The 70,542-nt window shown below is 39.8% G+C and overlaps 6 protein-coding genes and 1 pseudogene across 8 annotated transcripts; 3 read left to right on the top strand and 4 right to left on the bottom strand.

The window, feature by feature from the left end:
- Positions 1-11,528: 11,528 nt before the first annotated feature.
- On the top strand, positions 11,529-13,407 carry LOC122022290 (annotated as a pseudogene).
- Positions 13,408-13,527: 120 nt separating this feature from the next.
- On the bottom strand, positions 13,528-15,507 carry LOC122022289 (proteoglycan 4-like). The gene has a single exon (XM_042580247.1). The coding sequence runs from the start codon at positions 15,397-15,399 to the stop codon at positions 13,720-13,722; it is 1,680 nt and encodes a 559-aa protein (XP_042436181.1). The 5' UTR covers positions 15,400-15,507; the 3' UTR covers positions 13,528-13,719.
- Positions 15,508-16,391: 884 nt separating this feature from the next.
- LOC122025171 (transcription factor bHLH77-like) lies at positions 16,392-17,813 on the bottom strand. The gene is made up of 6 exons (XM_042583944.1): positions 17,798-17,813; positions 17,251-17,538; positions 17,050-17,184; positions 16,876-16,968; positions 16,727-16,799; positions 16,392-16,590 (listed from the first exon to the last, which is right to left on the bottom strand). The coding sequence occupies exons 3-6, from the start codon at positions 17,155-17,157 to the stop codon at positions 16,514-16,516; spliced, it is 351 nt and encodes a 116-aa protein (XP_042439878.1). The 5' UTR covers positions 17,158-17,184; positions 17,251-17,538; positions 17,798-17,813; the 3' UTR covers positions 16,392-16,513.
- Positions 17,814-43,356: 25,543 nt separating this feature from the next.
- LOC122025235 (protein RER1A-like) lies at positions 43,357-46,430 on the bottom strand. Its single transcript, XM_042584003.1, has 4 exons — positions 46,217-46,430; positions 45,735-46,143; positions 44,939-45,119; positions 43,357-43,693 (listed from the first exon to the last, which is right to left on the bottom strand). Exons 2-4 carry the CDS (start codon positions 46,073-46,075, stop codon positions 43,646-43,648), a joined length of 570 nt encoding a protein of 189 aa, XP_042439937.1. The 5' UTR covers positions 46,076-46,143; positions 46,217-46,430; the 3' UTR covers positions 43,357-43,645.
- Positions 46,431-46,578: 148 nt separating this feature from the next.
- Positions 46,579-53,326, top strand: LOC122025562. Of its 2 annotated transcripts, XM_042584388.1 has the most exons (5): positions 46,579-46,703; positions 46,959-47,659; positions 48,976-49,413; positions 52,787-52,828; positions 52,907-53,033. In XM_042584388.1, exons 2-4 carry the CDS (start codon positions 47,032-47,034, stop codon positions 52,807-52,809), a joined length of 1,089 nt encoding a protein of 362 aa, XP_042440322.1. In that variant the 5' UTR covers positions 46,579-46,703; positions 46,959-47,031; the 3' UTR covers positions 52,810-52,828; positions 52,907-53,033. The 2 variants fall into 2 exon arrangements, with proteins under 2 accessions (XP_042440322.1, XP_042440321.1); XM_042584387.1 differs by lacking the exon at positions 52,787-52,828 and having other exon boundaries at positions 52,907-53,326.
- A 310-nt stretch (positions 53,327-53,636) lies between these two features.
- On the bottom strand, positions 53,637-59,590 carry LOC122025561 (vacuolar protein sorting-associated protein 45 homolog). 2 transcript variants are annotated; one of them, XM_042584385.1, is made up of 13 exons: positions 59,294-59,590; positions 58,313-58,508; positions 58,142-58,221; positions 57,583-57,810; positions 57,325-57,450; positions 57,172-57,252; positions 56,920-57,061; positions 56,656-56,834; positions 55,459-55,614; positions 55,029-55,136; positions 54,837-54,958; positions 54,559-54,690; positions 53,637-54,070 (listed from the first exon to the last, which is right to left on the bottom strand). In XM_042584385.1, exons 1-13 carry the CDS (start codon positions 59,381-59,383, stop codon positions 54,013-54,015), a joined length of 1,698 nt encoding a protein of 565 aa, XP_042440319.1. In that variant the 5' UTR covers positions 59,384-59,590; the 3' UTR covers positions 53,637-54,012. The 2 variants fall into 2 exon arrangements, with proteins under 2 accessions (XP_042440319.1, XP_042440320.1); XM_042584386.1 differs by lacking the exon at positions 59,294-59,590 and having other exon boundaries at positions 58,142-58,237; positions 58,313-58,503.
- Positions 59,591-60,047: 457 nt separating this feature from the next.
- LOC122023429 lies at positions 60,048-64,591 on the top strand. Its single transcript, XM_042581539.1, has 5 exons — positions 60,048-60,384; positions 61,660-61,678; positions 61,765-62,123; positions 63,111-63,145; positions 63,252-64,591. The coding sequence occupies exons 3-5, from the start codon at positions 61,796-61,798 to the stop codon at positions 64,140-64,142; spliced, it is 1,254 nt and encodes a 417-aa protein (XP_042437473.1). The 5' UTR covers positions 60,048-60,384; positions 61,660-61,678; positions 61,765-61,795; the 3' UTR covers positions 64,143-64,591.
- Positions 64,592-70,542: the final 5,951 nt, after the last annotated feature.

Genomic DNA, 70,542 nt, shown 5'->3' with positions numbered 1-70,542 from the left:
CTATAATTGATACTAAATGAGTTTTCAGAAACAAACTAAACGATCAAGGTGAAATAGTTAGAAACAAAGCAAGATTAGTAGCTAAAGGGTTTAATCAAGTAGAAGGGTTAGACTATGATGAGACCTACGCTCATGTAGCTAGACTTGAATTTATTAGGATGTTGCTGACCTATGTAGCACACAAAGGATTCAAGTTCTACCAAATGGATGTAAAATCCGCCTTCCTAAATGGGTTAATTAAAGAAGAAGTGTGTGTTAGCCAACCCCCTGGATTTGAAGACTTAGAGCACTCAAACCATGTCCTTAAATTAAAAAAGGCCCTATATGGACTAAAACAAGCACCTAGGGCCTGGTATGAACGGCTGTCTAATTATCTTTTAGAAAAAGGATTCCACCAAGGACAAGTAGATCCAATCATTTTTGTGAAAACCTTAGAAAAAGACATCTTCATAGCCCAAATTTATGTAGATGATATAATATTCGGATCAACAAACTCAAAATTTTTAAAAGAATTTACAAACTTAATGGAAAGTGAGTTTGAAATGAGTTTAGTAGGGAAACTTAACTTTTTCTTAGGTCTACAAATTAAACAAACAAAGGATGGAATTTACATATACCAAACCAAATATGTCAAGGAATTAATTAAAAAATTTGGCATGGAAAATTCAAAAATAACACCAATGGCAACTAATATCAACATTGATGCTGACCCAGAAGGAAACCAGTAGATCCAAAACACTATAGAAGCGTAATAGGCAGCTTACTCTACCTAACTGCAAGTCGACCCGACATACTATTTACAGTAGGTGTATGCGCAAGATACCAATCCTGTGCAAAAGAGTCACATCTAATATGTGCTAAAAGAATACTTAGGTACATTAAGGGTACCCTAAATGTAGGACTCTGGTACCCTAGAACCTGCACCTTTGACCTTTTTGGCTATTCTGATTCAGACTATGTCAGGTGCAAACTAGATAAAAAAAAAAGCACAAGTGGTAGCTGCCAAATTCTAGGTCAGTGCCTAGTAAGTTGGTCAAGTAGAAAGCAACACTGCGTTGCTCTATCCACTACTGAAGCTGAATACATAGCCCTAGGAGAATGTGCTTCTCAACTTTTGTGGATGATGCATACGCTAAAAGACTATCACCTAGAATATCAAAATACAAAAATTTTTATTGATAACATAAGTTCAATCAATCTAACCAAAAATCTGATTCACCACTCTAGAACTAAACACATAGAGGTGAAACACCATTTTGTAAGGGATCATGTGGCTAGAGGTGAAATTAGACTTAACTATGTTGAGTCCAAATCAAACCTAGCTGACATTTTCACAAAACCCTTACCTGAACTCGAGTTCAGTACACTTAGAAGACAAATAGGAATGTGTTGGGTAGAATAGATCTTTACTTTCAAATTTCTTACATCTATTCTAAAAAATGCTTTTTTCAGAAATTATTTTAAAAACTAGGAAAAATAATGTTTTCAAAATCCCAGTTTTCTTAGTTTTTTAAATCTAGACTTAGCCTAGGATCCTCCTCCTAGAAATCATGTTCCCCTAGTTTCAGCCAGAGCATCTCACAAGCACACTAGGCATAACTTGTTTGTGTTTGCAAAACTTAGAATGGTGTGAGATGCATAGGGTTCAGTCTGGACTCCAGAATGCTTATTTCTGTGCATCATAGTGAGTCTGGGCGTTAAAAACCAACTCTACATTAATCAAGTTAAATCATCCAACCCTAGTCAAATCTAACTGGATCTACTGACTTAACTTGACTAACCAAGTGAAGGTTGTTGTCCTCTAGGCAATCAGCTAGTAGCTAGATGGTTAGACATGTGACCAAGAACTTAAGTGCTTGATTTTAAATTTTTACTCATGCTTAGACATTATGGCTCTGATACCTTACTAAAAGAAATTAATTTGCAATCTCTTTAACTCAGCTCATGCTTGGACATTAAGGTTTTAAGCTTATTAATCCTCCTTTGCCTTTAAGTATCTTGGAGTTTTTTATTCAGTTAAATGGCCTTAGCCCTTCTTAATTTTCTCTCTTTCCAAATTATTGTTCAAAAAGCTTTTTCAATATTAAGAAAATATTTACCAACAAAACCTTTCGAATTTATTTTGAAAATTTAGTTAAGTATTTTTCTAACAAACTTTCAAAATTTAACTAAGTATTTTTCTAACAGATTTTCAAAATTTAGCTAAGACTTTCAAAGTATTTTAAACTTACCTGAAGTATGCTTCAATATGTTTTTCAAATTTTACAACATATTTTTCAAAGAGTTCAACTGAGTTTCAAAAAATTGGCTAACGTTATCTTTCAAAGTCAACGTTTTTAAACTCAGTTGAAAGAAAAATATCTCTTTAGACCCTTACTTCACTTAGCTAAGAATTTTACAATCCCTCTTTAAAGCCTAATGTTTATTTAATTCTCTATTTTTTCTAACTATAAAATCTGTTTGAAAAGTTAGAATTATTCAAACTTGCTTATTTTTGATAAATGGCAAAGGGAGAGAGTAGGGAAATTTAAAGTAGGAAAATTCAAAAGTAAAATTTATAAATAGAGCCTTTATTAAGGGGGAGCCTTACAAAGTTTAAGTTAGTTTTAGCTTAACTATACTTGCATTTAAATTATTTTTAACTGGCTTAAACTTTGAAAAATATTTATGCATCTATTTTACTTAACTTTGAATTTCAGTTGTCATAATAAAAAAGGGAGAGATTGTTGGTGCGGGAAGCATCCGACGATCGAACCGTTGTTTTGATAATGACAAAGGAATTCAAAGTTAAGGTTATATTGTTATCTAACAAGGTTCATGGAGCTTGCAGGAAAGTCCTAAGTGGTACTTAGACAAAAGTCCTAACTGCGGTTAGGCAGGTGGAAAACCCTAGGGGATGGTAACTCTAGGTCATAGGGGGCGGTAACCCTATGCAGAAAGTCTTGGCGGGTCGAGGGTTTCAGGCAAAAGTCCTAGGGGGTGATAACCCTAGGTGGAAAGTCCTAGTGTCGCGAACCAGGTGGAAGACTAGACGAGCCGGGAAGCGGGAGTCCAGCAGAAAGTCCGGAAGCATCGAGCACCGAGCAAAAGTTCAGACGATCTGGAGGATCGTACTGGCAACAAGTAAAATTCCTGAGTGGAGTAGGTGAGGACGCGTTCCCCGCAGAGGGAACAGTAGGCGTCGGGTCGACCTAGGACTTCTTATCGGAAATCCGAAGTTAGACCCGGACAGTCCGAAGACTGTCAGAATATTCTATTATCATGATTAATATCTGTGCTAACTTGGTTTTGCAGGATGTGTTTGTATTTGTAGACTAACATGTTTTGCAGGGCCAAAAACTAGAGTTTAGCCTCGGATGAACAGTGTCCGAGGTGCCTCCATAGAGCTTGGAGGCGCCTCGGGTGCAAGCCGAAGCCAGCTGTCCAGAGGAGCTGGAGGCGCCTTGGACCAAGGCTTGAAGGCACCTTGAAGAGGCTTGGAGGCGCCTTAAACCAGATAAGGTGCGACCAAGCCTGTGTGACCCACTCGTGCGACTCAGCGGCCTGGAGGCGCCTGGGACAAGCTTGGAGGCGCCTCCAGCACAATATAAAAGAGGGGTTCGAGGCAACACTCAATATATCTTCATTCAAGCGATCCTTCTGCGAAAAGCTGTTAACGGCACGATCCCAAAGTGCTGCGACAACTCCCGACGACCCGGAGCTTCGTTTCTTCATCTCTTGTTATCGGTACAAGATCATTATTTTAATTTGAGTTGTAATTGTTATACTTGTAAACTTTATCGATTCTATAGTTGTTGTCCACCGAAAGCGGTCAACGACCGTGGGCCTTGGAGTAGGAGTCGTCACAGTCTCTGAACCAAGTAAACGATCTGTGTTCGCATTGTGTGCCTTTTATTTCCGCTGCTTTATTACTCTTATTACTCGTCGAGTTTTACGAAGTCGATTCCGAAATGCGAAATAGCCATGAGCGCTATTCACCCCCCTCCCTCCCTCCTCCTCTAGCGCTTTCGATCCAACAAGACCTTGTCGAGTGAGAGAGGACATGTGTCATCTTCTTTGAGCCTAAAGGAAGGCTCCATCCGTTAGTGACTGTTGACAATTGGAATATTCCCTGACACTGGGCTGTTATTTTCTGACAGGCGGTTACGATTCTCTAACCTTGTTGTCTTGTAGTGCCTCATGTCTCGATCGGGAAGGAATAGGGTAGCACTGGTCAGTCTGCTTAGAGCTGAGGAACAGACTGGATGGAGGGGCGCGACCAGGGTCCCTTTCTACTTGCTTTTGCCATTCAGACCGGACCTAGAATACCAAGTTCGCTTGTGTGGGTGAGCTGAAGGAAACCCGACCGGTAAAGACAGGTCAGGCTCCGCCCTAATCACGTGTCATGCTGCAGATCTGGTTTCCTGGTATGTAGATCCCGCTCGGGTTTTATACGCCAGATGCCCCCCGGCGCTCATACCCCATATGTTGACTGCACGTCCCCTTAACTCCTGACTACCATGTCTCCTTGACTTCTGATTTCCATGTCCCCTTGACTTTTAACCACCACGTCCCCTTGACTTCTGATGACCGGACCCTACCATCGTGCACCATATCACAAGCATTCCCCCCAAGTCTAGTCGAAGGAGACTCAAGTCTGACTGACTAGACCCAGACTCCGGTTCCACTTGACCCAGCCCCTGTGACTTTAACTGATGCTCCTTTCCCCTGGTCTTCGGAAATTTACCCTGTGCTCAAATGCTATGTTATTTCCCAAATGTCTGTGCCTCTACGCCAATCCCCAGATCTTTGGATGTGCCACATGCTTTGAATGTGGCCTTGTTCCCCATATGTCGTTACAGACTTCGAGACCGACTCTTCACATCTTTCCCTTTTAAAAAGGGCTGACCCCTCTCATTCCTTTATGCTTTCCTAGCTAAGTTCTTCATACCATGGCATCCAACTAGGAGCTTGACGAGGCGTCATCTTTGCGTCAACAACTTACTCATGTAACTCAGTTACTTGCCCAAAAGGAGGAAACCTTATTTGAGATGACGCAAAGTAGGGACCTTCAATCTTCTCTTTGTCGAGAAATGGAAGAACTCTGGTCAGCCGCTAAGTCCAAGACTCGAGCTGAGATGGCTCTAAAACACAAGGCTTATTCTGACCTAGAGAGCCAGACTCACTTTATTGCCTATTTGAAGGTAAAACATGATGACTCTGTAACCCTCCTTCAGGAAGAAAACTAAATGAAAGATACAACCATTGCCCAGCAACACCGCACTATTCAGCATATTAAGAAGGAGTCGACCCAGATGCGAGCCTGCTTAGAGTTGGCCAGCCAGGTAGACCGATTGTGCCCTAGGTGCTGACCTGCTACTGTTACTTGAGAGAGTGTTGAAGCCACTTATATTTTTGATGCAATGCTAAGAACTCTGAAGAATGCTTCTCGAACTTTATCAAATAAATGCATATTCAACTGGATCCTGGTCCCCTGCTTATGTCTTTCTCTTGTGTCTCTTTCTATGTCTTGGTATTCCTTTCTTCTTTCTAGTAAATAAGTTATTGGGTATGAGAATATATTTGCTCGTAGCTTGCGTTGATGCACCACCGTAAAGATGTCGTTCATGAATGGCTTACGCCAGGGCGAAGGTTTAGAATCCTGATTGAGAGGTCATTGGTCGTGAGAGCAAGCTCACTTATAACTTGCGCTGGGGCGAGAGTCTGGAGGCGTGAGAGCATGCTCACTTATAACTTGCACTGAGGCGAGAGTCTGGAATCCCGGCCGAGAGGTCGTTGGTCGTGAGAGCAAGCTCACTTATAACTCGCGTTAGGGCGAGAGTTTGGAGGCGTGAGAGAAAGCTCACTTATAACTCGCACTGCGGCGAGAGTTTAGAGGCGTGAGAGCATGCTCACTTATAACTCGCACTGAGGTGAGAGTCTAGAATCCCGACCAAGAGGTCGTTGGTCGTGAGAGCAAGCTCACTTATAACTCACGCTAGGGCGAGAGTCTGGAGGTGTGAGAGTATGCTCACTTATAACTCGCACTGAGGTGAGAGTCTGGAATCTCGACCGAGAGGTCGTTGGTTGTGAGAGCAAGCTCACTTATAACTCGCGCTGGGGCGAGAGTCTGGAGGCGTGAGAGCATGCTCACTTATAACTTGCACTGGGGCGAGAGTCTGGAATCCTGACTAAGAGGTCATTGGTCGTGAGAGCAAGCTCACTTATAACTTGTGCTGGGGCAAGAGTCTGGAGGCGTGAAAGCAAGCTCACTTATAACTCGCGGTGGGGCGAGAGTTTGGAGGCGTGAGAGCATACTCACTTATAACTCACGCTGGGGCAAGAGTCTGGAGGTGTGAGAGCATGCTCACTTATAACTCGCACTGAGGCGAGAGTCTGGAATCCCGACCGAGAGGTCGTTGGTCATGAGAGAAAGCTCACTTATAACTCGCGTTGAGGCGAGAGTCTGGAATCTCGACCGAGAGGTGATCTGGAGGCCTGACCAGTACTTGATCTGCAGACCTGACCATGAAATAATCTGTAGACTTGACCAAGAAGCAATCTGGAGGCCTGACCAGTACTTGATATGGAGACTTGACCAGGAAGTAATCTGGAGACCTGACCAGTACTTGATCTAGAGACCTGACCAGGAAGTAATCTGAAGACTTGACCAAGAAGCAATTTGGAGGCCTGACTAGTACTTGATCTGGAGACCTGATCAGGAAGCAATCTGGAGGCCTGACTAGTACTTTATCTGGAGATCTGACCAAGAAGTAATATGAAGACTTGACCAAGAAGCAATCTGAAGGCCTGAACAGTATTTGATCTGGAGACCTGCCCAGGAATCTAATTTGGATGGTAGCATTTGCGACTCCACAAGATATGGGCTAGTGGACTTAGCTTTACTATTCCTGCAATCACAAAGTGCATTTCATAAGGTTTTTAATTAAATTTAAATCTTACTCTGATTTCAAGGAAGTGCAAAGGCACCGAATTTTGATTGGCTTTCCTGCCGCCATCTTCTTCATTTCTCGAGGCTACCGCCTGGACTTTTCGATTCCCAAGGCACGGTCTTCATGAAGCAAGGTGCGCCTCCTCACATATCCTTTCTCATGATTTTCCTGTCATTTCCATCATAAATGCCCTTTCATCGGGGGGTTGACGCGTGTCCCGCAACCTTAACTCCTCATAATGTGTGACGCATGCTTTTCCCGCATGCTCCCCCAAATCACTTTTGCTCCTTGATCTGACGGTTGACGTATGTTGCGCCATTTCATTTGTTTGGCTCGGTCTTCGATGTATCCTAAGGGTTTTGATTTATAAACCCTAAAGGCAGTCCGTCGTTACTTCTCACTGTTCCTTCTTCCTTCAACTCTTCGTTGTTCCTTCGCTTTCGATTGTTCGCCTTCTTCCTCGTGCCTCTTCGCTATAAGTACTTTTCTTCTATTGTCTGCCTTTCCCCTCCTTGTTTCTTTGATGGCTGGTGAGAGGGAAATGCCCAGGTACTCCTACTTCCTTTTCTGATTTAGATAGGAGTGACCTTGAATCGATCCGTGCTAGCTTGAGGCTACCCGATGCCTATAAGCTCCTTCCTTCGGGTCCCCATGATCATCCTTCTTCTCCTCCCGCTGGAATTGTAACCTTATTTAAGGACCATCTTCTGGGAGGCCTCCGCTTTCCCATTCATCCGTTCTTCTCCTCCTTAAGTCAGTACTTTGGTATTTCCTTATTCCAATTTGCCTCTAATGCCTTCCGTGCTATATGCGGAATGGTAATCTTGTGCCTCTCATACAAAATTCCCCTAACCCCGCAGCTCTTCCACCACTTTTACACCCTCAAACGCTCAGAATCGGGTGTCTTTATGGTACAATCTAGGGTAGGCTACAAATTTTTCGTGGGCATGCCCTCTTCCAATAAGGGCTGAAAGTCTTGCTTTTTCTACATACAGTTGTCTGAGCCTGTCACTTGGCCTGCGCAATGGAGCTATAATCTTGCTTCGCCCTCCGAACTACGGGAGCACCAGCACCAACCAGACTGCCTCCCCTCCTCTGAGAAATTGGAAGGAGTTCACCTTAAGCTTTCAGTGATATTGCGAGAAGACCTACTATATGCTTTCGAGCTTAGCCCTATCCAAGCGTCGATAGGCATTCCTTTCGGTAAGATCTCCTATCTTATTTTCCCGGTCTTCGCTAACTGAGGTATCTCCTTGTTGTTTTGCGGAAGTCACCATGTTTCGCGCATTCTCTGTTGATTCTTCCAAGCTGCCTAATGCCGCTCCGAAGGAACTGCGAGAAGAACTCCGGAGAAGTTCTGAGGCACTTTCAACCACTCAAGGTGGAGTCACGGCCGGGACTTCTTCCCAACCATCCAAGGGAACGGAGACCCTGGAAACCGAGGCAACCGAAGATGAGAGGGCCTCTTCTCTCCCGGGAAAGCATCTGCGTTTGCAACGCAAAAGGAAGCGAGTCACCCCATCAGTCCAGGCCTCTTCATCGAGGCCTCGGCTCGCCCAACCTTCCACCAAGGTCAAGGCCAAGACGCCTGCTCGGGTGTCTCCCTCTACCATCATAGAGGATAAATCCTCTCCGCGGACTAGTGCTCAGGCGGGGGAACAGACAAGTGTCCCGATGGGAGACCAACCCAGGGATTCATACCATTGTCTTGACTAGCAATTAGTTATTGTGGCAAAAGACGAATACGCTCATCCTCAGGACTAGCAATTAGTTATGCAAGGAGATTAGGAGTACAATATTACCTCATGATGACCCAATTTTATAAGGTTAGTCCCAAAGTTTATGACAATACTTCCAATTACGTTGATAACAGCTCCAACAATCCACTCGCCCATAGATTAGAAAGAAAACTTAGATTATTATAAATTTCATTCTGCTTTGGGGTTGTTGATCGTTGAAGCTGATTGTTTCAACAATTGTCATCTCACAATGCATCAACTCATCTTTGAATGAATCTCGTAAGGCTTCATTTAGAGTCTGCAAGAGGGAAAACAGTTGTAGTTTCTTAAGAACCTCAAAATTCTTAAGGTAAGGAATTAATTTTCACAAATTCGGAACAACTTTCATTAAATGCTGAAGTTGTGCGTGCGAACATGTATATCTATCTCTAAAGGCAAAGGCAGAACATGTTAAAATTTTCCAACTATTTTAAAATTTTCCAAAATTTTCCAATGGCATGCTATGATTTCTGTAACTGATCTTATAAAATAATGAATCCATTTCATAGAATATACGGGGTTCCAGAATTCACAATGCAACAAAAACTAAATTAAGTACTAGAAAAGAAACAAGTTGAGATGTTTGCTTCACTACTCAAATGCCCTCTTGCTACTTAAAAAATCTTAAAGTAAGATTCAAAAAAAAAGAAGAGGAAAATCATAAGATCATTATTTCATGTATGCAAGCATCCTGTGTCCACCTCAAGATACAATCACTAGATCTCACAATAAACGGCGAATCAATCGTCAATTCATACCTTGCCTTTTGACATCTTTGGTCGATCAAAAGCCATATACTGTACGGCATACGCCCTCGTCTCCTGGTAGGGTCAACCTTCAGTTCTTGGCCCCTTAGGTGGTTGGTGGTTGTTCGACAGTCGTCGTTCGATCGGCCCCATGGGTTCGGCTGGTGCCTCATTCCTTCTTGCGGCTTGGGCCACATTTATATATTCATTAGCCTTCTTGAGCATGTGGTCATAATTGCGGGGCGACTTCCTGATGAGCGATCGGAAGAAGTCTCCCTCGACAAGTCATTGGGTGAAGACATTCATCATGATCTCAGATGAGACTGAGGGGATATCCATAGCTACTTGGTTAAAGCGCTGGATGTACGCTCGGAGGGTTTCTCTCGTCCCTTGCTTCAAGGAAAACAGATTGACGCTCGTCTTCTGGTAGCGCCTGCTGCTTGCAAAATGGTGGATGAAGGTCGTTTGGAAATCCTTGAAGCTTTGTATTGATCCGTCCGTTAGTCTCCTAAACCATCGCTGGGCCGAGCCGGAGAGCATGGTAAGGAAGACTCGACACTTCACCCCATTCCTGTATTGGTGAAGTGTGGCCACGTTGTCAAACTTACCCAAATGATCGTTTGCATCAGTTGACTCATTGTATTCTCCAATAGTCAGTGGAGCATAGTGTCAGGGCAGTGGGTCTTGCAGTATTGTTTCATTGAACTGACGGTTAATTCGTTCAGGTGACACATCTTCTCGGGGCACCTTCCTTTTCTGTGCATCCCGAACGAGCGCTTTGTCCGAAGAAGATCTCCGCTCTTGATTCGCCTGTGTGATTTCCGAGGGCATCTGGAACAAAGCCCGGTGGAAAGGTATCGGGGCGGGCGACGCCTCCCCATGGGTGTCGGTTGGTCCTCTAATTTGTCCCCAGATGGAGAGCTGTTTCGGTCGGTCCTCGTGCACCACTCGGCCCCCTGATGCTAACATCGCCTGCTGCGCCAGTCGATCGGCTAACGCCTTTTGCTGTTGCTGCTCGACTATCTTCTGGGCCCTAGCTTGTACGAGCATGTCAAGCTCCTCTTGGGTGAGCGTCACGGTATGAAGTCGTCCAGCATCTTCCATTTTCTCGGCTCAGATGCAGATTACGATTCCCACAAACGACATCAAATTTGATCATGTCCGAGAGTCGAGACGATGGGTGCTAGGGACGTGGCGCTCCCGTTGACCGTTGGTGGACTCCGAGTCAACGAAACCCTACAACCACAGCAACGTCAATGCCGAGCCAGGGAGGGGTTCCCCAACGATGACCCTCCGACGCTCAAGTCAGTCACTGGTGACGTAGAAGAAACGAGGAAGCAAAGTGGCAGAATAATTGTAGCTATAGTAAAGATTATGCATACCTTCGTTGAAGCTTGTGGCCCTTTATATTGGGCTCCGGGGAAGCACGTGCATGCTCCTTGAGGCGTGCACGCTTCTCAAAGTTTCACCTGAAAAGACATATCAGGAAAACGTCTCTGACACCATACCTCAATAACTCGAGCATATCTTTGACATGACAATGAAAGCTTCCGCCGTACGATCTTCTGTCTAGCCATACCGCCAACTATGCCGTTTGTCGGTGGCACAAGTTCCCACGAGGATATCGGCTGATCCTCCGTTTGTCTGTTAGTAGGTCGAGCGGGATGGCTACTCAGTCATCCCTTAGCCGTTCAGATTGTCTAGCCCTTAGGCCGAGCGGAGTGACCGCTCGTCTAATATTCCACTGTCTGAGCTATATCTACGTGTGACCGCCGGTTCTGAGGTTCAATGCAAGTCCGAGCGAGCAAGTCGCTTAGCGTTTATCTTGTTATGAGCGTCGGAGCTCGCTATGCGATCGAGCTCGCTATGCGATCGAGTTCGCTATGCGACCGAGCTGTAGTGATCATCGGGTTGATATCGGCTTGGCTGTTCTTCACACTGGTCAGGCGAGTGGGTCGCCCGCTCGGCCAACGATACGGGGGCGTTGACCATCTAGACTTTGACATCCATCATGACAACGATCCTCTAAGGGGCGGACCCTTATCACTGGATCAGGTTTCTTCCCCAAGTGCATTATATCTAGAAAACCTCACATTGTGAGATAAAACTCCAAATCGTAACGTCGCGAGGTGTGGGTGCAAATGCCATCTAAGAGCCTCGTCCGCAAGTTGAAGGAGAAGAGAAATGGCAGTGGAAGCATGCCTAGGAGAAGAGTGCGTACGGAAGGGGCGATGGCCGTGCAGCCGTGCAGGACCGTGTGGGCTCCCTGTATCCGTCGCCAAATCGGAGGTACGACAGGGAAGGTGGGCGGATCTACCGCCAGAGCTATTACTGGACATCATCAGGAGGGTGGAGGAGAGTGAGGTGTCATGGCCGACGAGAAGAAGTGTGATAGGGTGTGCAGCGGCGTGTCGTTCATGGCGGGACATCACGAGGGAAATCATTAGATCCCCTGAGGAATGCGGGCGGATCACCTTCTCTATCTCCCTAAAGCAGGTTGCTTTACCTCTGATTTCGTTCAATCCTGTACACTTCACCCTAGAAACCATTATGCTTCGGTTTGAGATGATATTGCAATGGATCTTACCATGTAGCTTGCTCTGTTTCTTTGAAAAATTAAAATTTTCTTTCTCTTGACTGTTACTTTGTCAGCTTGAAAATAGCCTGCACCTCGAGATTATCCGATTCAATGTTTTATCAAAAGGGAACGAGCAAAGTCGACATTCCGTTTGTATCTGGGTCTAATCCCATGTAAGAATATTTTCCCAATTCAATAGTTGTTTGTAGGTTTATATGCACCTTTTGCTTTGGATTAGAACTTCTTTTGATGATGTTAGTGACTATTTGACAATTTCAGCGCTTCAGGGGCAGCATGACAAGTTGTGGCTTGCGGCGCGCAAAATCAGAAGAGCAACTAACACTTATTTTGTGATCTCATTGACTGCTAATGACTTCTCTCTAGCTAGCAATAGCTGCATTGGAAAAGTGAGGCAAGTGAACTCTTCTATCACACTTCAAAATCAACATTTTCCATCTTGTTCCTCTAATAGTTTTCTGGATCTCAACCAGGTCAAACTTTCTAGGAACCAAGGTCATGCTTTATGATACCGAGCCTGCTTATGTTGCTGCATTATCTCCAGGTAATCATTCAACCCAAAGGATCAATTCCAAGCAAGTTTCACACATAACATCAATCAGCAATTGTGCCATAGCTACTATTTCTTATGAGCCCAATGTTCTCCCAACTTGTGGCCCAAGAAGAATGCAGTGCACCATGCACTCAATTCCCATATCTTCCTTTAAGGAAGGTGGAAATGTCCCAGCACCAAGGAGTTCCATCAACTATATTCATGAACAAACCTCCAGAGTACATGCTGCGAGGGACAAGAAGAAGCCTGTGCTAGAGTTTTCCTCCACTAGTCTCACTGACTTGCATTCACCTGTCCAGTCTGTTGAGGAGTCACTCACTCTTAAGCATAAGTCCCCTAGATGGCATGAACAACTCCAATGCTGGTGTCTGAACTATGGCTTCTGTCAAAAAATTTCAGCTTGTGGCAGCTGTAAAACCTTCCTGCAGCATCTCTCCAGTTGAGCAAGAAAAGGTTATTCTTCAGTTTGGAACGATAGGAAAGGACATCTTTACCATGGATTATAAGTATCCACTCTCTGCATTTCAAGCATTTGCTACTTGGTTGACAAGCTTTGACTCTAAGCGAGCATGTGAATGAATTATTGTCAAAAAGAGGTACACCAATGTATTTGTTTTCTTGCAACAATTTATTTCCTTATGTCTCATTTTGCTAGATTTTTGTGGAGGGAGTGTTAATATTCATCAAATCTTAATCATCTGACGCATGCATGTCACATGCTTTAACGCACTGTCAGAATTATCCACCTTAAAATTGAGTTAGACAAAATGGTTCACCATCATCATCTGATCAATAACTGAAAGTGGCGTTACTAAAGTTCTAGTGTTATTTGCGCGCACACACACACACATTGTTAATATGGGCAGGCCATTGGCCTTCACTTAAAAAAAATATTGGAATAAGTGCATCTGTACATCTCACATAATAAAACAATCAATTTAAACAATTGCTTTATGATTAAGTATGCAAATTGCTACACTCTCCATTCTACAAATTAAAGTGCAAGCATGGACAGACATATGTAAATGCCATAAAATTTTTTCTCATCAATGCTATATTGAGAACCAGATCAATTACAACATAGAAATTTCTCTGATATGCTAGCTAAAGGGTCTCAGGCATTCCCCTTTCTGATATTATGCTGGTTGGTGAGAGATTGAGCAGGATTCGTTTGAAATGCACTCTGCAGGGACTGGATTGGTCTTACCTCATCATTTGAATTTGCAAATTTAGCTGGTTTAGTAGAGAAGATCATGTGAACTCCTGGATCTTCTTGGATGCAAGAGCTCTCATGAATCAATGAGTTGTTGATGCTCTGAACATTGCTATTCACACTTGTGCTAATGGAGGGGACTTCAGTACTTGCCATTTTAGGTGCATCCATGAGAGCTTTGTCATTGACCTTGCTTCCTGCACTTGGATGCTCTTCAATCTTGGACCCTCTCCTAGAACATGCCGTATCAAGTGTCCTGCGTCCTATGTGCATGGATGCACCACTATTTTCTCCAGCTAGAGTAATAATGCTTATTCCACATTCACTATCCCCTTGTAGTGAGTGCTTGATATTCAACATCTTGTTCTCTGTTTGGAGATCGTGTCCTCCACGAGTTGCAGAAGCTCGTGGAATCTCTGGATCCAGCGTTGTTTTCTGCTTTTCTTCTAAACCCTTCTTACTTACTTGCATATCAGGTTGCTTCTCTTCAATTTTTTCATTTGTTATTTTTGTTTTTTGACTGCGATGGCTTATCTCTCTTGTAACTTCAAGATCTTTTGTTGTGCTGTCTACATCTACATGTTTAGGTCTTTCCTCTAGTGTTTGTCGATATGGTGTTGGCTGTTTCTCATTTACAGTTTCAGCATTAGCTTGTGTATGTACGGAGGCCTCCGAGTCTTCTTTTTTTTCAACATCCATTTCTTGTTTTTCCCGAAGCTGAGGAGTGTATGTGTTTGCTACTGACTCTGGATGCGTTATCCTTTTCTCTTGTACTGCCTTTGATTCTTGTTCAGTTAATGGTGTTCCTTCCGGAATTGCTCTACTCGTAGGAATCATGGTCTCTATTGTGTGTCCTAACTCAGGTGCAGATACAGTTTCTGGCTGTGTTAATTGTGAATCTGGTTCTACTTGTTTTGGAGGTTGAGTAGTTTGCGATTCCTGAGTAAGGACTTGTTGTCGATGAGTTGGGGACTTAGGTTCTTTAGTTTTCTTATCATGCATTTCAGTTTGCAAGGTTGTTGAGGTTTGAGATACTTCCTGAGTTTCTGTCGGTTGTTGCGGTTGATGAACACCTTGAGATGGAGTTGGTGATATGTGGGTCGTTGCAGCTGGATCTTCTCTTCTTGATCCTCCTGGAGATGAGCTTGAGGCCGGAGAGAATCTACTTGGAGGAGTAGGCTGTTGAGGCACTTTGTCAGTTGCCTGCCTTGAAGGTGATGCTTTTGGTGAAGGTGTAGGCAGAGGTGTAGGCGGAGGTGCTATATACTCTTCTTCTGGTGATAATTGAACTGTAGATATTTCCGGCATTGGATCTTCATCTCGCGGAGTGGGGCTTGAGACTGGAGAAAGCTTCGTCGAGGGTGGTTGTCGTCGTTCCTGAGGTGAAGGTACAGACAAAGGAGATGGTGATGGTGTGGTTGATGTAGGTAGGGAGGGCCTTTTCGACGTCGGTTTAGATGGAGCTGGGGCTGTTGTTTTTGGCGGTTTCGATGAAGAGGCCTTCCCGGATACACGAGGAGTGGTGCTTGGGTTCCATGGCCAAAACCGAAAAGGTTGCTTCTTTTTGGGTTGGTTGGCCATGAATGCTCCTAGAGTGTTCTCCAACTGAAGGTTAAGGGTAGAAGGATGAAGAACATGAGGAAAGGTGAAACGATGAATGGCATCCTCATCATGTGTATCGTATATATACTTATAGATGATCCAAAGAACTCTTTTCTAATAGGTTTTGCATCTAATTCTTTGATTTCCAATGTCCTTGTGTAGATTCTGAAATTTGGTATATCTTGGATTCATTGCTTTTGCATCAAATCGAAGCATTCCTTTAGGGGGGTGGGGTGTATGTCTTGCCATTAGCCCTGCCATACACCCTTAGCCTCTTTTGAATAGGTTATTCTTTTTTCAATATGAAGCAAGATGCCACAGAGGAAATAAAAAAATAAAATAAAAAAAAACATGACCCAAGCTCTAATCTCACGTAAGATAAATATTCTGAAGGTCAAACGTTTTGAGTACGTATAAATTGTATTTTGAATTTATAGGTGAATTAGGAGGAAGACCATTTATCTCTAAGATATCTAAATGGACAAAAATTAAAAGTGCATTTTAAAGTATATAAATCCAATATTGGAACAACATCTATTCGCCAACTACTTGTTTCATGACTTTAATTTGAGCTGTGTATCATACTCTAAAAACAGATATACTGACATTAAACATTGAATATATTGACGGATAAGTATAGTTTTTATATATAGTAACAGTTAGTACTAGTATAATAGATGCTACAATAGTATTGAAATAAGAGGTATTTTAGAAATAAGATATTTGACCTTTTATTTTTATTTTTTTTAAAAAAAAAGAGATTTTTTTTATGATTTATATAATTTGGAAAGTTTTTTTTAATTTTTACTCTATTTAAATTATAAAAAGAATAGCCCGAGAAAAAGGGTTTAATGGTGATTAAATGCGAGAACAGGTATCAAATGGCAAAAACAGAACCAAGAAAAGTATAATATAGCGAAATCATTTCTATTCACCTGAAAGGGACCAAAAAAAAAAAAAAGAAAGAAAGATAAATGATTAACTTTTCCACTTGTCGAGGGATGTTGAATTATACGATACACATGATTGATTCATGATTACATACTAGCCAATACGCTCAGTAATTAAGCAATCCTGGTTTTCTGCTCAGGAATCACATCTCCATCTTCAGATTGTCAGGCAAGACATTTCCTGCAACACATAATTCTTGTTTTCCATCTCTTATCTCATCTGTGAAATCGTTATAAGTTGGTTATGTTTTTGTTCATCTCTAAAATAATTAAGAGTTTTTTTTCTTCCTTTTTATAGATCTTTTTAGTGGCAAAAACATGTATCACAGTCAATGAATGTTAAGGATCTTCTTTACCTTGCATTAATGTCTGAAATGGGAAGAAGGCTGCTGGCCCTCTCCCCAGCTGGAAGTCCACCCCATACAAACCCTGCAACAGTCAAGAATCAATGCTCACCAAATCTTTCAGCTCAAAAAAAAAAAAAAAAACTGATGACAAAATTTACATTAGATACTGGATCAGAGGAAGCCATGAACATGCCCATGCTACTTGATCTGGATTCTGCAGGATCCACGGCAGCAAGCTTCATCGACAGGAACTGCTCGAGGAGCTGATGGTTAGAGCTCTGGTGCCAACAAACAAGAAATCTTATAGTAACTTTAAAGAATTAAGTATGCACCTCGACTTGTCGTTGGAGGGACTGAACATAGTCGATGATCTTGTCAAGCACGCCGGCCTTTCCGGTGGCCTTACTGCATCCGGGCACCAGTTCCTGGAGGCACTTCATCCTCTGGCTGATCCGTGCCCTCCTCACCTGCAAACTCTTTCAAGTCAATACGAGAGCTTAGTGGAGGTGCCCAGTTAACTGGACTTTGCATACTCTTTCGGCCAAACTATGGCTATCAGTGGCTTGTCCCCGGCGAGCTCTGACATGAATGTAATCAGTCTTTGGTGCCTTCTCGTTCTCCTTCGACACCGCTGTCGGTCTTGTTATTCTTGTTGCCTTTGATTTGGGAGAGCTCTGAAGCTTTCTCTTCCTTGTGATACATGTTTCCTCACCATTTTCAGTGACAGAAACAGGGTTTTGAGTGCTGAAGAGATCAGGGCAGCCATTGCTGAAGCCATCGGAAAGAAACCTATCCAGAGAATTCTGCAGTGGATTTAGGCTCTGCATGATAAAGGATTGCAATGCCATGAAATGCGTCGAGTGTGTATATATAGCAAAATTGAGAAGGGGAACGAGATGAACTTTCATTAATATCTTATAAGATGCTATGTTTCTTGTAGAATTGTGAAGTTCATGGCCTAAATAAAATATTTTATGGGATTGATAATATTAAGTAGTTCTGGAGATGAGTACAATTTGCAATCTTAAACAAAAATAATGGTAAAACTAAAGATAGTTAAAGCGATTGGTTAAGTTCTACCTGTAAACTAATCTGAGTTCATATCATCAACTCATGATGCTGATTGAAATGCTCCAGTTGTATCTTCCAGCTTCTTTTACTGTTGTTGCATTGACATCGTTTCCAGGTACAGAAGACTGCATTTGCACTGTTTGGAATTCAAGCATGGCTCTCAGGGTTCAGAACTTGACATTCACGGAGAGACATGTAGTGGCCCCATGAGTTTATGTATAGTCATTACTGTGCTTGGATTCTTCTTCTTCATCAGCTAATTATCTGAACAGCAGCTTTTTAAACAAAGAACTGAAGGTTCAAGGAAATTTCAGCCAAATTATAAAAATAATGTGTGCCACCTAATCCATAATGCTCTACAGTTATATAGTTCAACATATATCAAGCCATGAACACGAACAAGAGCTGGCAAAGATGAGGTTTTGAAATGAAAGAGCAATGGTTTTCAATGCCATACAAGTATAAAAAATGTGTCGTCTTCAGTGTGCAGTAATACACCAAAGGTTGCAACAGATCCAAGGAAAAGGACTCCAATTCATAAATGCTCTTCTCCTGCAAGGATTTATGCTGAAATAAATCTGACAAAAGTCAGCACATCGAGCAATAAATTAAAGTGTGCTGCTGAATGCATGCCACCTTCAAAGACTGGAGCTCCCAGCCCCTTTTTCTGAGCTAAGTCTGATTTCATTGCATGCCACACAAGAAGTCAAGCTGCCAGTTGGTGTTCTTCAGCAGCTGTAATTGTGATTGTGACGCCGTACAGGATAATGATTTTCCTGCGAACTGATGAGAAGAGGGATCAGAGAAAATGATAAAAAAAAATCTGAAGAAAATAAGGAGAAAAATTGTCATTTACTAAGAAGAAAATTTTATTAATAATTTAGGGCTGATTCCTTGTATAACTAGGCATACGGCTATATATATATATATATATATATATATTTAGATAAACAATAGAAGTTAGCACAAAGAAAAGAAAAGAAAAGATATATGAATTTCAAATAAAAATATCTTTTTAGAAAAATAAACTTCTTGACTAGCAGCAGAGATCTCCTGGTCCGCAAATTGCGGACTAGGGGATGATCCACTTATCTGGACCTTTGATTTGAATGGACTCCATCTTTAAATAAGTGGGATTTATTCAAATCAAAGGTCCACATGTAGTGGACCATCCCCTGGTCCGCAATTTGCGGACCAGGAGATCTGCTCCCCTTGACTAGGGGTGCATTCGGTTAATTTGATATTAATTTTGTATAAATTTTTTTTATTATTATTTTAAACAAATTTAGTTAATTTGGTGTTAACTGAAATAGCTAATTCGGTTAATTCAGTTTTAGTAAAATTTTGATTTAATTCGGTTAGTCAACATTAAATCAGTTTTTGGTTAATTTATTAACCGAATTAATCGAATACTCACCTCTACTCTTGATAGAAATTAAAATGAATAAAATTTATAAATTAACTAAAAAAAAAAAGATAGCCCAGTGCACGAAGCTCCCACCATGTGGGGTTTCGGGGAAGGATCCATTGTATGCAACCTTATCCTATTTTTTGCAAAAGGCTGTTTCCAGGATTTGCATCCGTGACCTTTTGATCACATGACAATAATTTTACCGTTGCACCAAGGCTCCCCTTCAAAACTTATAAATTAACTATGACCCATAAATGATTAGGAATAATAAAAATATTCTAAATACTATAAAAATAGAAATTACTAAAAATAGTAATAAAATTTTTGAACATTCGGATGAGGGCCTAAACGGTAGAATTTGAGTAAAAAATTAACGATTACGGATACTCCGGTAACAAATATGGATTTTAAAATTCTACACGCGCGAGATTCGATAGAGCTTGATTCCGAATTTTGAGTTAAAAGTTAACCGTTTGAAATGCAAAGGGTCATGTTGAGTTGATCCTGCACCACCAGATTGATACGGTAAACTTGCAGCAAAGTAGACAATAATCAGTAGACAATAAGAGCATCGACATTGGACATATTATTTAAATCAGGAAACAAAGGAAAGCAAATAGAGGTCTCTCCTGCACTCGTTCATGTGCCTCTGTCTCCGATTGTTGTGGCCATTGAGGCTACCCTGCAACCCACCACACAACCAGCTTCCATCCACCATCAACTCTCATTTTCAATCTATTATTATTTGTTTTCTCATTCAGAGAAAATAAAAGATACAATCCATTTAATTCTTTATATTTCCAAGCTCCTGTTGGAACTTTTCAATGAAATATGGATCATCAAAAGCTGCAAGTCTCCAAATGAACCATCTAAAACAAATCATTACGTGGATTCCATATATATGTTATAAGGGAATTATCTTTTCAAAAAGTACCTTTAATCTCAGGAGATCATTGTATGTGAGGTTTTTAATTTTTAAGTGGCTCTGTAATTTCTGTTTCAGAAAGGTCACAACTCACCAAAAGTTGTTCAAAAGCTTCACATGTTCATCAAGGTAGAGATCAATATACCATTCAATGCAGTCACCACATAGTCGAGGGTTTCAGAATCATTTTAGTGTTTCTGAAAAAGAAACACAAGTAAACATCCATCACAATCAGTAATCAAACTTGAACTTTGCAGTTGCAAATGTTTCAAGCTGCGGATTGATTTGTGGGTTTGCTGATACAATAAGACATCAATTATACAAAAATCCAAAGATTGTAGGGATATGCAGACAAAAAAAGGAATCCTTCAAGATCCAGACAGAAACCTGATATAATGCTGCTCCAAGAACAGTGTACTTTTCCGCTGTTCAACCTATTGGAAGCTTACAATCTGATTCAATTGTTCAATTGTTGGCAGCTCATTTTCTGAGCTCATGGAGTTCTTAAAATATAGTAGTATTATACAACAAATGGTGGGAAAGTAGATCTGGAAGAGACTGCAATCGAATCAATGCAGACCTTTACAAGAAATTCGATCCTCTACCACAAGGTGTTTGGCTTTGCCGACGCAGACCAGGAGATGAGCGTTGGTGTGATCACGGCGTGCAGAGCCCAGCAGGCGAAGATCAAGATCTACAATCTGGGCGGCATTGCCGTGAGCAAGATTGGATGTTGAGGCGGGATGTATTCAATTTAGATTTTTATAAATTTTATAAAATTTTAAAGTCTTTATAGATTTTCATGGATTCTTTTAAAATTCTTTGATACAAACTTTAAACCCTTGATAAATTTTAAAAAATAAAAGAAAAATCATCTATTCATCATTGAGATTTCTATGGACATTTAATCCAACATCTCTCAATTTTTTCAAATCCGAGCTTCATTTGCTAATCAAGCGCTTTTTTTTATTTTCCTCGGCGCTTCTTCGATTTCTCTCTCTTACATGTAGGCGAATATCTATTGGGATTATACTGTTTGACTTTATTATTTTAGTTCGTCTACAAAAAAATTATAGTGCTTTGTATTTTTTTTAAATCTACTTGTTGATTATTGTGTGATCGCCGATTTGTACGTGCGTATTTTGTTTGTGGGCATATTTTGTTTGTAGGTGTGATGGTAATTGAACTTTTAATTGGATGAATTTTGGTGTGCGATATAAGATACCCGATTTTTCTTCGCGTCATGTAATGTTATCTTGACGACATTTATGAGGTACTGTAGAAGACACTATGACTAGTCGACAAGTTCTTGGAGAAGGGGAAGGAGAAGTTGTCAAAGGACAAAAGAAAAAAAAAAATGATCAATGACAAATTCTACTTTTATTTTTTTTTTTTCAATTTTTTTATAATTTTCAAATAAAAAAAATTATATGTAAATTCTTCCTGATACCTATATTCCGTCAATGTTAGATAATAACTTATAAGATATTATTAAATTATAAAATTCATAAATTTTCAAAAGGTTTAAAATATTCGTAAAAGTATTGTAAAAAATTTATAAAACTCCATAAAATTCTTTTCACAACTCTATGCAATTCTATAAAAGTCAATAAAAATCTATCAATTCTAAAAAATCTGGAAAAAATTTTAAAATAGGCATAAATAGTAAAGTTATTAAAAAATAGGTAAAAATAAAACTTTTTACAAATCTAGGTGAGATGAATTCATATCAGGGAGTAACTTTTTTTTTAATTTTTTTTACAAATTGTTTCATTTTTCATTTGCTTAAGTTTTATTTTTTTTAAAAAAATAATTATAATTATTGCTTTTGTATTGAGCCGCATGTGCTATGGTCCCATTAATTATTATTACAAAGCTAAAGTTTTCTCGCCTCCATGCAAAACGAAATCAAATGGAACTTTAATCAATTTGCAGCGGAAATTTCGCTGACATACAGCGAGCAGAAATCACGCTGACATACAGACATGTCACGGGAATCCTGCTGATATATAATGGGCAGGAATCCCGCTGACATATCAGATTGATTAATTGAGCAACAGTCATTAATTAACATGCGCAGCGCATCAATTCTCTATATAAATGTGTAATTAATTAATTATGAGAAGCGAGGTTCTGAAGGGAAAGCTTTCAAAGCAATTGAGGCTGCGAACGAGCTAGGAAGAGCAAAATTGTGATAAAACGGGTATTTTTTTTTTATCTCAACAGCATTTCTACAAGTAGATTAAAGATTTATTTATCTTCCGGTATCGGTTGCTTAAATTTCAAATAAATGAATTAAACAATTCAAATAGATATGATGAAGTTTCTTTCAAGTTAGTTTTATTTTTTTAAAAAATAAGTAATTATAATTATTGATTTTGTGACAGCTTGAAAACTTGTTAATTACATGAAATAATATGATCAGTGTATTTTTTCTTATTGTAATTAGAAAAATCACTTGTATTATTCATCTAATTACAAATTAAATATTCAATTTACTTTTGTCGTTTGAAAGTAGAACTAACAATAATTAAAAAAAATAATTAGTAAGTAAATTTTTTAATTTTATTATTATGCAGCTAGTAAGTGAAATGAATTTATTAGTATTTAATATTAATTAAGAAAATTTTAGTATGTAATTTTAAACTTAAGATTTTCCATGAGAGATTTTTTAATTTAATAATATTAAATATTATATTTGAGGTATGTGAAAATATATAGTGTTTGTATCCTATAGTTTTTATATTAGATTTGTGTTATAACTCGTTAGTAATTTAGTTGTATAGATTTTTGCTTTTTTTTAAGTATTATTAAGCATAATGTAATTAGTACATTTAGTTTATTATTAAATAAAATTTTGATGTGTTTAAAATAACCTTATCTTGACAATAAATTTGAATTTTAAACTAATGAAAAATATTAATTTAAGAGATGTGAAAATAAAAAATAATTTATTTCATTAGTTTAATTAAAAAAACTTGTTATGATATTTTGTTTGTTGAGAATTTCTTTATGTTTACAAATTATAGTTTATTTAAAATTTGGTGCACCATTACTTATTTATCGTAGAATGACTTCAAGAATAAAAGTCCTTGTTAACTATGGAGGTAGGATCGTTGAGGGTGAGCACAGTGTAGATTATGAAGGAGGGTCGCATCGGGTAGTGTTTTTGCAAGAGAGCTTTGAGTATAGTGACCTTGTTGAGTCCATAAGCCAGAAATTGGAGCTCCGATCAGATGATGTTATATCTGACATAATATATAGATTGCCTTGTATGTCAAATGAAGTCATCCATTATTATTATATGGAGGTCAAAGATGGTGATGCTATACGTGCCCTTGTTGATAGTATTGCTGTTGTTGAAAGTACAAGTTATCCTTAGCTATATGTGAAAACTAGAAAATATTGAGTTAAGGGTAGGAGAAGTGTATGTACTCAGGAGGCAGAGCTGGGTGGTAGACGAAGTTTTTGTGATCGTAGTTTGGGTCTTTTGCATGAACCTGTTATGCAAAGTGGTAGACATAGTGTATATGCTCCTACTTCAGAGCTAAATAGTGATCCTTTTATACTGCCTAGTCGTCACAGTGTATGTGCTCCAAGTTCTCAACCATTTGGTGATTCAACTCTACAATGTGATCGACGAAGTGTGTATGTTCCGAATCAGGCATTGTCTGAAGCTCCATTCGAACCAAGTCTCAGCGCAAGTATTTATGATGAGGCTGGTCCATCACATGAAGTTATGGAGTCTTTTCATGTATTGAGCCATTCAGATGTCCCACTACCTGAGAGCATTGACATACCGATAGCAACAAATGATTGTCAGTCCAATCCTTCAGAAGAGGAAGATAGTGATGGGCTACTCGGTCAAGACGATTGTGAGGAAGAGACAATGATCGAAGTGCCTGAAGCATTTTAGTTTACTGTAGGAGCTAACTACCCTGTTTCAACAGATTGGATCGGATCAGTGGGTAACACAGTTAGAATAGTAGTTGGTACAAAATTTGATACAACATTGGAGTTAGTGAATATCCCATATCGTATTATCAGTTAAACAATAATGCAGTTAAACAGTATTCCTTGAATTGCAGTCGAGAATATGAAGTTGCTGAGTTAAGTTCGCGTGTTTGGTCAGTCATATATAGGAACACTAAATATGACTGTAGTTGGCAGTTACGTGCAGCAAGGCTAAAGAAACTTGGTGGAGGATAAAGGTCCATACACATGTGTTGCGAGTGCTATATCGCTTGATCACAGACAATTGGACTCAAACTTCATATGCAACTGCATATTGGAAGGGGTGAAGAAAGATCCATCCAAGTCAGTTGGAAGTATTATCGTTGAAATTTACAATTGGTTGCATTTCAAACCCTCCTATAGGAAAGCATGGGAGGCTAAACAGAAGGCTATTGCCAGAATTTGGGGTGATTGGGATGAATCATACCAACGTCTGTCATATTTCTTTGTGTTAGGATGCATACTAAAATTCTAGCTTTTGGTATAAACATTTATCTAGAAATAAGAATCACATTGGTCAAATGTCTACATTTATGATAAATATAGTTGTTCAATTAATTTATATTGTAGGTAACATGGTGTGTGGTGTCACACACAGAGGATCATGTTATCAGTACCTTATAAATTATAAATAGTAGCTCACGACCAAGATGGAAAGGAACAAACCATTGGAAGGTCGTAGTGTAATTAGGTATTAGTTTATCTTAACTATATAATTACACTAGTACACTTAGAGTGTATTGAGTAGAACCATTAGAGGTCGTTTCTTTTTATACTGACTTTATAAAGGAACAAAGACCTCAGATATTATGGAAGTGTATGCTCTTAATCCTAATATAATAACAAGCACATGTATTTGATATTTATTTCTTTAATTTATCAATGGGTGAGATTTAGTTCGATAAATCAATAACCCGATAAGTTAGGAAATGATATCACTTATAGTGTGTGTTGTTGATTATAGAAATAAACTGTGTCTTAGTAATCTAGGTTGAGAATGTCCCCAAGAGGAGCTCATAAGGATTGTCATGTTAAACCCTGCAGGTGGACTTAGTCCGACATGATAATAAGGTTGAGTGGTACTACTCTTGGACTAAGATATTAATTAAGTGAGTTGTCAGTAATTCATTTAATTAGTGGGCATTCATGATCTTAAACATAGGAAGACTAATACACTCATAATAAGAAGGAGCCCAAAAATATAATTTGGGATTGGTGCGGTAGTTCAATAATAGTTCTCTAGTGGAATGAATTATTATTGATAAAATTAAGTTGTGTGTTCGGGACGAACACGGGATGCTTAATTTTATCGGGAGACCAAAACCAATTCCTCCTCTCGGTCCCTATCGTAGCCTCTTAATTATATAGTACTATACCCACCTATACCCACCTTCTTACCCATCCTATAGGCGCTGGCCAACTAGCTTGGAGACCAAGCTAGGGACGGCCATGGCTTGGTTCATGGGTGAATTCATGTGGCCGACCCTAGCTTGAACTCAAACTTAGGTGGCCGACCCTATTAAAATAAAAAGGAATTTTAATTTTAAAATTTTTCTTATGTGGATAACATGATTTAAAAGAGAGTTTAAAAATTTAAATTTTTCCTTTTATAAGATTCTACAAAAGATTAAGAAGAGCTAAATCTCTTTCCTTATTTGTAGATTAAAAGGTTGATTTTAATTTTGGTAAAAAACTTTCCTTTTAATCATGTTCATGATTTAAAGGAGAGTTTAAAAAATTAAATATTCTCTTTTATAAGTGTAAAATACCGGATATAGGCGAATATTAATAGGGAAATTTTCCAGAATTTTTGGAAATTTTTCGGAGCTCGTATGGACGAGTTTACGGGGATAAAATGGGGCTCCGGGAAAGCCTATTTAGGATATCCCATTTAAATGAGGAAAAGTTGAATTTCTTAATTCCTTTTCTTTATTTATTCTTTTTTATCCCATTCTTTTTTATGTTGTCGTCGTTCACTCCTTCTTCCCCGCGCGAACCCGAGCCCTAACCGCACGACAGTTTCCTCCACCTTCTCCTTCATTTTCTTCCTCCCGAGCCGCACACCCAAAGCCTTCTTCTTCTCATCTCCCTCGCGCGACGCCAACCCCAATCTGCCGGCCCGCCGACCAAGCCCCATCCCGATCCTCTCCTCTTTGCGCCAGTCGTGCCCTAGATCCACGGCCGGCCACAACTCACAGAGCCGACGCCGAGCAGTGCCGGCGATCCATCCTCTACCCTAGACTCACTCAGCACCGCCGGCCTTCTCCACGCCGAGCTCTGCACAGAGCCACCCCTGACCTAGCACCGCCGCCGACCCCTCTCCTCTCCTCTTACCGTCGGCCACAGCCCCGAGCAGTGACGATCAAGTTGACAACTTCTCTGCCCAAGTTCCGCCGATCTTCCCTTGTGCCCTAGCACTACCGCCGGCACAGTGTGTGCATCCCAGTCGTGCCCTAGGTTTGATCTTACAGCCGGCCTTGCCTCCTTTTTCTCGGAGACAAACCGATTAAGGTAAGGTTAGGTTGTTAATTAGGTTGGTGTTTATATCTATGATTCCCATGGCTTGATCTCTGTTCTTGTTCTGATCAATGATATTATTGCTTGATACCATCTTGATCTGTTCTGTGGGAAGAATTCCAGCAAGGTGCTGTTCTGTGGATTGATTGGTTCCAGCATCAATAGTAGGTTGGTCTGTTCTATGTGACATTCTTGTTCCGGCAGGATTTACTTCCAGCAGTTGAGAATCAAGGTAAGGAGTAGAGTAATTGTTACATGTTGATGAATTAGATTCATGTATTGGATTAGGAATACATTGGATTAATCCATGATTAAGTATGATCTTGAGACCTATTGATAATTTATTTATCATTAGGTTGTGTAGATTAATCAGGTTATATGGATTTAGGTTTTGGATTTTTTCTATAAAAAGGGTTGTTTGGGGTTAAGGTAATTAACCCTAATTAACCGTTAGAAAGGTTGAGGGATATGGTTTAGGGTTTATCCCTAAATTTCTATTTAGGATTATTTAGCTATTTGTTTGTATTCTAGCTAAATAAAAGTAAAAGTATTTGTTTACACAGGGCTCTGATTCAAGACGGTATCTCGACGTCGGATTGGACATTTCTTATTTGGAGGTGGGTACTTATGACTTATTATCTTTGATATGCATAGTAGTGAAATTAACAAGTTGCATTAATTGTGTTCCTCATTTGTTTCGGTTAATCACTACCCGATTACCGGTTACCTGCTTGATTGATTGTTTGTTTTGCATTTCGTGTTGTTATGTACCTGATTACACATGCTCATAGGGGTAGTGATATAACCATGTTTCACCATGTTCAGGACCTAGGTTTGATACCTTATTTGATCAGTGTACTTTGATATGATTTGTTCACTATGGTGCACATCATTATATGTCCATAGATTGGTTTAGTATATTACCATGCTTAGTGACATGCACCATTCGTATGATTGCATGCTGTGTGATAGATTACTCCATTATTGTCGTGCACATTGCCAGTTTCATTACTGTTCGGTGCTCCGTTGTGACGCTCATGGGTAGCGTGGTAGCACGTCAGTTTGCTCTTCCGGTGCTCCGTTGGTCCGCTTAGGGGTAGTGTGACGCAGCGTGTAGCACGTTAGAGATCCCTCCCCGTCATAGTGTACCGGGAGATGAGATCACTGAGCTCCCCCATTTATGATTTGGAGTAGGAGTATGTGTGTACTCCGACAACATCCCGTCCACTCGGTCACTCATCAGGGGTAGTGATGCAGAGTGCACGGTCGTCACAGCCCTACCCACTCGGTCCCACTTTTGTTGTGAGTTGGCTGACTGGCGTCAGGGGTGACCATGACATTGGCATCATATGCATGATGCATTTATTGCTTGTGTTTGTGTTTGCTGCATTTATATGCTGCATATTGTTTGGATACCTATGTTTGACATGCATACAAGATTTCTATACCACTTGGACTGTTTGTCCTTATACCAGGTCCTGGTTAGTACAGTTTCTCTCCTGTTTACTTCGGTTTGCATTTACCTTTATTTTATCAGGAGACTGTGCGCATGATTAGTGCTAGGTGTTATTTCCTTACTTTGCATATCAATTGTACCTGCTGAGTGTTGGACTCACCCCGCCTCCATTGTTGTTATATTTCAGGATGATGCTGTCAGAAGAGAGTTCTAGTTGCTGGTCCCCTGAAGATCCCGAAGACTATGGATCTTTTGGTTTTGTTTTGCTTCTTATTTGACCATGGTTACACTTGGTTTTGTTTGATACCTGGATATTGTATGGATTGTACTTGTCGATGAATTTTTATTCGATGTGTTTTACTACATGTCTGCCTGGACGGCAGAAGTGGTGAGTTTGTCGGATTTGAGCTTTACGAGTGTAGTTGAGTAGGGTTACTTTCGAGTCATGGTATACTGATTTGTTTATTTCTTATTAAACTGCGTGGAATGCCTGTGTGATGTGTTTTATTACTGTTATTATTCCAGCCGCATGTGGCTGAGGTATGTGGATATGTAGAAAGTTTCAGATTGTCCGTCGTACAGGAGAGATGTTGCCGAAATTTCTTCAGACAGGGACTCCTCCGGGGTGTGACAATTTATTTGGTATCAGAGCTTAAGTTTTACAATCGTTGTTTTCGTATTTTGGATATTTGGGATAACCTGATACAATTTAGTTGATATCAGAGCGCCAAAGTTTGGCGATACTTGTTTGATTTTCGTGTTACGGATTTTTGAGATTTATCTGATACCAATTTAGTGGTATCAGAGCAGGGTGTGATACCTGTTTATGGTATTCTGGATATTTTGTGCTAGCCAGGTTTGCGAGTCAAACTGGGCATTTTCGGATTTTCGTTATGGTTATATTTCGGATTCCCGTTTAGGATTTATGTGGATTTCCGGCGATGTTTCTCGTTCGGAATTTTGAGGTCAAAATGTTGGGGACTAGACAGCGACGGAACATCTCCAGATGGTAAATAGGTATGATGTGTCATTTTATAGTTGATACTTGTAGTAATATCTTGTATATAATAAGTGATATACACGTGTTGGACATGTGTTTGGGGCTCTCGTTTGAGTTTTACCATTTATTTTGCTTTTAGAGATTTTGCAAATTTCTTTGCAATGCAGACCATATACTGTTTTAGTTTGTCCTATATCTGCGTATAGGACTTATATATATGGTCATATTAATGTTATAGCCTGCAATGCCTAGGCAACGTGTTAAACCATTTGAATAGAATAACAATATTTTACCAATGAAGGCAAGTGTGTTAAATTTCCTAGTACTATTGGGATACAAACAATCGAACAGACCTATGATTCAAATTTGCCAATCTTTAAGAAGTGCCCTCAACCAACTTGTTTATCTTCCTTTTGTATTAGACCATCTACATTTTCAGTTAGATGAGTATCCACCTATGGCCACAGAATATGTGGCCGCCTAGCCCTTGGTCACATAGGTTGTTGATAGATGAATATAAGGGTTCACATATGCAACAAATGATGTGATCCCTACTGCAAACGTTTAAGAAACAGTTTTGAAACCATGTTCCTTGGTTTTGAATATCATAGATATATTGTTTTTCTTTCCAAGTTGATTTGGAAATTTGCAATTTTCTTTTATATAGACCACCTATTGATTTTATCTCCTTGCATTTTCTACTGAAGGAAAATGCAAGTCCTAGTCTGATCCTATGTTCGAAAACAAGTCTGACAACCTTGCTTGTACAGTTCAAGCTGAGGTGATTAGCCTAATTATTTCTTACTTTGATGGAGTTGAGGAGTCTAGTTGAGTCATGTTGTTCAGGAGCTTCACTGTAAGCTCCTGCCATTCACGGCAAATGTATCACAATGGATGCAATCTTAGCAATGACTTGAAAAAAAAAGTGTGCCATGCTACAGGAACTAATGATCCAAGTGGTTGTACTAAGGACTCTTTCACTTGAGATTTGATAGACAAATCCACACTAACCCAACGCTGAGTAAGTTAACCCTGCCCGATAGGCAATAACTATTATAGATTGGTCGATCAACAGTCCTTGACCTCTGCCCCCTTTTGCTAAACCAAAAGAGTGAAACATTAATATCCCTATAGTGCAACATTATGAACACTAGGCGTTGCAAATGGAAAATGGGAGGCAATTGTCACCGTTGCTTTGATTTCGTGCAGGTCTGCAATAACTCTTTTACGCTTGCACATTGGTGTTTCTCCAACACAAAAAAGTTAAAGCATTTTCAAAAGAGATAATCAACAAACCACTTATAGATATAGCTCTACAACTTTCTTTGACATCAACCAACAATATGAAAATTGTAACCATAGATAATTGACGAGGTATCATGACTCGTGAAAATATGTGCATTTCTGAGGGAGATAAGTAGACTACCTACTCTTAGACTACAGCGACTGAAAATTTCTCTACCGTCCGGTGATACCTTGGACGTCACCCAAGAGGTCAGAGGTTGCCCGTTAGACTTTGGCAACATGATACTTACGGTAGATCTTCTAGTATTGGAGATGGTCGAGTTTGATATCATACTTGGCATGTATTGGATGTCAGTATATCATACTACCGTTGATTGCCAGACGAAAGTGGTCACCTTCTGGCCTCCGAACCAATCCTCGTGGAGTTTCACTGGCATCAGAGACAACAGCATCTCGATTATTTCAACGATTCAGGCGCAGAAGCTGCTGTCTCACGGTTGTCACGGTTTTCTATTATCTCTGATCAGTACTGAAGACAGCAGTAATTCGCAGCTCTCCGACGTTCCTGTGGTCCGTGAGTACCCGGATCTATTTCCGGAGGAGCTACCTGGTTTGCCTCCCAGAAGGCTAGTGGAGTTCGCTATTGAGTTGATTCTGGGAACCGCGTCGACATCGAAAGCTCCGTATCGTATGGCACCGAAAGAGTTTAATGAGTTGAAGGTTCAACTCCAGGAGCTTTTGGATGGGGGATTTATTCGCCTTAGTGTTTCACCATGGGGTTCTCCAGTTCTGTTTGTCAAGAAAAAAAGACGGTACTATGAGGTTTTGTATTAACTACAGACAGCTGAATGTAGTTACCGTCAGAAATAAGTATCCTCTACCACGGATTGAGGATTTGTTTGATCAGCTCAGAGGTACTTCAGTGTATTCTAAGATTGATCTGCGATCCGGATATCATCAGCTGAGAGTCAGAGACTCTGATATTCAGAAGACAGCTTTCCGTACCAGATAAGATCATTATGAGTTGTTGGTAATGTCATTTGGGCTTACCAATGCTCCAGCGGTGTTTATGGACTTGATGAACCGCATTTTTTTGGAGTATCTGGACCAGTTTGTTATCGTTTTCATTGATGATATATTGGTCTACTCTCGTTCCGAGGAGGAGCATGCACAACATCTTCATACAGTTTTGGAGATTCTTCGACGACATCAGCTGTACGCGAAGTTCAGCAAGTGTGCATTCTGACTATCTTCAGTCAATTTTCTGGGACACGTGGTTTCTAGTAGAGGTATTTCAGTTGACCCTCAGAAGATCAAGGCTGTCACCGGTTGGGAGCAGCCGAAGTCAGTTCAGGAGATCCGCAGTTTTCTGGGATTAGCCGGATATTACCGACGTTTTGTCGAGGGTTTCTCGCGTACTGCTATGCCACTGACACGCCTTACCAGGAAAGGTGTGAAGTTCACATGGTCCGAGGATTGTGAGACCAGCTTTCAGGAGCTGAAGCGGAGATTAGTGTCGGCTCCAGTTTTGGTTTTACCTTCTGGAGGGGACGGATTTGTACTCTACACCGACGCTTCTTTACAGGGTTTGGGTGCTGTTCTGATGCAGCACGGCAGATTAGTCTCTTATGCTTCTAGTTAGCTGAAGGAGCATGAGAAGAACTACCCAGTTCATGACCTGGAGTTAGCCGCCATCATATATGCCTTGAAGATTTGGCGTCATCATCTGTATGACATTACATTTGAGATTCTCACTGATCATAAGAGTCTCAAATACATTTTTACTCAGAAGGAGCTTAATCTCCGACAGAGGAGATGGATGGAGTTCCTGAAAGACTACGATTGTACCATTAGCTACCACCCGGGGAAAGCTAATGTGGTTGCCGATGCACTCAGCAGGAAGTCCAGAGGGACTTTGGCTTGCCACTGAGTTTCAGTTACAGACTTGGTTCAGGGTTTCTCTGAGTTAGACCTTGAGGAGCAGGGACAGACAGAGCAGGGTATTCTTGTTACCATGGTTGCTCAGTCGTCGATCAAGACGAGGATCCGAGAGGCACAGGCTGGTGATCAGCATTTGCAGTTCATTAGTAGTCAGATAGCTTTCGGGCAGCAGACCGAGTTTACACGAGACGAGGAGGGTATTATATACTTCCGAGATAGATTATGCGTACCTCAGTCTCATCCGGTCTTACAGGAGTTACTTCAGGAGGCACACCGCTCTCGATTTGCGATCCATCCAGGCGGGACCCGTATGTATTGAAACTTGAGGCGTTCCTACTGGTGGAACGGTATGAAGAAAGACATCGCGGATTTTGTAGCTAGATGTCTTGTCTGTCAACAAGTGAAGACTGAGCATCAGCGACCTGCCGAGTTACTTCAGCGGATTACTATTCCTGAGTGGAAATGGGAACATATCACTATGAATTTTGTGGTGGGATTGCCGAGGACACGACGAGGCCATGACGCGATTTGGGTAATCGTTGATCGATTAACTAAATCCGCGCACTTCTTAGCGATTCGGAGGACTGATTCCCTGGATCGAATGGCAGATCTGTATTGTCGAGAGATCATCATACTACATGGTGTTCCTTTGAGTATCATTTCGGATAGAGATCCACGGTTTACGTCTCGTTTCTGGCAGAGTTTGCAGCAAGCCTTGAGCACACAGCTCCGTTTCAGTACAGCCTTCCATCCACAGACAGATGGACAGTCAAAGCGGACCATTCAGACTTTAGAGGACCTGCTGAGGTCATGTGTTATGGATTTCGGAGGCAGTTGGGAGGACCATCTGCCATTGGTAGAGTTTGCCTATAACAACAGCTTTCATTCGGCTATCCAGATGGCACCGTTTGAGGCGTTGTATGGTAGGCCTTGTCGGACGCCCGTCCTCTGGGACGAGGTTGGAGAGGCCCAGTTGTTGGGACCTCATAGAGTTCAGCAGGATGCAGAGTTGGTCCGTACTATCAGACGGAGGATGTCAGAGGCGTAGGACCGCCAGAAGAGTTATGCTGATCGGAGACGCAAACCACAAGAGTTCTCTATTGGCGACCATGTTTTCCTATGAGTTTCACCCACGAAAGGGGTGAAGAGATTCGGCCTCAGAGGTAAGCTAGCTCCGCGGTACATTGGCCCTTTCGAGATCTTGGAGAGGATCGGAGCGGTAGCTTACAGATTGGCACTACCACCGTCCCTGTCAGGTGTCCACGATGTAATCCACGTATCTATGCTGAGGAGATACGTACCCGACCCGACACATGTACTGACAGATATTCTAGTTCTAGTTCAGCCTGACATTAATTATGAGGAGATTCTGGTACGGATTTTGGACCGGAAAGAGCGTCAGTTGCGGAATAAGACTATCCGGCTGGTTAAAGTCAGATGACAGCATCCTTCGGACGAGGAGGCTACTTGGGAGCTCAAGGATACGATCCGAGCTCGATATCCCCATCTTTTCACTTGAGGTATTTGATTTATTTACAGTTCAACATTCATACTTTCTACTTGTTGTTAGTGCTTCTGATGGTAGATAACGAAATTTGGGGACCAAATTTTTTATTAGTGGGGGAGAATGTAAAATACCGGATATAGGCGAATATTAATAGGGGAATTTTCCAGAATTTTTGGAAATTTTTCGGAGCTCGTATGAACGAGTTTACTGGGCTCCGGGAAAGCCTATTTAGGATATCCCATTTAAATGAGGAAAAGTTGAATTTCTTAATTCCTTTTCTTTATTTATTCTTTTTTTGTTGTTGTCGTCGTTCACTCCTTCTTCCCCGCGCGAACCCGAGCCCTAACCGCACGGCAGTTTCCTCCACCTTCTCCTTCATTTTCTTCCTCCCGAGCCGCACACCCGAAGCCTTCTTCTTCTTCTCATCTCCCTCGCGCGACGCCAACCCCAATCTGCCGACCCGCCGACCAAGCCCCATCCCGATCCTCTCCTCTTTGCGCCAGCCGTGCCCTAGATCCACCGCCGGCCACAACTCACAGAGCCGACGCCGAGTAGTGCCGGCGATCCATCCTCTGCCCTAGACTCACTCAGCACCGCCGTCCTTCTCCACGCCGAGCTCTGCACAGAGCCACCCCTGACCTAGCACCGCCGCCGACCCCTCTCCTCTCCTCTTACCGCCGGCCACAGCCCCGAGCAGTGACGATCAAGTTGACAACTTCTCTGCCCAAGTTCCGCCGATCTTCCCTTGTGCCCTAGCACTACCGCTGGTACAGTGTGTGCATCCCAGCCGTGCCCTAGGTTTGATCTTACAGCCGGCCTTGCCTCCTTTTTCTCGGAGACAAACCGATTAAGGTAAGGTTAGGTTGTTAATTAGGTTGGTGTTTAGATCTATGATTCCCATGGCTTGATCTCTGTTCTTGTTCTGATCAATGATATTATTGCTTGATACCATCTTGATCTGTTCCGTGGGAAGAATTCCAGCAAGGTGCTGTTCTGTGGATTGATTGGTTCCAGCATCAACAGTAGGTTGGTCTGTTCTATGTGACATTCTTGTTCCGGCAGGATTTGCTTCCAGCAGTTGAGAATCAAGGTAAGGAGTAGAGTAATTGTTACATGTTGATGAATTAGATTCATGTATTGGATTAGGAATACATTGGATTAATCCATGATTAAGTATGATCTTGAGACCTATTGATAATTTATTTATCATTAGGTTGTGTAGATTAATCAGGTTATATGGATTTAGGTTTTGGATTTTTCTATAAAAAGGGTTGTTTGGGGTTAAGGTAATTAACCCTAATTAACCGTTAGAAAGGTTGAGGGATATGGTTTAGGGTTTATCCCTAAATTTCTATTTAGGATTATTTAGCTATTTGTTTGTATTCTAGCTAAATAAAAGTAAATGTATTTGTTTACACAGGGCTCTGATTCGAGACGGTATCTCGACGTCGGATTGGACATTTCTTATTTGGAGGCGGGTACTTATGACTTATTGTCTTTGATATGCATAGTAGTGAAATTAACAAGTTGCATTAATTATGTTCCTCATTTGTTTCGGTTAATCACTATCCGATTACCGGTTACCTGCTTGATTGATTGTTTGTTTTGCATTTCGTGTTGTTATGTACCTGATTACACATGCTCATAGGGGTAGTGATATAACCATGTTTCACCATGTTCAGGACCTAGGTTTGATACCTTATTTGATCAGTGTACTTTGATATGATTTGTTCACTATGGTGCACATCATTATATGTCCATAGATTGGTTTAGTATATTACCATGCTTAGTGACATGCACCATTCGCATGATTACATGCTGTGTGATAGATTGCTCCATTATTGTCGAGCACATTGCCAGTTTCATTACTGTTCGGTGCTTCGTTGTGACGCTCATGGGTAGCGTGATGCAGCGTGATAGCACGTCAGTTTGCTCTTCCGGTGCTCCGTTGGTCCGCTTAGGGGTAGTGTGACGCAGCGTGTAGCACGTTAGAGATCCCTCCCCGTCATAGTGTACTGGGAGATGAGAGCACTGAGCCCCCCCCATTTATGATTTGGGGTAGGAGTGTGTGTGTACTCTGACAGCATCCCGTCCACTCGGTCACTCATCAGGGGGAGTGATGCAGAGTGCACGGTCGTCACGGCCCTACCCCCTCGGTCCCACTTTTGTTGTGAGTTGGCTGACTGGCGTCAGGGGTGACCATGACATTGGCATCATATGCATGATGCATTTATTGCTTGTGTTTGTGTTTGCTGCATTTATATGCTGCATATTGTTTGGATACCTATGTTTGACATGCATACAGGATTTCTATACCACTTGGACTGTTTGTCCTTATACCATGTCCTGGTTAGTATAGTTTCTCTCCTATTTACTTCGGTTTGCATTTACCTTTATTTTATCAGGAGACTGTGCGAATGATTAGTGCTAGGTGTTATTTCCTTACTTTGCATATCAATTGTATCTGCTGAGTGTTGGACTCACCCCGCCTCCATTGTTGTTATATTTCAGGATGATGCTGTCAAGAGAGAGTTCTAGTTGCTGGTCCCCTGAAGACCCCGAAGACTATGGATCTTTTGGTTTTGTTTTGCTTCTTATTTGACCATAGTTACACTTGGTTTTGTTTGATACCTGGATATTGTATGGATTGTACTTGTCGATGAATTTTTATTCGATGTGTTTTACTACATGCCTGCCTGGATGGCAGAAGAGGTGAGTTTGTCGGATTTGAGCTTTACGAGTGTAGTTGAGTAGGGTTGCTTTCGAGTCATGGTATACTGATTTGTTTATTTCTTATTAAATTGCGTGGAATGCCAGTGTGATGTGTTTTATTACTGTTATTATTCCAGCCGCATGTGGCTGAGGTATGTGGATATGTAGAAAGTTTCAGATTGTCCGTCGTACAGGGGAGATGTTGCCGAAATTTCTTCAGACAGGGACTCCTCCGGGGCGTGACAATAAGTTTCTACAAAAGATTAAGAAAAGATTTGATATCTTTCCTTATTTGTAGATTAAAAGATATTTTAATTTTTAGAGATAACTTTCTTTTTATCCACATGTTTAAAAGAAAGATTTTAATTTCCTTTTTATAATCCACCATGAAGGGAAAAATTATTGGAGAAATTTTTATAAATTTCCGGAAGCAAATAAAGAAATTTTAATTTGTGTTTAAAATTTTTATATGCTTGGAGATTTGAATGTGACCTGCCATGATATGTGAGAAAAGGAATTTGATTTTAATTAATTAATTTTTTTTTTCATGGAAAAGGAATTAAGGAAATTTTTATTAAAATTTCCTTATTTGCCAAAACCAAGGATTATAAAAGAGGGGGTAGAAGTGCCTTCATAGCTAAGATCTCTATTCTATTTTTCCTCTCTTTTCTCCTTGCGTGTGGCTGACCCCTTCTTTTTCCTCTCCTCTCCTTTGTGTGGCCGAAACCTTCTCTTGGTGGAGATAGCTTTGGTGGCCGAATCTAAGAAGGAGAAGAAGGAGAGAAAAGAAGCCTTTTTTCTAGCATCCCTTGGAGCATTGGTGGTGGTTGAATCTCTTCATCCTTGGAGGTGCTCTTGTTGTGGCCGAACCTTGCAAGGAGGAGAAGAAGGTGCTTTGGTGGTTTCTCATCTCGGAAGATCGTTGCCCACACAACGTCCGAGGTTAGAAGAGGAATACGGTAGAAGACCTAGAGGTTTTTGCTTACAAAAGAAAAGGTATACTAGTATTTAATTTCCCATCATACTAGTTTTATTTCTTTGTAAAAATACCAAATACAAGAGACATGTGACTCTTGTTTTTCGAATTAGTTTTCGATGTTGTATTCTTTTATTTTTCTTTTCCTTGTGATTCGATTGTTCCTTTTGGTTAACCTAGAGTTATTTAAGGAAATTAAATATTAGCTTTCCTTAAAAGGATTTGTCTAGGCGGTGGTGGTTGCTCCCATATCCAAAAAGGCCATGTGCCTCGCCATGCAGTCCTGGAAGTCAATTTTGGAAATTAATATTTAATGGAATTAATAACATAGGTAGATTTGGATCAAACGTGTTAAGTTCCGCAAAAGATCCAAGTCTAAACCTAAAAGAACAAATAAGTTAAACTTAGGATCAAACGTGTAAAGTTCCACAGGCAATCCAAGTTTAATTTAAAAGAACACATGGTAGTTAGGAAAAGGTTCAGACCTTTGTACAAAAATTTTTATACAGAAGAACCGTTAGGCTTTCCGAGTAGCAACCAACACTTTGTAGCTCTGCAACAGACAAATCCTGGAAGTGTTGTATGGTGGGCATTCGATGGTCACACTCATGTCAGACATCGTGCAGTTGAATACAACAAAAAAATTTTGCGTCGACTATTTTGGTCATTCAAACCAGCTATCGACAGTATCGAGTTCACAAAGTCAGTGATCCAAATTGATGAAACTTTCCTTTATGGTAAGTATAAACATTCACTCCTAATTGCAACAACCATTGATGGAGATAACTCTGTGATTCCATTGGCTTATGCGCTGGTAGAGTCCGAGAATGTGGATAGTTGGGGATGGTTAATGGCGCTCCTTCGAACGCATGTAGTAAGGTGTGATGGTATATGTGTCATTTCCGATAGACATATTGGAATTATGCAGATAATGAATAACCAATATCTCGGTTGGGATGAAACTCATGCAAAACATCGCTATTGCCTCCGTCATGTGGCCAACAATTTTAACACATGCTTCAAAAATGTTGGACTCAAGAATTTACTCATAAAGGCTGGTACGGTTACAAAACTTCGCAATGCTATTAATACTTATGTATACATGTTTTATATACAACATCTAACCGATGTCACATTATAGGGAGGACGTGCCAAGTAAGAAAGTGTGAACGAGTTTTGGAGCAGGTAAAAGAGAGGAATGATGAGGCATGGAACTGGATTACATCGCTCCCAATAGAAAAATGGTCAATGTCCCATGATGGGGGTCACAGATATGGGCATGCGAATACAAATGTAGCTGAGTGTGTCAATTCAGTTTTGAAAGATGCACGTCGTTTACCTGTTGCTGCCCTTATTGAGCACACATTTTATAACATGGTCAAGTACTTTGATAACAGAAGAAATGTGTACTCTGATCAGATGACCAATGACAAAGTGTACACTTCGCAGTGCCTCAAATTGCTTGATAGACGTTTGAAAGTTGCATACACCCATCAGGTAACCTCTTTCAATTGTGAAGATAGAGTTTTTGAAGTGAAGACTGAATACTCCCGTGAAATGCGAAAAGGGGGTAATAAGCAAATGGTACATCTTCGCGTTCAACATTGTAGTTGTGGAAAATTTTAGGGGACAAAGATACCTTGTTCGCATGCAATAGCAGCATGTATGACAACTGGAAGAGATTATTTTATCTATATAGATGTTGTGTATTTATTGTCAACTGCGATCAAATTCTATAGAAGTAGTTTTCATCCCTTAGGTAATGAGGCATATTGGCCAATTATGGAAGGTGATGATGGTCGATGCCTAATACCTGACCCAGACACGAAGAGAAAAAAAGGGTAAGTAGCGGGAAGAAGGAGAATGAGATGGGCGTTGGACCATCCACAAGCGGAGTGCAACATTGTCGACGGTGTGGGCAACCTGGACATAATAGAAAAACTTGTCCACATGTTTAATTCTTTTTGTTCGTGTGTAACTTCAAATATTTTATAACTTTGTAAGAGATGTGCTTTTTAATTAATTTTGTAAGACATTATTGATATTATGTATGATGTATTTATATTGACAAAGATTATGTGTGCAAGTATGATATAATATTTGATATACATATATTCATTTGTATCTGTGTATAGATATGGACCGCAGGCTTGGACGTGCCGATTACCTTAGACATCCAGGTCCAGTTGATGGTGAGTTATTACATCTGCAGATGTCGCATAGATCCGAAACAGTATGAGATAATGTGGTAATAAAATAAATTGTGTCGTTAATTTCTTTGTTATTGTATTTGTGCACATATGTTATGGTTATGATAAAATTAATTTGTTGTATAATGTTTTCTTCAGATTAGAGCAAGTCGTGGTGAGTCATATGACGCTAGTTACCTTGAACTTTTGCTTGTGAAGCGAACCAGTCTACATCAAAATGAGTATAATATTCAAAATGATCGTTTTATTCATTGGATGAGCGTAGCGGGATTCTTAGGGGTTTTCCAGGTTGGATATCGTCATATTGATGGAACACTTATTACTGCTCTTCTTGAGAGATGGAGGCCGGAAACACATTCATTTCACATGCCCGAAGGAGAGATGACAATAACTTTGCAAGATGTTGCAGTTCTGTTAGGTCTACCTATTCATGGGTCAGCGATATCTGGTAGAGCGAATGTTGACATATATGACTATTGTTTAAGGTTCCTTGATCAAGTTCTACACCCCTCTAATATGAAGCCGAGACGTCTTTCAATTGGGTGGCTGGCTAAAACCTTCGATTTAACGAAACTTCCCACCAATGCAACCGACGAAACTATACAGTGTTATGTTCGTGCCACTATATTACGAATGATAGGTGGTGATCTTATGGGCTCTAAAACAGAGGGTTATGTGCACGGCATGTTCTTTCAATTTGTTGAGGATTTACATCGCATGCAAGAGTATAGTTGGGGTAGCGCATGCCTTGCATACTTATATCGCAATTTGTGTAATGCCGTTGACCCATATATTAGTCAGATATCGGGCCCCTTATTACTTCTGCAGCTATGGGCATGGAAGCGATTCACTAAATGTCGTTCTATTATTAGGGGTGGGATAGAACACACACCATGCTTCCGCTCGGGACTAGGTGCAATAGTTATTTGTTCATATTATTTTAGATTAAAGTATTATATGCTCATTCACTTGATAAAATTATGATTTCAGGTGGGCAGGTAAGAAAGAAGCGCGACAATCACTGCGATTCACTTTGCAGGGATAGAGATATGAATTCGACGTTCAAACACACCACAAAGTAAGATCTTTGTTATTTTAACTTTTATCGTTTACAATGTTAGCTATATTAATGTAAAGACTAATTGTTATGACCTTATGTAGATTTCTTGGGAGCCATATGCTCAATTTATTCACCAGTTAGATCCGATTTGTCTATCCGGGCAGGACATTTGGACGGCTCAAGTATCCTTGATATGCTTCAATGTCGTCGAATGGTATTATCCAAATAGGGTACAACGGTAATTCGGCTGGCTCCAGTTTATCCCTGTTCCTCCTTTTCGTCATTGTAGTTATCATTCAAATCATTCAACCAGTCAAAAGGGAAAGTATGAGGTTGATTGGAGAGTTGAATGGGCAAAAGAGATTAACATCTGGAATAACCGTCAACAATTTGTGGTTCACAGTAATACCAGTTTATTGACCCAACACTATCATAGTCAATATGGAGACTGATACAGACGAGTAACGCGAAGATTTATGACAATCGAGGGGGCCACTCATGTAGGAAGTGTAAGATATCACCAAATTCTCTAATTGTTTCATAAATTAATATTCAATTGCACTTTAACAACCATTATATTTATTTTTTTTCTTCTGTTAGATTGATACTCACGAGAGAGCATGGATCTCATCATGCTCAGATAATGCTCCGATCGGACGACAGCATAACCGGATGGCTGGGGCTATTCTTGGAGCTTTTGGAGAGTAGAGAAGATACATGGACTACCTAAGTGAATATATTATTCAGGATGATATGCATATTCCTGATTATGGGTTCACTCCTACCGCTAATGCACCATCAGGTAGAGGTCCGAGAACTCGTCAACCAAGGCAAAGGTATGTCGATCCTCCTTGTATGAGCTGTGATACTATTTCTGAACCGCCAGTTTGGAGAGATCTATCAATGCAAGCTGGCTCATCTTCATTCACACAAGCCCGAACAAGTTTTGATGGTTGTCCCACATCAGGTGAGTTTGGCCACTACTCTGATCCCCAATCATCTTCAGAGCCATTTCCGGGTCCATCATCATTGTCAACCGATAGAGATTTTGACCACCCGACCACTTTAGAATTTTTAATGTTTGAATCATGCTCTCATTTTCAGGGTAGTTTAGGACCTGATTATGTTATTTCTTCTACAAATATTTTTGCTCCATTTCAAATGGAACGCATGTCCACAATGTCTAACCTCCAATCAGTAGATATATCTAGTATACGTTCCCATTTATCTGAAGCTAATGATGATGATCCACAAGAGGGTAATCATGGGGATGACGAAGATGCTGGAAATGATGCACATAATGACGCTATAGTCCAACAATCACATGAGCGGAATACGGGTGGAAGAATTCCTTTTCTCAGACGATTCCTTCCACACCGAAATCGTCGACGCCCGAGATGTGTTACCGATTGAATATAATTTGTAGCATATTTGATAAATATTTTTATATTTAGACGTGACAATCTTTCTACCAATAATATAAATGTCGATTTTTCTTATATTTAGACGTGATAATCTTAAATATATTTGCTAAATCTTAGAATATCTTTTATTTTTCGTTTATTGAAATTATTTTCTGATATAACTTATAATATATTTAATAAATATAATTTATTATTATTATTTAAACATAGGTTAATAAAAAAAATTAGCTTTGTAAAAGAAATTATAAAAAATTATTAGGAATTTTATTTTTTTTAGAAAAATAAAACTTAAGCAAATTAAAATGAAACAATTGATAAAAATATTAAAAAAAAGTTATCAGGATTTAAATCCCGTTATTAGAAGATTCCGGGATTTAAATCCCGGATATAAATTCATCTTACCTAAATTTGTAAAAAGTTTTATTTTTATCTATTTTTTAATAACTTTATTATTTATGCCTATTTTAAAAATTTTCTCAAAAAATCTATCACTAAAAAAAAAATTAATGAAAACCGTTAAAATTCTTGATTGAATAATCTCTTCTAAAACTAGGAAATTATAAAAACTTTCACTTTCGTCTTCGATTTTGTTACAATTTTTGTTTCTCCCTTCTAATTTTGATAAATTACATATTAATAGAAGATCATCTAATGGAATATGCTGATTGTTGCACCGCAAGCGTAAATGTGAAATTATGCAAAATTCTGGACAAACTTTTGAATAAATTGGTAACTTAGTTTGTAATAGCTTCATACAAGTTTCAACAAAATTGATCGAATTGGAACTTCGTGTACGTCTAAATGACCAACCAAAAGAGGAGGGCAGATCCTCTGGACCGCAAAAAGTGATTCAGGGGATGATCCCTTGACTTAGATTGGTTCAAGGGATGATCCCCATTCATAAAATAGATGAGGACCATTCATCCCCACCAATCCAGATTAAGAGATCATCCCCTGAACCATTTTTTACAGTCCAGAGGATCTGGGTTGCCAAAAGAGAATGAGACATATGAAGATTTACTTGGAAATTCTGTGACTTCTTTAATCGAACTAAAAAAAACACAGAAATTCATGATATGGTAAGCATCATTGGTACCCATACAGTGCAAATAAACATCATCTATACTCAAACCATATGACCATCCTCGTGGCCCATCCGTACTTTTTGAATTTATCCGATGACAGGTAAGAGATTTCTATAGAACCAGGCCAACCATCTCATCTCCAGGTGAATGAAAGATACAGATACCTAGACACCTGGGCATTCATTTTTAGTTGAAATCTCTGTTCTCAAATCCAACAATTTCCAGAGACAATGCTGAATTTTTTACTAAACATGAATAAGGAGAGTCAAAACTTAGATAAGCAATGAGAAAAATATGTAGTTTAGTTGTCAATCCTCAAGTCGGGTACATCGAAGAATTTGAAGAGCATCCAGTGACCTATCCTCCGCTATGAATCAATCCTTTACCAGTCCGCTGCTTCCAGCCATTTTTTCTCCATATTTCTGGTACAAACACAATGTGATTATAGTTTAATTGACAAGAAATGATCGAAAAAAATATATAAATGCACAACCTAAATCAAAATGTGAAATGAAAAGAAAGCAATAATATGTTCATAGTTAAATCCAGAAAGCCAGAGCTTATTAAAATCTCAATAACGCAGAGGCATAATATGCACCAGGTGTTCTTTAAGGACCAGTTTCTGACTAGAGGAGAGGATTGAAAAGGAGGGAGGAAAAAAAAAGAATTTCTTGTTTATTTGTATTTGCCATTGAAGAGGAGAGGGAGGATATTTGAGAGGATAAACTATGAATTTACCCTCGTTTCTGCCTCACCCACCATCCACCACACCCCAATCAAGGTCGCTTTGCTGGACACTTAACAAAGGTGGATCTTGCCAGCCAACAGGCTGACTTGCATTCCCTCGCACGCCCTATGCCGCTTTGAATCCCTCACATATTGGCTGCTGCCTCAACCTCCCTAGCATCCATGCGAGTGCTAATTGAGGCCACCTTGGCAACTTAACATTGCCTTGCGGGACATGCAAGAACACGTCTTGCACATCCCCTAACACATGAGACTATGTCACACCATAAGAAAGAGGCAAATTGGATATTTCATCTTCCCTTACATGGACACAGTCGTCATGCCAGCCCAATGCCAAAAGCCACCTACAGATAGATCTGAGAGCACCTATAGATCACGATTTCAAGTTGGTAAACGAGAGATGACGCCAAATCAGCCTTCTCATCTCATCTCATCTCCTCCTAGGTAAACTGGGCCTAAATCCAGACATTATGATATTTCACTAAATTTACACATATTAAATCATTTTGAGATAATGCAGTATTGTTGTTGTTGGTCTCGACTATACAAAACTATATCATTTACAATATTTAAACAAACTAAATCTACAAATTACTAGGCTCCCTCTATCTTTCTACACCTTCCACTTTTATTAAATCAATTATATTTGACTAATCACTAAAGTCCATTTATCACCTACACCTTCCACTCTAATTGATCCACCTTTTCTAACTATTACATTTATTAATTCTCTTTGAATATGCACATATCATTTTAATATATTTTCTTTAGTTTCCTTATAATTGCTTCCAAAGTTAAATTTTTTATTTATTTTATCTTTACTTTCTTACCTTATTTCATAATCATATTTGATAAGTCTTGCAGATCAATCAACTAAAGCACACCCATACAAGGAAACACGAAATATTAATCGGGCACACCTGCTTTCCCATGCTGAATGGAACATACTTGTACTTGATCATGTGCACAATTTGGCGTTTCATTGTTAAGAAGAAAAGAACAATCCAGTAGAACAGAAGAATGGGCCAAAAGACGGGGACGTCAAATACAGAGAAGAAGGTCATCACAAAGGCAACACAGAAAGCTTTTGTTATGGAATACCTGGAAGTAACGAAAAATGTTAGCCAAAACAAACAAAGGTTACACTGTTGAAGATTCTTAACAAAGGTATACTGGTGAAGATTCTTTAGAAGTGACAACATAACCATCATGATCAAACTTCATGTTAGTCCCAACAGTTAAGTTCAACTACATTTGAGCTCAACTTAGGCCTATATTGGCACCACTGAGACAATGTAACTAAAGGGTCTTGATGTAGTAAATGAATGATACGAGAAAACTCATAAAAAATCAAAATTGGTTTTTCTTTCTTCAAATAATGATAAATTCATTCATGATATTGCATGACAGATATAAACATGATTTAGCCCTTCCCATAGACAAGAGATTATAAGAACTAGTAGTCTACTATAAACTTGTGACTCCAGAATCTCTCATACCAAGGGAACCCATTAATTAATTTTACAATTCAATGCACAGGCAAAGGTAAAAAACTGAAGGAAAAAGTATTACACACACACACACACAAAAAAACAGTTTCAACTGGTGAGTAGTGATCTCTTCATAGTGTGCCAAAGGTCCAACCAAGGGAAACCATAAAATGAATAACCATTGCCAATATTTTAACAAAGGAATCAAACCAATTTCAAAGCTTACCAGAACTTGAATTCAGGAAGACGGCGCACAAATGGTTTGAACTCATCCGAGCCCTTCGTCGGCAAGGCAGGTCCATCAGTACCTTCAAGCTCTGGATCCGCTAACGGCGAGAGGAACCCAATCAAGAGATTTAGCAGATAGATCCCTAGCCCATACGTGATTATGTAAAACCCCTGGATGAAGTAAACACGCAGGAAATAGATGGCCGCCATTCCGGCAGTACCGAGCCACCTTCCAGTCGCGTGAGGAGTCGATTTATCCAGGTAGTACTGAAATGTTCTCGAGAAGTCGCTTTTCCATTTCAGTAAGGGAACCGACGCAGCTGCGCCATCGACCTCCATAGATCCGAACGCAAAAAATCTCTTCAAGGAGGATCACTTCCAAATATCTCAGGTACAAACCCTATTCTCTGAATACGCCGTACCATCAAAGTCCGATCAGGGCATAATTTTTCTCAAATATGAACAAAATAGAGAAATCACCTGCAAAAATTAGGGTTCTTTTTCGTCGTCGACGCGGAGGTAATAGAGATTCCAGTTCCAAAGAGGAAGAAATCGAGATCGAGGAAGGGAACCACTAGAGCAGAGAGAAGAATGAGAATGAGATTGAGATGAAGATCTCCATCGGATCGCTCCGAGAGAGGCGGAGATCGATTAGGTTTTTATTTGGGGCTGCGTCGTCACCGGTCCACTTTGTGAAAACTTAATTCAAATTCTTGTTCTCATTTTTTTTAAATAAAAAATTAAAAATATCGTGTTAAACGGTGGGCCCCACTGATGTTCCTTTCATGTTCGGTGTTTCTAGAATCAAAATAATAAATTGATCTGCCGCAATTATGTTGTTCGCTTTCTATTTATACGGCTTGATCTGTCGCAATTTTCTTGTTCGCTCTTTATTTATACGGCGAGGAGCCCGAATCTTCGGCGACACGCAGTATCCAGGCCTAGGGTTTCAGCGTTCGACACCCAGGTGAGGCTCACCTCGCCATTGATTTTGAGGCAAATGATCTCCCAGTTTTAGGGTTGAGTTTCTGCTAATATCTTCCTCTTTCTTTTTGCTTCTCTTTTCTACTGCCGCCGCCCATGTCTCTATTTGTTGAATTCCTGATTTTGAGATAATATTGGATTGGATTTTGATCTTTCTGTTGTCGGACACACCTCTTTTGATAATGGCTTTGTAAAAATTTCGGCGTGTGACGAATTTGATGGATTCTTTGAGCTTCAGGGCTTCCTGGACCCAAAAGATGCGTCCTTTGGTTGCTGAACAAGTTTGATCTTCTTGGCTTCTCGTTGCTGAGATGCCGACTTTCACCGCGATCGCCTTGGAAAGGCTTTTGGAGCCCGGGTCTCGGGATCCTGCGCAGAAGCCGCCTCCGATTCCGATCACGGTGGAAAGAGCGGCACGAGACACTACTGTAAGGAAGAGCGTTCCCTGGCCATATATTTCACCTGCCCTCTATGCCACCCCGGTTGCTACTCCGCTTCCCGATTCTCCTTCGTCAATTGTTTCAGAATCTCCATATCTGATCAACCATAAGAGACGAGGACCTCGTCTCATTAATGGTTTCCAGAAGAGTGATGCCAGTAACGGACAGTCTCAGCAATCAGACGTGGAACTGAAGGTTGATGTTGTGCAAACAAGTGACCATGGGATCAAGAGTCGTGAAGCTGATAATGCCCACACAAGCAATGGTGAGACATTAACAGACGAAGCTAGCGATGGGAAGGTGCAAAACCAGAATATGGATATTGGAAAGGTTGGAGCTGAGGATGTCAAGAAGCCTCTTTCTCATACTATAGAAAGAGATGACGGAAATGATGACTCTTTTGACATCCATAGCATCGCAAGCAATTTTAAGATTGGAGATATCTCTAGTCAGACTGGATCAAGTACTTCTATGGGGGAATTCTATGATGCTTTGGAAGGTATTTTCCTTATTTAAATTTTAATTTCCCATTCCTTCCCTTTCATTGGTGTTGTTATTACAGTATTTTCTTCTTTGGGGGCTTGGTCTTTTTTTCCCGTAAGTTGTTCATCGAATCTTCCAATTATCCCAATTGTTGTTCTGACTTAGTTAAGTTATCAATGCCCTTTATTCTATTTCACTGTCTTACTTTTTGGGCGTGATCTACAATCAACCTTCCAATTAGGGAAGTATTGAACAAGCTACTAGCTTCATTAGTTTGAAGCAAGGTTTTTACATTTGAACCCAGCCAACTGTTTCAACCCATTACTTTAGAAATGCAGTCCAATCGGGTCCTTTTGGCTTGGCTTTTTGACTGGTTCAACACACCCATCTAGGTCTGAGGAACACTTGGTTGAGGATGAAATGGTAGGGGAAAACACTTGGTTGAAGGAGATCCAAATAGAACTACAAATTAGTGAAACTGACATCTATTGTTATTTTATCAGATATAGCAGTTTCTTGGTCAAGCCTTATAACTAAAAAAGGTGAAGTTGTGATGTAGGTGATGGGTACTATTCAAGGTGAATCTTTTAATTTTATCTCAAGTGGAATGTAATGCTAATAACTTCTTTATTTAGATGATAAGAACACAGTACATTGGGTGGTATATGGGGGAAAATACATGTGACGTCTTTGTTCCTTTTACCTTATTGGGGTACACTTGATGTCACCTAATTGTTAATACAACTCCATATGCTCATATAAAACTAGAAGTTGGGTTTGCTTAAACATCTGTGGACAAGAAACATCCAAGAGTCAACTATTTTTATGTGTCAACTCGAGGGCATGGCGGGTTATTGTCCCAGTTTTATAACATTGAAAGCTCAATGACCATAATAGTTTGGTTCACATGACCAAAGAAACCTACATGAGGGTTATATACCTTCTAGAAATATTGGCTAGTTTTTTTTACTAACAAACATGTTTTCATTTTACTTCAATTTTAATCTCTTGCATGTTCATGATGGCAATGGAGATATGTAATATGGGTGGTAATGAAAATCCATCCTAGTTTGGTTCACCAACCTACATACCTCAGAAATATTGGCGAGTTTTGTTAGTGTGAAGCATTTTTTTTTAAACTTCAATTTTCATCTTTTAAATGTTCACAGTGGTACTGAATATATATATAGTAATGAAAATCCATTCTAGTTTGATTCACCATGGCAATGAAGATATGTGTGTGCGCGTGCGTGTGTAGCTAGCATAGTTTACGCTCTACTCTTAAACTGGAATCAGGGAAGTCAATGTAGTTTGTTTCTTCTTTTGTTTTAGAGTTCTCTAGTGGTGGCACACCACAATCTTCCTATAACAACTCGGAAGATGAATTGTGTGACATGAAGCTTAATCTTCTGTTGGAGATACAGAAGCGGGCACAGGCTGAAGAATCACTGGAGCAATTGCGAAATCTCTGGCAGAAGCTTTCCCATCAGCTGTCACTACTGGGACTAAGTCTACCTATTCCACCAAATAACTCTGAAGATATAAATGCACAATTAAACTTGGAACCTGTGGAGGAATTGCCCCAACAGATTGTTGTTGCACGCTTTGTTGCTGATGCTATTAGCCGGGGTTGTGCACGCGCTGAGGTTGAACTAGAGATGGAACCTCAAATTGCAGCGAAGAATTTTGAGATTAGTAGGCTGGGGGATCGACTCCAGTATTATGAAGTTGCAAATAGGGAAATATCTCAGAGGAATCAACAGGCAGTTGGTTAGAATGCTGAACTCAATTATTCTTCTATTTACTTTTTTTTTTCTATTACATGCCGACTTTAATTAAATTGCTTGGTTGGTTACTTTGTTTTGGCTTTTTGATCCTCATGTATTTTTCGCTTCCTATTTCATGCTTATAGAGAAAACCCACATTGCATCAGTGAGCTAGAGGTTTCCTTTAAAAATCTTTCATAGAACTATTATCTTACTATTACGTGTTCATTAATTTTCAAAGTAAATTCTTATTTTGCTTCCAATTTCTTAATAAATAGTTCCCGCTCATCAATGTTTTTGTTATTGTTCAATGTAACAAACATCAAAATTACAAAAACCATACTGGAACAACTATACCTTCCGTTATCAGTATGTTCTGAGACGCTGTCATATTTCAATCAGACTTGTTTGTTCTTTTTTTTTAATTTATCTAACGTGTTAGTTTTCATATGTTTATGGGACAAATGTTTATGTATCCAAGTTAGCAAATCTACTATAATATATATACTCCTTAATACAAGCAGCAATTGCATGAATAAATCCAGGTCAATACTAAGAAACATTACTTTTAATGTGTGTTTTATAAAATCCGACCAATTTTCTATTCTGAACTGTATTTCTCTTTAAATCATCTATTTTTATTATCAAATACGTAGCTTCAAGTCTCAATAGGTAACAGCCAGCACAGTCGATGCGATATTGTTTCTGTCATCAATTGATACTGGTACCCTGTCGCCGCTAGATTTAAATGCCATTGTGCCACCTGTGTGACATGGTGACGGAAGCCTAGAAGGAGATAACGTGCTCGTAAGATTTCTTTTGCTATTTTCTGTAGTTCCATTTGTTGAAAAAGTTCACCATCAGCCTTCAATTTTGTCGTCGTGAAGGAGACAAAACCCCTATAAAGTGGGAGAGGAGGGAAAACATTAGCCAGAGCACTATTAGCAACAAAGAGGAATGATGCGAGCATTGTTTAAAGTGTCGTGCCGAGACGGTCGAAACAGACGAAATATTTCGTTCCGCCCGGCAACCGACACTGGCACAACCCGGCACCAGACCTACGACAGCTGCGACGTGTCGCGTGACCTCGTGGCCGCAGTGGAGGGGTCGCTCGACCTCGCAACGGTAGTGGAGGGGCTGCATAACTCTTCTGCTGCCATCGTGGAGGCCTCGTGTGATCCTACGGCTGCTGCAAAGTGGCATTATCATCGCGGATCACTGCGGTCGCGCTGTTGGAGTCACGCGATCCCCGCGGCTATGGCTGAGGGGTCGCGCAACCCCTTGGTAGCGCCGAAGTCGTGCGATCTTGCGAGTGGTGTCAGATTTCGGATTTTTTTTAATTAAACTTAAGTTAATTATTTTAATCAACTCTTAACTATGATGAAGATAATCTAAAGCAGTGTTGCAGATTTCGGCCTAGGCGGCCGCCTAGGCACTAGGCGGCCCCTAGCCGAACCGAAAACCTCCTATTCGGCCAAACTAGGCGGTACTATTTATGTGCGGTCTTAGGCGCCGAATAGGCGGTCTGTTCGGCCTAGGCGCCGCCTAGACCAAACTGATTTCTTTTTTGTTTTGGACCAAACCCTTTTTTTTTATAATTATTTATGGCCCAAAAGCCCAAAACTACTATGTTTCTTTCCAGTTTTCCACAACTCCAACCCTAATCTCGCTGCACATCTCTTTGTCGCCCACCCATCTCTCTCCCGTCCACCTGCAAATCGCTGCACATCTCTCTGCTGCCCACCTGCACATCGCTGCACATCTCTCTGCCGCCGGCGTCCCTTCCACCGTTCTCTGCCACGCCTCACTGGAATCTCTCCGGCGCCCTAATCTCTCTGCATCAAACTCAAAGAAGCAAGAATCTGCACCACTGGTGAGTTCTTATTCTTCATTCTTCCATGCTTTTTGCTTGCCTTCTTGCTTCCTCTTTGATCCTTCTTGGTTCTTCAATGCTTCATCTTGCTGCTGCCTTCTTGCTTCTGAGTTCTTCACTTCTTCTTTGCTGCTTCTTGTTCTTGGTTCTTCTTTGCTGAGTTCTTCTGCCTTCTTTGCTAGTTGTTATTTGTTTTGAATTTTGGTATTTTATTGAGATCAATGTGCATTTCACATTTTCACTAAAAGATGATATTGTATCTAGAGCGCCTAGGCGCCGCCTAAGCGCCGCCTAGGCGCTCTAGGCGCCAGTCGAGCGCCCGACTGGCGCCTAGCGAAATCTGCAACACTGATCTAAAGAGATTTTATTAAACTCCAAATTATCTAATTAATTTTAGATTTCATTTATTTTAATTTAAAATTTATAATAAATTATTTATTTATTTATTTAATTATTTTCGTATCTTTTCCTTTTTTTAAAGATGTTTTTTATATTGTTTATTTTGTTTATTTTTTAAATATTTATGTTTAATATTTTATTTTTAATTAATATATTTTATATTTAAAAATATCAAAACTATATTGGCACGACACGAAATTGTATCATTCCGGTCTCGGATCGAAATTTCGGCATGGGTCGAAATTGTAAACCTAGAATGCGAGAGTTGGAAAAGCCAAGATACATCAATATAGCACCCGTGCCTTCTCTAATTTTAGTTGTGCTCACACAACTCCAGCTTTCAGTTAATGATATATATTTATGAAGATGTGGAGAAATTAGTTCTAATATGGGAGAATCTTGTTTAGAATTTAGGATGCTATTAGAACTTATGCTACACTGCTCAACACTCATTTTGGTATTAACAAATTACAATCATCAATTGAGATGCTTGTTATTGTTTTTGTAACTTTTTTTTTTCTAAATTAATTTAATTTTTATTTAAATGATTTTCCAATTACTATAAGATTTTATTTGGAGATAAGAGCTAAATTTAAGAGATTGTCAGATTAAAACTCACAAGTTGATTTCATTGCTTGTAGTTTGTCAGTGTCGACACATCTTGAAATGATATTATGTGTAGTAGCAGCATATTTGTAAGCATATATACATGAAAAAACTTTCCTTTCCTGATTTGGAACTGTGATTATTTTATATTGAGTGATGAACTCAAATTTGGAAGACTCAATCTTGCCGCCATGCTCCATAGATTTGCTAGATGCATATTTGTGAAATTATACTTCCATGCATGGCAACTTGGAACAAGAATTCTATGAAGGGTTCCCTTTTCGGCCGTCTGATTGAGTTGGAATTTAAGCCTGGCAGTTGCTGGTTGCTTTGTAGGCTTCATTGAATTAAGTAACCATCAGCAGTGGATTTAATCCTCAACAACTGAAATGATAGGATTTCTGTTCGGCAACTTGGAGCTATTTGACTATATGAAATGATGCATATGCTGAAGAATTCCGTATACTTCAACTATTATATTTTGTTTGGCTACTTGTAGGAGCAATTGGCTGTTCGAAATAACAAAAAAATGATGTTTATGGTAAAGATTTCTATGCAGTTCAACTATTATATTTTTCCTAGCGTTGTAATGTATACCATACCATTTGTTCTGCCGCAGAAATGGCTAGGCAACAAAGGAACAAGCGCAAGAAGAGACAGAAATGGGTTTGGGGTTCAGTCTGCCTTGCCATCTCACTAAGTGCCACTGCTATTACCTGGTCTTATCTTTCTCCATCGAATCTGATTGCTGACGAGTGTGATGCGTCTACCGGTAGTGAGCAAGAATATTGATGAATCATCATAATAATCATCAGCTTATGTACAGGCTGTCTCTAACAAAATTTTACTTGCATTGTTAAAGCTGCAAGAGATCTGCCAGGTATTATCGCATACCGGCTCAGTTTTGAGATCTCTGTTTTTGTTCCTACATCTATGGGTGGTTTTCACTCAGACTTGTTTAATAACAAGACCACATACAACAATTGGAATGTTCAAGGTTCCTGCTTATGAACAAGCAGGAATGGAGGTTTTGCTCTAAGAGAATTGTGTTTCTCGTCTGGTGCGTGACATCGAGGAACCTGAAATCAAAGCTACAAGTTTGCTTGGTTACAAACTATAAACAATTGCCAACGCACTGGGTGCGCGCATCAAATGGGTGTGGTTTGGGTCCATTTGATACAGCTTGGTAACTAAAAAAGAGTACTTTGATACAACTAACAAAACGCAGCTTTCATTTTTTTTTCTCGTCTGTTTCTTGTCAAATCAACAAGACAGGAGACAGTTCAGAAACAGCAGGCAACCAGACTTGGAAATCACTCAGCAACAATTACAGAAAAAACAAAATGTTATAGAAAAAAGAAGAATTTTTATTTTTTTTGCCTGTAAACAATGAACACGCATAGTCAAATCTAAACTACACAATTGTGCCCCTTTGAGGGTCTCCTGAAGCAAGACCACCCTGTATGTGTAGCATTTGCCATAACCAATCTAGTGCTCAGAGACAGTTTCAAACCATCCAAGACTGGGCATTTCCATAAGCTCTAACTCTTAGGGCCGATTACTTGTATCGAAGATAGACGTAGAGGAGAAAAAAATGATACAAAAAGGTGCTTTCTTAGCTTGTGATATGTTCCCTCCTGTTTCTTACTTTCATTCAAGTAGCTTCTGATATGTTCCCTCCTGTTTCTTACTTTCATTCAAGTAATCGGACTCTTAGTGCTAAATTTAGATGGCATTGCTCTTGCGTGATATCGCTTGTGCCTCTTCTAGGTCTCTTAAGAACCTGCATTTTTGAAAGATATTGAACAGGACTACAGGAATCACATTTTACAGTATCATCATATGGTTGAATGCAATTAAAAAGAATGTTGTTTTCTATCAATAAGATTGGATACTATAACGAGCATAGTAACAATGTACTATAACTATCATACAGTATCAAAATAATCTCTATCAAGGTCTGCTGTCTAAATATCCTAAAAATTGAGATGACGAAGATAGAGCAAGGCAGAGACAAGTTTGACATGAACGATCATAGTCAGCCTGCCTGGTGTGGGCAATTTGTTCGAGCATAGTTTCTCAGTTAGCAGAGTAAAAAAACGAATATGCTATGAGCATGCTTCAAAGGACCTGAGTACATGCTACATAAACTGTCATTGATCGACAGATTAACAAGTTGTTTTCATCAGGAAGGAGAACAGCAAATTTCCAGAAGAAAGTTCATGAAAACTTTCAAGCTAAAAAAAAAATGAATGCAGTTAGTGTACCTACCTCCTGGAGTTGAGAACTGCTGTGCCTCCAAGTATGAAACGTGTTCCGGAATTTGAAGCATTGTGCAGAGCCACGGTGCGAGCCTCCTCGTATGTTGTCCCCCCAACAATGAATATCACTACATCCTGAGGTCTGCATCATAAGAACTATGCTCACAGTCTCGGATGGCTTCATGCCTTTTATACTAAATGGCAGTGCATAACGACATCGAATGCTAGTTCTTTATTTCTGGAACTCCGAAGTATAATTTTCTAGGTGTTAAGAGGATCCATGCTCACCTCCCTTGTTGAAAGTGATTGCCGATAAATGGATAGTCAACTTCTCTTAGTCGTCCTTTGATGATGCTTTCCATTGTTTGGAATAGAAGTGGCTGATGTTGAGTATACACATTCTCAACACCCTATAGTAGAATCACTTCCACATTAGAAATGCCCTATGCATAACCAAAGGTAAATTTACTATTGACGAACCTTAAGTCCACGGGCCATATTCCGAGCAATGTTCAGTAGATCACGATTACCATAGAGATCTCCAGTTCGCCTATCAACTCCTGCTTGCTTTAGGAGGAATTGGACAAGCTGTAAGCCAAGATAATAGGGTTATTAAATCAATATTGTTTAAGCATAAAAAAAAACATAGGTAAGTCCACACTGAATGCTAGTGGAAGTGTGAAGACCGAAGTGCATCTGGAAAAATAATTGCAACAAATTTTCAAGGTTTCAGACAATTATTAACATCATTCATGACCACTAACACAATTGCACTGTTAATGCAAGATCATAGTCAGAAAACTGAAGAAATAGAAAGATTCATTTATCAAAGAACAGAATGAAGATGAGCAAGCGACAAAGATACATCATAAACTCAAATGCAGATAATTAATAAATTTGCTAACATTACCCCAGGCTTATATTTTGCAGAACAAGAAGCTAACTTGTTGAAAAGTTGCATCAATTGAACTGGGCTCTCTTTCTCATAGCGTAAGGCATACAACATTACTAGCCGCAATCGATCCACGTCAGAAATAGCTTCATTATTCAGAAGATTGGTGACAGCCTGTGAAATTCAGCTATTAAATTGGCAACAACAGAATCAGCTTGATTACTCCATGAAAGCTCCTTCGCCAAACACAACGCGATCAAGTTAAAGAGGATATGATCTTTGTACATCCAAATATGACATTGAGCAGTGGTAGAAAGAACATGGAGATGGAGAATTCTCCATCAGAGGGCACTAACAAGTAAACTTTATTTAACATGTTAGAATCTATAAATTGTTCATTTCATGAAGACCTTTCCTGTTAGTGTTGACAAGCCTGCCGTGTGATATCCATCTTTACATCTTGTCACTTCATTGCACAACAACCAATGGAATTATGACAAGAACATTCCAAGTCATCATCGTGGCAACCATGCTACAGTACGAACAACAAGAGATCCAACATAAATGGGTTAAATGAAGGACTGTGGTTAATCTATAATGTAAATATGCAAAGATAATTGGCTTTGGCTACAATTTAGTGATTGAAAACCTATAAGGAAAACAAACTTCTATTTGCTTTGCCTTGAAAAAAAAAATCCATGCAAACTCCACAAAGGTACGGTAGTGGATAATAAGTTGTACGCCTAAGAGAGGTAGGATCTTCTAGAATTGTCAAGATAATTAACACATGAAAGCCTAATGGATTTTTATAAATGTGAATTCTTGTGAGAAGATCTAGTTGTTTGAAAAGAAACTCTGGTATCGAAATGTTAACAAGGAACATGATTCAAAGGCATCAATTGTTCGCTCAGCTGTTCAAAGTTTGCAACAGTAAAGAGCAAATAACAGAATCAGTGAAAGAAACCTTTACTATCCAGGACAACACCAAGCTAACTCTTATTCTGAAAAAGAAAAGAAACTATGTGAAAACAGTTGGATATAAGATATATATATATATATATATATATATATATATATATATATATATATATATATATATATATTATTAAGAAGCAAATATAGTCAGATTTTGTATTTAAGCTAGATCATTTCACTATCCTTATGCAGCATATTATCTTAGTCAACCTTTTAGTCAAATTAATATGTTCGAAATACCTCGAATGCTGCTGCTTGTCCACCATTACAAGCAAGCTCTTGTTCAGTTTGTGAAACAGTCATGAGCTTTCTCTCATCAACAATTCTACTCATTTCTGTAACCATTGTTACATGCTTTGAAACATTTCCTTGCATCTTTCGGTACTCGGGGTAATTGTCCACAAATTTTGCCATATCGTCTAACAAAAGGCCACTACAATTGTTAACTTTCTGCACTTGCAATACTAATTGGAGACAATATAACAACTCCAATTCAATGTATACCTATTGTCTGAATGTTTTGATTACTCTTTGCCACCTGCTGAAACTCATCCACCATTGTCTTAATATTCATTCCGAGGTCCCCAAAATTCTCATACATGTTAGCTTTGAAGAAGTTATCTTGTTCTGATGAAAGCACCACCTCCTGTGGCAAGCCAACCATGAGAAATATTACTAACAGATATGCTAATAGTCTAGTAGTATATTAATATTAAAACTAAAACAGAATTTTTTTTTGAAGATAGACCAAGCAACCTGCTGATCTTTGGAGACTTTGCCAATGTTCCTCAAATCTACTTTATTATCTTCAATTCCAATTAGCTCATGAACCATTGCCTGTCATGAGTAATCAGAATAACTTATCTTAATAACAAGGACATTAACAGAATCTTGTACTCATAATCTTACTTGATATGTCCATTGGTTCAGTAGGGGTGTAACTGGATCATCCCTCCGGTCAATTACAAGCAACAACGGGGAGAACTCCGTACGCCTAAAATCAAACAGACCACTTTCTTGCTCATACATAAGTTTCTGCAGGATTGGCAAATAGAAGCAAGTTCCATGATTAAAAAATATCAGATATTATCAGGAAAGGACAAAGCAGCTGTATCCAACAGAAGAAGCCATATGCAAATTAATCTATGATGAATAAGATTTACTCACTGCAGTTTCTTGTGCTATTCTTTTAGCAATATCAGAAGTTCGCTGATACCTAATAACAGGACGACGCTTGAGTGCTAAAAAAACACCAGCAATCCCATCAACTGCTCGATCACAGAAACTTTGGGAACTTGGAGGATCCACAACGGTTGGCAGCATGTATATGTGATGCATTGGAATGTTTAAAGTGAAATGGAAAGGATCAATGGCACAAAAGTCAGCAAAGAACTCCTGAAGGCCAGGGTATGTAATGTTACCACAGGAAAGAATAATTATTCTAAGTTTAATAATCTAAAGGACTTGCTTTTTGTTATTGTCTGAAAATTGACAGAGAAATTATCAGTTGAAGTAAAACATTCCAGACAAGCAACATAAGATTTAACTGCCAGATTCATATTTTAACTAGGGAAAAAATTGCTGTTTTGCGGTAATATTAAAGCCACTTCATTTAATAAATCACTGTTCAATAGACATCATAAAAGATTAGAAGTAACAACTTTCCCTGTAATCAGGCCGTATTACAATAACTCAAACATAAATAAAATGAGTAAATATAACTTACTTGAATTTGGTGTACAACTTCCTGTTCGTCAGAGTCTGCAAGTACTTGAATCTGGGTAATTTTCAAAATATTGGAGAAAACTACACAAGAACAAAGCTAGAAGACTTTCAGGATATATACATATAACTACTAAATTGGATAAGTTATTCTTGACTATTCTACAATTCATACATAGGTGATATTCTCCAAATCTGGGGTTGGCCAATTGACGTCGTAATTTTTGGATATTCTCATTGGATGGACGGAGAAAGTAAACTGCTTTTAGGTGACTCATTGTTTCCTTGGACATGGAATCAACAAGTTCCACCAAAAATACCTCCTTCTTGAGCAGCTCTGATTGACTATATGCAACACTTACAATGCTGACCTGCAAATGACCATCAGTAATGCACCATAAACCTGTTACTTATTTTGGAATGGAACAATAACAAAATGCTCTCAAATGAGATCATAATTGTCTTAGAGTGCATACACAAATTAATTACAGCACACAAACACTCACACCACTCAAGTAGTCTGTAGAACACACTGAGGTTTTCCAGTCTTTCTGAGAAACTCTCAGAAGAAATAGTAATAACTTTACGAACAGCCAAAACCAAATATCTAAAAGGTACAATAAACAGATGGTGTTTTCTTGAGAAAGTAAAAGAGATCTACTGATAGGAACCACAGGCAAAATAGTTTTTTCTCTACAATCCAGAGATTATTCAGACAATCCTAAGAATAAGCTTAGGTTTCCATTTCCTTCAACAAATAGTAAGCTGGAATTTTGCTGTTCGAAATAGCTTATTTCATAGTCAAATGTCTCATCCGAACCGTGTTTGAAACAATTAAGCAATTCAAATCCATAAAGCGTTCAGGTAAAATCTTGCTTAATGAAAGCGGCGAACTGTCCATACATAACTCCTAAAACTTGCACATGAAAGAGAAATCAGTTAACCTAACGAACGCGTTCAACGCCATGAGGATCCGTCCCAGCCAAGATGAGGGCCGGAAATGGAGGTCCATAAGGATCATCAATTTGTGGTGTTAAAGGATGAGATCTAGAGGGTAATAACAACTTCAATACTCGAACATTTTTACATTTCAATAGAATTGGTGGGCTTCGTTCGCCCTTATCACGAAAGTAAGAGAATGATCCACGAGACGTACAGTTTGCGAATCAAGGATGAGGACTTTCATTCCGGGGATGTCCTGCAGCATCCGCCCGATGTAGTCACGAACCAGAGAGATCAGCACCATCTTTTCTTCTCCACCAACAGCGACGGAGGACAGTCAGAAAAGGGATCCCTTGGCGCCTTCACCGGACAAAGGCGAAGCTGGAAAGGAGGGAGGTTGAGGTGGCGGAGTGCAGAGGGGGGATGCTGATCGCGGACTGCCGGAGGAATTGGAGACCAGAGTTCGCATAGAACATGGTTATTCGACGATAGACGTGTGTTTACTTTGATGGTCCGCTAACCGGGATTAGATCGAACCAGTGAAATTTCATGTGGCCCTAAAATTTATTAAATTTTGCATTTCACACCTCAGCACAATTATACATTTAGCTTAGCATGATATTTATAAAATAATAATAATAATAATAATAAATTAGTTTTTAATTAAAAAATATCAACTAAAAATTCTTATTTTGGAATGCGTACAATAATTCGGCCAAGTACATCTTAAAGAAAAAGCCTTCGAAAAAGGAACTAAATAGTATGAGTTCGGGTTCTTGCATCAAGTAAACTGATAAATAAGAAATATTAATCTCACCCGATAAACTTACCTTTCTCATGTTTTATGATGTATTGAACAAGTTTTATTCAAGCGGTATCAATGGCGAGTGAATAATTGGGTTGTTTACTTACACGTATGCGAGCGACTAAAATTGATATTCTTATATATAAACGTACCCCGAGTCTCACCCACCCGCTTAATCTCTCTCTCTCATCTGAAAGAAGACGAGGAGAGGAAGCGGATCGGGCGGAGTGTTGCGAGAAGAACCCTAATCTTCGTTTTGGAGTTCGGGATTTTCGATCAGCGTTGCTGGTAACTCGATCCGGGTGTCCGCGAGGCCGATTGAACGGCTGCGAGAGGGCGGAGGGTTGCGCGGAATTGATCGGACACCCACCAGGCCAACTTGGCTGATCGAGCTCGTACCGGCGGTCTTCTCCGCGGAAGGCTCACCTGGATCCCATCGGCTTCCTGATCTGTTGGCGCTTTCTTTCACTTTACCAAACGGGGTTTCTTCAGCTTGTGAGGTACTCCGCTGGATTCTTCTAATAGTAAATCTCGGCTCGTAAATTCTTTAGCTCTGTTATTTTATTTAAATAATGTTTTTATTGGAATTCTTGATTTGTTGGGGATCTCGTGAACAATTTGATTTCTGACCTTTGATGGTTTCTTTGTATCTTTTGACGGACCTCTTGCCTATTTTGTGTTCTATTATTATTTTGTAGCTGCCTTGTTGGGCCGCCAAATTTGTGATTTTTATGGCATGCTTTATCTATCAAAAGCTATTGATTTCTCAAAATTCAGAATTTATGGTATCTTATGCCGTCTCATATTTTTCGGATTGCAATTGTAATCATAAAAACTTATGTAGTTACTGAATCATCGTAATGGATTTTTCCCTGAATTTTTTAGGTAATATCTTTTTAATTTTTTTTTGTTGATTTCTTTCTCATGGAGAAACTAGAAATAAAAAAGAAAAAAAAAATCACGTGGGTACTTGACTAAACTTTGATCAAGATACCACTGCTTATAAAATGCTTTCGTAAGTGTTGATGCATTTACGGTTGTTGACTGTTTATAAAGTTTTTCCAGGACTGACCCTCACTATTTTATTCTTTTTTGAAATTGACCTCATTCTGTTAGATTAAGTGAATTACTTCTTTTGCGTGGCATACAATTAACTTGCATTAGAATTTTTGTGTTTACCACTTGCTCTCGTTTTATCCTTTGTTTTAGTGAACTTGATGAGGAAGGAATGTTATCACTCTTACTTGACTAGAAAAGTTGGGAGTCTTATTGAACCACTAAACCTACTTGTTGGACGAATGATATGTTGCATTCCTGACATTTTTTTCTTATTGTTCCCGGACGGTACTCTGATCTGTGTAAAACAATTACAACTATTTACCTTTTAAAGTTAAGCTTCTCTTAGGATGATGATGCCATCAGCTTTTCCATTTTCCATTTTCATTGTTTCATACTATCAAAGTTGAAGGGTCATAACTGTGATAAAAGCATTCATCTCTCTCTCTCTCTCACACACACACACACACACACAGCTTCTGCTTCTTACCTTTGAGAAGGGCTGTACTAATCTTAGTGCTTCTTACACGTTCCTTTGGACCAAGACAAACTGATATTTGCTCATGCTTGAATTTTTGTGGATTGTGTTTCCTACCTTCAATGACATTGTAAATATTTATTTTATCTCCTTGTGTTTGTCATGTCTTGATGATTAGGATGATCTACTTCTGTTTGTGATTTTTGATATTCGTTTTAAAAAACTACATTTTTTGTGATAGGCGAAGCTGTGGACTCAAGGTTTGGCATTCTTTTCCAGGCTTCTGATGATGCAAAAAATATTCATATTTGTATTTTTATAACACTGATATTTGTTTCCCTATTAGATTTCTATAAACTTTAGTAACAAAAAGCAATATGGGGGCCAATTGTTGTGTGGCGGTGAAGGATAAACACTCGCCAAACCTAGCTCAGCTTGATGTTTCACTTTCAACATACAGAAATATAAGGCACTCTCCTACTTGGAGCTTTCGGTGGGACAACCGAACACACATAGAGGTTGTCATGGATAACACTCCTCAAATCTCTCATCATCTGGATGCTGGAAATGAAGTTAAAAATGAGTTACTTACTGAAGCAGAAAGATTGTCTGACAAGGCTGGTCCATCAACTGCTTTCCAATCACAGAAAAGTGAAAAATCTATTAGGAATGGAAGTGCTGGGATGGCAACCAATGATACCTCAGGTACAATTGTCATCTTATTGTGTTTACGAAATATATGTTTCTGGATGATGAATAGACTAAATAGGTAGCATAACTTTATTACAAGTTCTTTTAAAATCATTTGCAAAGTTGGGGGTTTGTTTATAGTTTTCCTAAGAAACTAAGTGGAGTTATTAGTCTTTGTATTTATCTTAAATAATAAAAATGTTGATGAGGATTTCATCATCAGTGTTAACTCTTCCAAGACATCTCAGATTGTGTCAACTAAAGAGGTTGCTCAGTCTTCTCAAAGAGAGGGTGCTGTTGGTCTCCAAAAATGCCATTTCTCACTAATCTATTTTGTTTATCGATTCTCATGGATCTATGTTTGCTTACTTTCAAATGATTCTTGCTCTATCAAATTTATTACCAACTCAAAATTGTGATAGTTTACTTATTTGCCTGTCATTATCTGTGTTTTGATCCAAGTTATTGCTCTAACTTGTAAATCATTACTTGCTTAGTGGTTTTAACATTTAAAATGTCTATTGATCATTTTGTCCTAATCTGTGATAAACTAACCATTGTTGTAGTTGAGGTAATCTTAGTAATCAGAATATTTAATTGTCAACTCTACTCACATGTGAGTCCTGCAAGGTAAATTTATAATTTTTTGGTTTTATAAATATATGATTTTTCCTCAATTTGGATGTTAAGATAGACTATTATGTTTTTTTTTTTCCATTGCCCATCTTATTGTTCACATTGGTTAAATGAGAATTCCTAAGCTTCTTATGAATACCATGACCAACAAGATAACTGCTGATTGTTTTTTGGCTTATGAGTTGCTTCGTATATACGTTTTTATTTGTTATCAGATCAACATATGATAAGTCTGGTAATAGTTGTTTGATGAGGGATTACTTCTTTGGTAGCCATTCTCAAAGAAAGGGGAACCTAGTTACAGATTTTAGTTAGGTACAAGTCTCTTTCTACATGAATTTGAATAACATTATTTTCATTCAACAGATGATCAATCCAATGGAAGCACATCATCCCCTAAGGTGAGATTGAATATGTGTGTATATGTATTTCCATATCATCATCACAGTTTGGTTGCTGTGAACTTAGTGAACTTGTTGTCATGTTGCCATCTTGTTCAATTTCCAGAGAAAGAGCTCTCCTATGCCTTCATTCTTGGCACCAAGCACTTCCGATATGAAGTCAACATTCTCAGTGCCTTCAACTCCTTCCCCTTCATACACAGCAGATCCATCATCTTCAAGGTGTCGTCGGCTTCCATTCGATCCAACTTCTTCAAGAAAGGCTCGCCGGTCGCCGGGCTATCAACTGTCTCGGCAGATCTCTGACAGCAGAATCCCTTCTCTACAGTCTCTTAACAAAAACAGCTCTCCTGAGGGGAGGCAGTCATTTGTTCTCTCTTTCTGCAGCAATGACTTTTCCACTGGAGGTTCTCATGGCGGATCTTCAGATGGTTGGTCCATGCGAACATTTTCTGAGCTGGTGGCTTCTTCAAATAGGGAGAGATGGTCATTCGATAGTGATAACCTCACTCCCACTAGCACTAAGATTTCCAGCTCATATTCTCATCAAAGAACACATAGCAGTTCTGATCAACAGACTTGCAGAATATGCTCGACTCTATTAACAGACCATTGTGTGGTTGCCATTTTGGTTTGTGGGCACCTCTATCACACTGGGTGTTTGGAGAAAATGACGACTGAAATCGACCAATATGACCCACCGTGCCCTCTCTGTGCACATGGAGAAAAATCTGTGGCCAAACTGTTTAAGAAAGCTGAAGCCAAGGCTAAGAACAGACTCTCAAGGATTGGAGCAGCTGACAATGACACCCAGGGAAAAGCACTACTTTATGAAAGCCAACCGACCACTGGAGTTGGACTCAATGATGGAGCTAGTTCTAGCACTAAGTCCTCATTTGGCTTGAGGCGACATTTCTCTCTTGGCAGACCATCAAGGTCAAAATCTGAAAGCGAATCCAAGAGAAAGAAAGGCTTCTGGGGAAGATACCGCATATGATGGTGATTTTCGTAAACCGATACATGCATCCCATTCTCCGTTCCTCACACTAGCAGGGAGAACAATGTTGAGCCATGATATATTTCTAACTAGACCGGGGGAAGCTCTTACCTTTGGTGGCAGGCATGTATATCTTGCTTGCTGGATTCAGTATGGTTTCGGACTACCATATCTTGTAAAGTTCCTTGCCACAGGAAAGCCAAAGCAAGGGCAAGTTTACAGTTTAGATCAACAGCCGTGAAGAGTAATCACAATTCCAGTTACACTCCCAGGATCGTCTCGATTGATGCTTTTGCAGTCTCGTCCAATATGCCTGAATCTATCGAATGTCTTTACTATGAATTTTCTTGTTGGCGAGGGAGGTAGTATTGCTTGGATAATAACTGATGCAAAACAATGCTCGAAGTATTGATATGATAAGTGCCTATATTTTCATGTCCCTTTAAGTTGTTCTTCCGATGCCAGTTCTGCTCCTTTGTTTGTTAAGCACGTAGGCTTGCATTATTTGTTAGATTTGTGATATTTGTTAATTTTGGGGATTTGAACTGCAAGTTGAGTCCGAAGCTCCCTGCCAAATTTCCATAACTAGTGCGCACTGACCGAACCCGAATCATGGAGCCTGAGATGGTCAACTCGCCACAAATCTAGACGAAGAGCTTCGAAGGATTCACTTTCAAGTCAAATTTGAGAATTTCGATCGATCCAATCAACCGCTATAAAGAGAGAGACTCCATGAGATATCCACCAATAGCAGAAACTGAACATGGCTGCAGCGAGGTTCATCGCGATTCTTCCTCCTCTTTCTTGTTCTTTCTCTGAGCTCCTCAGCCCTGCCCTACTCATGCAGTAAGGAATTAAAACAAACAAATGCCATGATGGTGCAATATCCCCGGGATTAGATTGGTTAAGATTGAATTAGCTCAAGTTTAAGTATTAATATTTGGGCTTCGATGTGTGATAATATATAGAGATTATAGATATAATCGTTCGATTGGAGAGATTTTTAGTACAATTCTTCTCTGGTTAAGATTTGACCAGTTTAATGTGAAGAAGAGTCAAGTAGGTCAAGACTGACCGGTTACTTAACTGGAAAAGTCCTAACTAGAGGTTAGACAAAGGAAAATCCTGGTGAGTGAAGCCAGATAGTTGAAAGTTCTGATGAGTGAAGCCGGACAGTGGGAAAATCCAGGTGAGTGAAGCCAGGTGAAAATCCTAGTGAGTGAAGTTAGGTGAAAGTCTTGGTGAGTGAAGCCAGGCAGGTGAAAAAAGTCCCGGTGAGTGAAGCTGGACAGTGAAAAAAATCATAATGAGTGAAGGTAGGTGAAAGTTCTAGTAAGTGAAGCCAAGCAGATGGAAAGTTCTGGTGAGTGAAGCCAGGCAGATGGAAAGTCCTAGTGAGTGAAGCTAGGCAGATGGAAAGACCTGGCGAGTGAAGCCAGACATGTGGAAATCCAGGTGGGTCAACGTTGACCGAACACCTAGTGTTGGGAAGTCCAAGTAGGTCAAAGGTGTGACCAGATATTTGGCACAAGGAAATCCAGATGGGTTAAGGATGACTGGACATCTGGTATAAGGAAGTCCAAGTGGTTCATGGATGATCGAACACTTCGTACGAGACGGTAAGTCCAAGTGGGTCAAGGTTGACCGGACACTTGACACGAGGAGAAAAGTCCAAGTGGGTCAAAGGATTGACCGGACACTTAGTGAAGAAGTCCCAGCAGGTCAAGGTTGACCGGATGCTAGGCATGAGGAGTTCCGACAAGTCACGGTTGACCGGATGTTCGATTTGGGGACCCTTGAGCTTGAGTTAAGTAAGTCAAGAGTGGTCAATCGATCAACCGATCAATTGAACCGAAGCCCAATTGATCAGCCGATCGATTGAGAGAGTGTTGCGATAAATAGCAGCCCAATCGATTGCCCGATCGATTCGAAGTGTTTATCGCGAGCATAGAATGCTTTCCAATCGATTAGCCGATCGATTGGTCACCGCCAATCAATCTGGTGACCTATTGGGGCTAGATTTCTCGCGTCTTGCGTGGACGCGAGAAGGCTGAATCGATCGGTTGATCGATTCAGATTTTTCCAACGAGAATATAGAGGTGCTCTAAATCAATCGACCGATTGGTTTAAGCCTCCCCAATTGATTGGGATGTGACCGTTGCACAGGTAGCGAGTGATGGACGACTGCGATTGCGTGGATGTGATGTGGCAATTGATTGGGAGTAAGCCCAATCGATTGGGAGCCCTAGAAGCATCCAGTATAAAGCCGCGATGAGCTTTCTTCTCCGCAGTGTTCTCGACTCGAACCTTCTTCCAGCGCACACGATCTTCTCCGACACTCTCCGCCAGTTCTTGGAAGCTCTTGGGGACAACTGCTGCTGCACTTCTAAGTTTTAGGAGGCATTCTTCAACAACAAGGTCAAGCAAGAAGATGTTCTTCATTTGTATTCTTGTATTTTCTTCTTGCGGGTGTTGTATCTTGTTGTGTGAGTTTTGTACAAGACTTCTCCGCCTTCGGTAGTTATCAAGAAAGAGTGTTTTCATAGTAGAGAGTGTGTCGTGTGTGGATCCTTGGATTAGTCACCTCTTCTTGAGGTGGATACTAAGTAAATCCTTGTGTTAGCATTGTGAGTCTTGTTTCAAGTTTATTCCACTGCAAATCAACAACACCGAAGCAAGCACACAAAGCACGATGAGCTATTCACCCCCCTCTAGCTACAAATCGACCCTAACATTTCTTTCTTCCTCCACTGATCTAACCGAATTTCAGTTCCTCGCAAAATGCCTTGAGACGACGAGTCGGATGGCGATCCCAAGAGCATTGGCAGCCGGGGGAGATCATCGGCGAGCGGCAGGCAGAGAGGGTATGTGGGGACCAACGACAAGTCGAGGTCGGCCGACGTCGACGCTGCTCCTCCTTCCCAAAGAAACATGAGCAATATAAATCCTCTGTGATTAATTAAAGTCCCATTACTTTTTTCCTTCTCCTTTTTACTACAAAATAGAGCGATCGAACACTCTCAAATGATCATTGCAAGCTTGTAAACATGGTCATTGATACAATGAATGATGTAGGGCCTCTCAGATCAAAATTCAAAAGATTGGTTCATATGATGGTCAAAGTTAAGGAGAAGTCAATGCTTTGGACTAGGATGTCTGATCATCTTGGCCGAGTGGTCATCCGATCAGATCCTTAGTCCGGTCGGATCTCAAGTCCCTTAGTATTAATGAAACACTAAGCAAGTGAGTTCATTTAGAGCTGAGTCATCCTCACTCCTCAGGATAACACGAACAATTATTTCGGCCAAGTGATCTAGCCAATTAGACCTATGTTCTGATCGGACAAGCTAGACACTGGTTCAATCTAACTCTTTGGTACAAGCAAAGAGACCGAGCAAAGAGACCAAGTCCCTGATAGCATTCATTAAATCCGACCTGATCGCTCTTGCAAGTGGTATCCAAGCGTAGTACAGAAGGGACTTGGTTGGGTTGTTAGGACAGTATACTAAGGGCCCCTCAACCTAACAACTCAACAATCCTCCTTGTCGTTTTGTGCGATAGCTAACAGAGAATCAAAGGAATATCACTTATGCAAGATGTACACTAGAAGTGTTTACTCTACAAATGTAGAGATTGTGGATCAATTTTAGAAAATATGTTAGAACATTAATATGGTTTGCCCTTTCTTGGCAATGCATTAAGATTTGTGTAGAGAGAAAAATTAACACCATAAAAGGAGGTCTCTGTAGGGGATCGGTGGCCGGTTAGAAGGCGGGGGTCTCTGTTGGATAGCTAGGTCACCCCCAACTTCAATCGCTTCTCTACAAGACGTTAGTGCGCAAGTGGAATATAATAAAACAAAGAAAACAAACAAGAAGGAACACAAACGCTAACACAAATCCTTTACATGGTTCGGAGATTGCTTGCTCCTACTCCACGGCGTGTCCTTGAGGTGGACGAACCCTTGATCCTTCGGTGGATCAGTCCCCGGCAACCTCCAGCTAGATCTTCTCATTCTCGATGGAGTACAACCTCTCACAAAGCTCTCTTCCTCTTACAAGATAGAACTTAGGTTTGGAGAGGAAGAGTGGACTTGGAAGCTTTAAACAATGGCTTAGGAGTTATTCAAACAGTATGAGTAATTTCCTTCATGCCCCAAAGCTTCCTATAAATAAGAGGAGAGAGTTGATCAACAAGTCAACTCATCTTGGCACCAGTCGATTGACACTTCCATTAGTCGACTGGTGCTACCGTTGGAGGTAGCCAATGACTACACTTCCATTCAAACAGAAGCATTAGTCGATTGCCAATGGTTTGCTAATGGTTACTTCGCAGTTCCAACGGTTTGTCAATGGCTACTTACCAGTTGACTGGTAAAAGTACCAGTCAACTGGTCGCTGTTGGCTGAGCGAACAGAATGCTTCTGTTCGCTCCCAGTCGATTGGTCCCGGTTACACACTCACACTCATCCTCTCCAGAGTCATCCTTGAAGCCCTCTTCCTTGACCTTCGTCCCTCAGATGCACCCGAGCTCGCGGCTCCTCTCCATGCCATCCTTCACGTTGCCTTGAAGTCTGCTTCCTTCGGCTTCACTTCGTTGCTCTTCGTCCGCGGTCCCTCAGATGCACCATCTTTCACCGATTTCATGGACCCGAGCCATAGGATGAGCTTCCCAAGCTTAGCCGCATCAAGCTCCTCATGTGTGTTTCACCAAGTCTTGCATGACTCAACCACATATCAAAATAATATGAAAGCCTAACTTAAACTCTTTGACATACACATCTAAACCATGATCGTACCGATCAAACTTGGGTTGATTGCACCAAAAATCTCCCTCTTTTTGATGTGTCGCAATATGTTTAAGTTAGACACAAATAATAACTTTGAAAATTACAAGCAATATGTAAACATGAAGCATAAAACTCATGCCCTCCCTTAACATATGCTCTCAACCTTAATTTTCAAAGTTTTACACACAATTAGGTTTCTAACTTAAACCTTCCCATTTCTCCCCCTTTGACACTATAAAAAATTGTACCAAATAAGTACATATACTAAGGTATCAATGTGGACTTTAAAATACCCAAAACTAGCTTCTAAAAGTACTAGAAAACAGCTACTAGTCGACTGATAACTGTTGCAGTCAGCTGACATAAACTAATCCGAATTTTAGCATTTTGAAGCCAACTTCAGAAATGCATAAAAAATTCCAGAAAATTCGAAAAATCATGAAATTTTGAACACATATTTCTTATAATGTTCTTTAACAAGAAAAAAAAAATATTTTCATGAAAATTCATCATATTTTTTGTAGTTTTGATAAAAACTCAAATACCTTGAAAATAACTTAAGTTTGTATCAATTTAAAAATTTATTTTGAATTCATATATTTCAAAATAACTATACCATAGTAAATAAAGCATAGAATTATTTTTAAAACATTTAAAATGTCCAATTATGATCTATGGGCAAGATGCCCATTAATTTGGTCTATCCTAGGAATATCGTACCGGTTCCACTATACAAAAATTTTGTACAAGTGTCGAACCTTTCTTAACAACCTATTGTGTTCTTTAGAAATTAAATTCGGAATCACAAACGAAACTTAACATTATTGATTCCAAATTTAACTTATCTGTTCTTAGTGGTTTAGACTTGGATCGCAAACGATGTTTAACATTATTGATCCAAATCCACCCATGTTACAAATTCAATTAAATATTAATTTTAGAAATCGGCTTCCAGGTTAAACATGGCGAGGCACTAGGCTTTCTTGGATATGGGAGCAACCACCACTTCCTAGACAAAGCCTTTCAATAAAATCTAATATTTAATTTCCTTATATAACCCTAGGTTTAACCAAAAAGAACAATCGAATCACAAATTTAAAAAAATAAAAAAAACACAAACTCGAATCATAAATTCGAAACCTAGAATTATATACCTCTTGTGTTTGGAATTCATACAAAGAAAAATTAACATGATGCGGAAAATAATTACTAGTTATACCTTTCTTTGTAAGCAACAACCTCTTGATCTTCTACCGTATTCCTCTACTTATCTTGGATGTCGTGTGGGCGACGATCTACCGAGGTGAGAACCACCCAAGCTACCTTCTTCTTCTTGTGAGTTTCGGCCACCACAAGTATTCCAAGAATAGATGAGGTTCGGCCACACCACCATGCTCCAAGGGATGCTAGAAACAAAACCTCCTTTCTCTCCATCTCCAAGCAAAATCCAACCACCAACAAGCTCTTTGAGAGTTGATGCCACCGGCCACCAATGAAGAAGAAAAAGAGGAGAGGAAGAAGATGAGAAGGGTCGGCCACCAACCAAAGAAATAGAAGAGAGGAAAACTAGAACATAAGTTATGAGATGAGACACCTCTACTCTCTCTTTTA

The sequence above is a fragment of the Zingiber officinale genome, chromosome 9B, assembly GCF_018446385.1.
Source record: "Zingiber officinale cultivar Zhangliang chromosome 9B, Zo_v1.1, whole genome shotgun sequence".
Taxonomy (NCBI): Eukaryota; Viridiplantae; Streptophyta; class Magnoliopsida; order Zingiberales; family Zingiberaceae; genus Zingiber; species Zingiber officinale.
The sequence above is the reverse complement of the archived record's forward strand: the minus strand, read 5'-3'. Positions and strand labels throughout refer to the sequence as shown.

Coding starts and splice junctions, on each gene's coding strand:
- LOC122022289 (XM_042580247.1), bottom strand. CDS start 15,399: ATGGCCAACCAACCCAAAAAGAAGCAACCTTTTCGGTTTTGGCCATGG.
- LOC122025171 (XM_042583944.1), bottom strand. CDS start 17,157: ATGAAGTGCCTCCAGGAACTGGTGCCCGGATGCAGTAAGGCCACCGGA. Junction 16,969..17,049: donor CCCTCCAACGACAAGTCGAG/GTGCATACTTAA, acceptor CTCCTCGAGCAG/TTCCTGTCGATGAAGCTTGC. Junction 16,800..16,875: donor CCTCTGATCCAGTATCTAAT/GTAAATTTTGTC, acceptor TGACTGTTGCAG/GGTTTGTATGGGGTGGACTT.
- LOC122025235 (XM_042584003.1), bottom strand. CDS start 46,075: ATGGAGGTCGATGGCGCAGCTGCGTCGGTTCCCTTACTGAAATGGAAA. Junction 45,120..45,734: donor CTTCCTGAATTCAAGTTCTG/GTAAGCTTTGAA, acceptor CGTTACTTCCAG/GTATTCCATAACAAAAGCTT. Junction 43,694..44,938: donor CATTCAGCATGGGAAAGCAG/GTGTGCCCGATT, acceptor TGTTTGTACCAG/AAATATGGAGAAAAAATGGC.
- LOC122025562 (XM_042584387.1), top strand. CDS start 47,032: ATGCCGACTTTCACCGCGATCGCCTTGGAAAGGCTTTTGGAGCCCGGG. Junction 47,660..48,975: donor ATTCTATGATGCTTTGGAAG/GTATTTTCCTTA, acceptor CTTTTGTTTTAG/AGTTCTCTAGTGGTGGCACA. Junction 49,414..52,906: donor GAGGAATCAACAGGCAGTTG/GTTAGAATGCTG, acceptor GTTCTGCCGCAG/AAATGGCTAGGCAACAAAGG.
- LOC122025561 (XM_042584385.1), bottom strand. CDS start 59,383: ATGGTGCTGATCTCTCTGGTTCGTGACTACATCGGGCGGATGCTGCAG. Junction 58,222..58,312: donor ATTTGGAGAATATCACCTAT/GTATGAATTGTA, acceptor GTTCTTGTGTAG/TTTTCTCCAATATTTTGAAA. Junction 57,062..57,171: donor AAGTCTCCAAAGATCAGCAG/GTTGCTTGGTCT, acceptor GGCTTGCCACAG/GAGGTGGTGCTTTCATCAGA.
- LOC122023429 (XM_042581539.1), top strand. CDS start 61,796: ATGGGGGCCAATTGTTGTGTGGCGGTGAAGGATAAACACTCGCCAAAC. Junction 62,124..63,110: donor GGCAACCAATGATACCTCAG/GTACAATTGTCA, acceptor TTCATTCAACAG/ATGATCAATCCAATGGAAGC. Junction 63,146..63,251: donor GAAGCACATCATCCCCTAAG/GTGAGATTGAAT, acceptor TTCAATTTCCAG/AGAAAGAGCTCTCCTATGCC.